The 60,948-nt window shown below is 46.9% G+C and overlaps 2 protein-coding genes across 2 annotated transcripts in view; both read left to right on the forward strand.

Annotated features, from left to right (window-relative positions):
• The window catches only part of Ntsr1 (neurotensin receptor 1), a 46,757-nt gene extending 40,201 nt beyond the window's left edge, over window positions 1-6,556 (forward strand). Inside the window, exons 2-4 of the mRNA XM_036183067.1 lie at window positions 1,231-1,444; window positions 4,883-4,973; window positions 6,015-6,556. Coding sequence (XP_036038960.1) covers window positions 1,231-1,444; window positions 4,883-4,973; window positions 6,015-6,264 — 555 coding nt within the window. The 3' untranslated portion in view covers window positions 6,265-6,556. The remainder of the gene's footprint in view (window positions 1-1,230; window positions 1,445-4,882; window positions 4,974-6,014) is intronic.
• A 48,663-nt stretch (window positions 6,557-55,219) lies between these two features.
• Window positions 55,220-58,877, forward strand: LOC118582102 (MRG domain binding protein). The gene is made up of 5 exons (XM_036184642.1): window positions 55,220-55,555; window positions 55,980-56,101; window positions 57,022-57,103; window positions 57,413-57,487; window positions 57,858-58,877. The coding sequence occupies exons 1-5, from the start codon at window positions 55,408-55,410 to the stop codon at window positions 58,043-58,045; spliced, it is 615 nt and encodes a 204-aa protein (XP_036040535.1). The 5' UTR covers window positions 55,220-55,407; the 3' UTR covers window positions 58,046-58,877.
• Window positions 58,878-60,948: the final 2,071 nt, after the last annotated feature.

Raw genomic sequence — 60,948 nt, forward strand, 5'->3', positions numbered from 1 at the left:
GTGAAAATAGCAACTTGGACAGCTTCTTTCCTAGCCCCTCCCAGTGACTGTCTGTGGCAACCTGGGAGTGGAGGCAAGGCCTTCACAGATGCTGCTGCACCCAAGTCCAAAAGAGGCAAAGGGAGTCCAGTCAACTCCAGCACTTTGGGTGGCCACTCCCCTTTTCCAGGATCTGGTCATGGCTGTCTTCACCACAAGTCACGAGCTTTGTGCTGGCCATGTTCTCTATGTGTTTCAATTAGGACATGTCCACATTTGTGTGGCTCCAAGGGTCAGCTGGACATTGCTGAAGAAGCCAGGCTGAACTGATACAGGTCAGAAAACAAATCCATGTCCAGCCTCTTCTGAGTTATTGGCCACAAGAACCTCAGAGATTTAGTTTCCCCAAATGTAGAGTTATGTAGAAAGCCTGGACTGATGAGTAGGGCTATACTTCTTCAGACCTCTGAGAGGCACCAGGTGGGTGGGAGAATGTATGGAGGCATCAGTATGAACAGTTTGCATGCAGAATGGGAGCCAAGGACTCAGCCTCACTGAACAGACCATGCTAAGATCTAGAGTCCTGGACACGATATTCCCAGACTCAGGACTCAGAGCCCAGAACCTTGTCAGAACACCTAGGGTTTTACCCAGTCCCAGGAGCAGAGGCTATGTTGATCATTTCCAAGCAGGTTGGAGTGGGAGCTGAGCTTGAGGAGGAGTTCCAGGGGAGGGCTTGTGCTGTGGATGATTGATTGGTAAATAAAAGATTGGCCAGTAGCCAGGTGGGAAGTACAGGATAGGCAGGACAAACAGAGAGGAGAATTGAGAGAACAGGAAGGCGGAGGGGAAGAGACGCCAGCCTGCCATCCAGGGAGCATCATGTAAAGGCAACAGCCTGCCATCCAGGGAGCATCATGTAAAGGCAACAGGTAAAGCCACGGAACACATGGCAACATATAGATTAACAGAAATGGGCTGGGTATAAGAGTAAGAGCTAGACAATGGTAGGCCTGAGCTAATGGCCGAGCAGTTTAAATAATATTAGTGTCTGTATGTTTATTTTATAAGTGGGCTATGGGACTGCCAGGGCTTGGTGAGACCCAGAGAGAAAAACTCAAGCTACAGGCCTTCCTAACTTATGAAGTACCTCCTAACTCCAGCTCTGAGCACACTAGCATGATAGTCCCCAGGTCTGTGGATAAACAAGGTCTATGTCTGGGAGTAATGGCTGCCTTTTGCTCTTTGCAGGTTAACACCTTCATGTCCTTTGTGTTCCCCATGCTGGTCATCTCCATCCTAAACACTGTGATTGCCAACAAACTGACAGTCATGGTACAGCAGGCCAACGAGCAGGGCCGGGTGTGCACTGTGGGAACCCAGAACAGTTTACAGCACAGCACATTCAGCATGTCCATCGAGCCTGGTCGTGTCCAGGCCCTACGCCATGGAGTCCTCGTCTTACGTACGTAACCTCAGACCCTGGGGAGCAGACATTGCTGTAGGGCTCAATGTGGGGCTCAGCCCAGAGCCAAGGGTAAAGGCACAGGATAGAATGTGGGTCCATGCTCAGCAGCAGCATTCTGTCCTCTTTACTCCCTCATACCTTCACTCAATCAACCAGAGGCTGGGTGTCAACTTTGAGCTTGAAGTCTTTTTCACAGACATGGGTCAGCTTTCTTGCTGGAAATCAAGGCTCTTCCAAGTAAGCAAGTACACCCCAGGCATACTCACAAGTGATGTCACATGACCAGACTTGGCAGCTGAGGATCTCATTGGAGGCAACATCTAGCTATTCAGGACTAGAAGGTCCTGGTAACAGAGTTGTAAGCAGAAGGCATGCCAAGCAAAGGCTGAGTGGTCAGACAGTGCTTAGCAACAATGCTGAGCAGAGTGGGTAGGCCTGAATCCTGCAGCTGATGCAATCTTAGGAAACAGTCATCAGGTGTGATGGATGGGAAAGACTTGGGACAAAAGTCTTTTTACTCTCCAGACCCATGTCTTGCATTTTGCTATGACTATGGCTCCTTCCTGGTCCTGCCCCTTTCCCAGCAGCTCCAGGTGCAAAGCACAGGGCAGCACGGAGTCCCCCAGGCCAGCACCTTAGAGCACCAGCTCTGAGTGGGTCTAGGTGGCATTCCTCACAGATGCCCTAGTAAGGCCCCAGATTTGACCTTTCTAGTAACTGCTCACTTTCAAGGCTGTCCCAGCTAGGAGGAACTCTACATACTGTGACAGAAAAAAAATGGTTCTCTACCAAGTCCCTACAAGGCAGGACTTCAGTGCAGGCAGGTCAGACAAAGAGGACAGAGAGAGCAGAGCACATAGACATGCTCAGGTGGCCCTTGCCCATTGCTGTCTAACAGAGCTTTTCTGGGGCCACCTGTCAGCCCTCTTGACTGAGAAACCCAAAGAGGTCCTGGGAGATCCCTACAGATGACAGGCACTCCCTCTCTGCTAGTGCTGCCTTGGAAATGGCACCTTCCAGCCTCACCTCTCACGGTGACTAAATCACTGCTGGTCACAGCCTCCTCCATCTCTGTCTTTCCTCCATATCGGCTGCAGTGGAGTAGGACAGGGTCTTGGCAGAGAGGGGGGAAGCTGCAACTATGTGCCACAGTGACTGTGAGGACCACAGGAGAGCTGCTCAGAAGGCAGATAGAAAAGGAGGACCAGAGATGCCTAAATCAGTGTCCTTCACCAGAGCGTCTGTTCCAGGGGTTCTCTGGGGACCTAGGGGTCTTCTCCACAGGGTCCAGATGACCCTGCCTCTGTACCCTTGGTGGGTAGTCCAGCCCAGCCTCAGTGGCCCATCTCAGCCTTGCTGCCTGGTGCTTCTGCTCCGGCCTGAAACAGGCAACTACCCTCATAGTTGCTGCTGTATGTCCTCCACAGTACCAAGGTAGGCTTGCTTAGCTTGATAACTCAAATGCCCAGTCCCAAGAGCCTGTCACTGCCCACCAAAGCTTACAATTAGCTCTGCCTTTTCCTGGCCTTGAGGTTCCAGCTAATCTGCCCGCCCATTGTCAGTGAGTGACTAGCTGGCAAGGGTATACCCAATATCTCAGACCCACTCTGTCTGAGGGTCCACTTACACCATCATGCTACACTGTTCTGAGATCGTATGTTGCTGTATGACTATCCAGCTATTCCATCCTTCTGATCACACCCACTGGGAGCCAGTTCACCCAGGGCAGACATCAGAATTGAAGGGGAGACAATTACTAAGCCCCTGCTAGGACTCCAAGGTACCCCAACTCTGCTTCCGTTAACTTTGGGGGTCTGCACCCTCAATGGAACAAAACTGAAAACCTTGATAGCTCACATTGTATAGATAAGAATACTGAGGCCAACACACCAAAGCTCCCCCCAAATGTCAGGTCAAGGGCAGGGCCATCCTGATGCTCAGACCACTGTGCTGCCCCTCAGGGTCCCACATCCTCTGTTTTCAGGGAGCTTTCCCAAGTTCATTTTTTGTTTTTTTAATTTTATACCAAAAGTGCATAGCATAAAATATTTAACCATAATCATTGTTAGATGCTCAGCGTGGGACATTAAGCAACTCACACTGCTAAGTAGTAATTGCACCTCACCACCTGTGTGCAGGACCCCTCTTCTGTCCCTCCGCCCATCCTGGGGGTCTGACTCCTGGGGGAACCTTGTATAAACAGAATCATATAAGAGTTGGTGGCTAATGTGTCTTGATATACAAAACATCTTCCACGCTTGTCTGTGTTAGAGCATATGTTAGATTAGAATCTCCTGCCTATTAAATACTGAATAATATTCCGTGGTACAGTACTCACTTCATGTTTCAGAAGTACACATTCCTGTTGTGTGCATGGACCACATGACCACAGACAGGACATGGCAGCAGCTCCACCTGTCTGTCCACAGGCTCCCAGGTCTCTTCTACTTCTGTGATCGGTTAGGAATGATACTATCGTGAACATGGGGTACAAGGATTTTTTTCGATTCTTTCAAATTGATTCCCAGAAATAGGTGTTCTGGATCATGTGTTAATTGTAGTTCTATTTTTGTGATTGCTGTTTATCACAGTAGCTGCAACATCTAACGTTCTTGCATCTCTTTGATTGTTCTGCATGTTTGCTTTGTGTGGTTGTGTGTATGTGCACATGTGTGTGGAAGCCAGAGGTTGACATCAGATGTCTTCCTCTTTTGATGTCTCTTTTGAAATGGTATCTCTCACTGAACCTGGGACTCACTGGTTCCGCTGTGCTGGCTTGCCTGCCAGTGTGAGGTATCCACATGTCTCTGCATTGGTCTGCAGTCCCCTAGCACTGGGTTACAGACACACTTGCTATACCAGGTGTTTTTTTACTACCAAAAGAAAAAAGAAGAAAATAAAAAGATAGAAAGGAAGGAGGGAGGGAGGGAGGGAGGAAGGGAGGGAGGGAGGGGGAAGGGAGGGAGGAAGGAAGGAAAGAAGGAAGGAAGGAGGGAGGGAGGGAGGGAGGGAGGGAGGAGGAAAGGAAGGAGGGAGGGAGGGAGGGAGGAGGGAAAGGAAGGAGGGGGGAGGGAGGGAGGGAGGGAGGGAGGAGGGAAGGAAGGAGGGGGGGAGGGAGGGAGGGAGGGAAGGAAGGAGGGGGGGAGGGAGGGAGGAGGAAGGGAGGGAGGGAGGGAGGGAAGAAAGGAACGAAGGAAGGAAGGAAGGAGGAAGGGAGGGAGGGAGGAGGGAAGGAAGGAGGGAGGGAGGGAGGGGGGAGGGAGGAAGGGAAGGAGGAAAGAAGGAAGGAAGGAGGGAGGGAGAGAGGGAGGAAGGAAGGAAGGAAGGAAGGAAGGAAGGAAGGAGGAAGGAAGGGAGGAAAAAAGGTCCATGATCTCAGAATGTCATCTTGTCTCTTGTGGCTCTCCACATTTCTGAGACCAAGGACTCTTGCAGGTGCTGTTGTCATCGCCTTTGTGGTCTGCTGGCTGCCTTACCACATTCGACGCCTCATGTTCTGCTATATCTCAGATGAACAGTGGACTGCGTGAGTACTTGGACTACAACGGACGGGGCAGGGCTACCAATGAGCCCCACCACCCACAAGCCAGTCTGGAATGAGGTGGGGCTGTTGTGAGCCTATGGCTCCAGGGAGGATGGCTGCATAAGGATGGCTACAGCCCAGAGGTCAGAGCAGGCAGCAGATCCTCAAGGTCATGCATGAGACATTTGTGTCAGACCTGAAGGTCCTTTGGGTCACAGCCACCCCAGGATTGGACTTGAGGGCTCAAGAGACTTACACAGTGCTGTAACTTGTCACAACAAAAGGAAAGAGGCAAAGTCAGGGGAGACAGATAGAGTCAACTCCTAGCTGCAAGCCACTTGTGAATGTTGTTAACTGGGCAACTTGTGGAGACTCGATGTCCAGGTTCTTAGAGGAGAGAATGGTCAAAGAGGCCTCATCTGCTAACCCTGAGTCAGGCTCCTAGAGGGAAAGAAGGTGACCAGCATGAACCCCATTTGTACAAATGAGTCAGCTGATGGATGCCATCTGAGGGCCAGCCACTGGGCAGGCCTGCTCTGTGAACTCTTTCTGTACCCAAAACAGGGCTACCAGATATATGAGTAACAAACAGCACCTTAGGTTAATAGGCTCAGTGGACAAGACATAGTTTCTGCTCACAGGGAGATATTAGTGAGCACAGGAACATCCCCGTGAAGGCTTCTGAAGCTCAGGGATGCTTGGGGGTAGGGATTAAGATCCTCAGGAGTAGACACAACACACATGGGCATCAGGAGCTCTAGTGGTTCCTATGTTTGTTATATGGTGAGGAACCAGTGGGCCCTGAAGCCTTAGGACAATGAGCCTCTGAACAGGACTCTATGGACAATTAAGATGTGCTGCTGAGGGAAGTGGGGCAAAGTGGAGAAGCCATGCCCAAGTGGGGCTACAGTCAAAGCCAGATCCATCACATACCCTAGGAAAAAGGCCCTTAGGGATGCTTTGGTAACCCAGGCTACCATGCTGCCCATGTCTGCTCCCTGAGGAGCTGAGGGCTATTGGGGTCACACAGCTGTCCTCCCACAGGTTCCTCTTTGACTTCTACCACTACTTCTATATGCTGACCAACGCTCTCTTCTACATCAGCTCTGCCATCAACCCCATCCTCTACAACCTGGTCTCTGCCAACTTCCGCCAGGTCTTCCTGTCCACGCTGGCCTGCCTGTGTCCTGGGTGGCGGCACCGGAAGAAGAGGCCAACATTCTCTAGGAAGCCGAACAGCATGTCCAGCAACCATGGCTTCTCCACCAGCGCCACTCGGGAGACCCTGTACTAGGCCCTGAGGAGGCTGGGAGGAGGCCTCAGCCTCTGCTCAGGGCAACACCTTCCTAGGCCTCCACAGGGCCAACTAGTGGCCAGTCTAAACCGTGCCAGTGAGGCTGGGGCACCCTCCACCTGGAAGCTTCTGTCTTTCCAGTTTCTCTTTCTTTTCTTCCTCTGCCCCCTCTTCCTCAATCCTCTGTTCTTGCTCCTATCCCTCTCCTACCTCCAATTTAAAAAAATGAGAACACAGGCTGCTTCTCTTCCTGATCCCCAAAAGGCCTCTAACAAGAAGAAATTAGCACTCACTAAGGATAGCCTCCTTTGTTCCCAGACTAATGGATGTTTAGAAAGAAGAAATGAAAGCACCTCCTGGGCTCTCGGGAAGATGAGCTATTGCAGTCATCACAGCACTGTGGGGCCACACCAGCTGCGCCAGGCAGTGACTGAAGCTGGACTTGGGCTCCAAGTCCATAGGCATAGGCTCCATGTCAGCTTCCTCCTGCCTCCACTCCTGCCCTGGCCCAGCAGATCCTGTGGCTCTCTCTGAGCCTCATGTCCAGACCCTTCCTTGGCAGGCTGGCACACTGCCTCTCTCAGAGTGGTACAGAGAGTTCTCCAACATTCTCCTTAAGGCTCAGGGTCCACAGCTGAAAGCTGAGAGGATCCACGCCTCTGTATCCACCCTGGATAGCTATGGCCCACTAAAGAGACTCAAGTTCTCATTGGAGTCATACAGACCTGGGACTCCTGTTTTAGGCCCGTCCTCACCCATGATAAGCTTCAGGTAGCCTTGCAGAGATACCTGCACTGGCACCTTGACCTCTTAGATCTGTGTCTCTATACAGCTGTATAGATTAAAGTCTGGCAGCTGCTGGCTTCAGAGCAGGACTCCTGAGAAGGGCACTGAGCCAGGTCCTCAGCAAGATGCCAGTGTCTGAAACTGTGCAGGTAAGGAGAGGCCAACACCCCAGCATCCAGCTGGCCAGCTGCCCTGGACTGAGGCATATGTCAATTTGTTACCAGCTGCCAAGCAGCCGCTTTGGCCCAGGTTCTAGGCGCCCAGAAAAGCAGGCACCCTTCATCTCTGGGAGCTGTCTCCAAACAAGACAGAACCATCTAGCCTTCAGCCAAAAAGGTTGGCTGAGCACTTGGAGATGGTCCCAGGATGCCCTGGACCAGCAGGGTAGGACTAGCAGGAGGGCCAAAGAACCAAGCTCAGCCTTTTGCAAGAGTCTTGGGCACCATTGTCTGGAAAACAAATGAATAGATGGGCAGCTGGCCTGTGAGAACAGTGCTTCCGTGGGACTATAACAATGGGTTGAATGTTAGGGTATCTGTGGTCACCCAGATATAGCCACTCTGCTACTTGAACCCCACAAAACATCACTGCCAATAACATGACCCCTCAGGTCATCAAAGACAGGGCTTGGGTGAGTCAGGCTCATGGCCAACATTAGGAAGATGTGATCAGCCCGGGGGAGGGGGGCTCTCCACCCAAGAACTATCTACATGGGGACCCCTTCCAGCCCTGTGGAGCCACCTTGCACAGAGTGGGTCACAGGCCAATGCTTTTTCAGGAGGATTTGGACGTATACCCTGGCCAGGCAGCCCAGCCCCAGGTCCCTATCCTGGGTTCCCAGACCTTGGGCAAAGCCATTCTTCTGATCCTCAACTTCCTTCTGTCAGCTGACTGGGACTGTCTTGAAGGACCCAGTCTGGAGTAAAGAGAAGTAAGATACCCTGAGGCTGGGTAGAGCCAATGCCCTATTATACAACCTCCCAGAAATGCTGTAGCTGTCACCAGAAGTCCTTGCTGTCGTCTTTAGCCTCTTGTCTGTGTGTTTGATGTAGTTAGGGACACATCCATGCACCACCAGATGCACCTGTGACCTTGGCTTGGTATCCTCAGCTCAGGGCCAAGTCAGGATGGAAATAGTTCTGGAGGCTGACCTTGGTGTCTGGGCCACAAATCCAGAGTTTCATGAGCCCAGTAGTGATGTGGACAAAAGTCATGTGCCCTCAAATATCTGTCAGAATACCCCGCCATCCTACCACACTGCAATCAAAGAACACTTTCCCCATACTTCCTCCATAAAGAAGAAAGCTGTGGACACCCAATTTGGGCCTTTGTGTGTGTGTCCATTCACACACCCATCCGTTCATTAAGGCAGGCAGGCCTGATGCAAAATGTGGGCTTATATCTGCTTCTTATAAGCAATGGGTGGGGGTCTTATCTCTGAAAGACTGAAGGATCCTGGCCACCTCCCTGCCTACCTTCCCGAAGAGTTAAATGTACCCCTCACACACACCTGCCGCCTGGCCATCCCCCTTCCCACTGCCACCTGGCCACCCCCCTGCCCACCTGCCGCCTGGCCACACCCCTGCCCACCTGCCCGGCTTCACACTTGCTCTCAGCAGACAGCTCTCCAGACAGTTGAATGATGGCTGCTTTTAAACGCTGGTTAAACTCTAAAAAATAAAATTTTGGAATTTTAGACAATTCTCCTCAAAGTTAAGGAATCTACATCCATAAAGAGGGGAAAAAATGAACAATTTTTCCTGGCTTTCACTCAAATGTCAAGTGGCCCAAGGTGAGCAGAGCTGCACTCAGATGTTAGGCAACCAAAATGACAGCATGATGGTAAGAATGATGTCGACCATGAACAGTCTTATGTCTAGAAAAGGAGACTCAACTCGAAGCCCACAGGACCCCTTCCTCCTGCCTACAGAGCTGACTCCCCAACCACCTGGCTCTTTGGACCCTCTGTACTGTGCTGCACTATCACTAGCCTGCCTGGACTCTCTCTGCCTTGGGATTATAATCTGTTTCAGTTGGGTTACTATTGTGTGATGAAACACCATGACCAAAAGCAACTTGGGAGAAAAGGGTTTTCACTCACAGTTCTATAGAACTGTTCACCATCAAAAGCAGTGAGGACAGGAACTCACACAGGGCAGGATCCCGGAGGCAGGAGCTGATGCAGAGACCATGGAGGGGCGCTGCTTACTGCTTTGACCCACATAGCTTGCTCAGCCTGCTTTCTTATAGAACCCAGGACCAACAGCCCAGGTCTGGCACCACCCACAATGGATTGGGCCCTCCCCCATCAATCACTAATTAGGAAAATGCTCTATAGGCTGCTCACAGTCCGATCTTATGAAGGCATTTTCTCAATGGAGGTTTCATCCTCTCAGGTGACTCAAGATTGTGTCAAGTTCACATAAATCTAGCCAGCACATAATCCCACACAGTGTTTTTTGCCACAGAGGTACAGCCAGATGCTGCCTTTTCACCTGTCCAGCTCCCTCCATCTTCCTGCTCCTTGAAGAGAGAGTAAAGTTGCCTTTTTTCCAGGTTGAACAGATTGGGAGGGTACCTGAAGACAGGTAGAGATGAGAATTGTACCCACTTGCTTAAATATTGGATGGGGAAGGTAGTTATATGCATGTATGTATGGGTACACACACTCTTTAAATATTGAAGACCCAGGGCCACTGGCTTGAGAGCCACCCTGCCCAGCACCCACTCAGATGCTTTCTGGACTGGAGTATGTCCTGCCTTATCCCTTTTCTAACCCACCTCTGCTCCTTCTACCACAGTCAGGGACTCACACTCCAGCACTGCCCAGGTTACCAGGGCAGAGGCAGGGTACTGTCTACTAAAAAGTTCTCCTGCCACACATGAAGAAAGGTCTTTAACAGAGCCTCCAGGATGTCTTCCCCCTTCTCCTGGAGTCCTCAAAGGATTTCATACTCTCAGAAGCATGTAAATCTGCTGGCATCAGCCTCCCAGATCTGCCTTGCCTTGTGGAACCAGAAGCCCAGATCTAGGAATCTGCACTTGTAACAACTGCTCTAATGGGATTCTTCTTGAAGTCCGAGAGTCACCATATCCTCCCATTCATTCTTTCACTCATTCGTTCATTCATTCATTCATCCTGTCTGGCTTCCTCAGGCTGACTCCATCCCCTTTCTGATGACAGTGTGAGGCTCTCACATACTGCAGAGAAGTCCTTCTCACAGGCTTGGGGAACTGGCTGGCACACAGATCCAAGAAATACATAGACAGAAACACCAAAGGAATGAAACACTATTGGTAGGATTCCAGGCTGGTCACAAAAGTGAGATTCATGGACAGCCAGCACATAGTCTTGACCCTGGCCACTTACTACTACTCGCTCCACTGAACCTATAATCCTAGCAAAGCCCCTCCCAGCTCTGATCATGTGAGTGCGTCTCCTGTGACCTGGACAGAGGAGGAGACGGCCAGCTCCATCACCATTGCTAGGCAACAGGGCAGAGCTTGGGAGTGAATCCTATGTTCTAAACACATTTGAAAGAAGAAAGAATGCCAAGCTTCCTGTGTGTACGAAGCTTCCTTCCCCAACCCTCCCTTCTCCCACCACTCCCTGCAATTATGATCTGAATTCCAGTTTTTATCAAAACACCATGGAAACCATGTCCAGGCTGAGTTTACAAAAGAACGATGCCACATGGAAGGAAGGGGGTGGGCAGGGAACCCGAATCAGAGAAACAAGCAAGGAGCAAGCAAGAGGCAGAGAGGGCAAAGGTGGGCTGCCCTGGGATGGAGGAGGCTGTTGTCACCTGCTGAGCAGAGTGAAAAAGCCTCTTCAGCACAGGCATTTGTACGTACACACACAACCATGCACACTCACACACACCATGCACACTCATACACACATAGAAGCATGCATACTCACCAGCTATACATACTGTGTGAGAATACATACTTACCTGAAAACCTAACCACACCATATGCAGATGAGAGTGCACAGACATAAATGCACGTACCATACACACCAACACGGGTGTAGACCTGATGCACACATATGCACACATGTATGCACATCTATTCTGTGCATGGCCTTCTGTGCACCTCATTCCTTAGGTTTGGGATACCTACTGTCTCTGGTCTTGCTGGTCCACTAATGAGATAAGCAGAAGTTCTGAGGTGCTTGGGAAACCTCTAACCCAGAAGCACCAGATTTCCACGGCCTAAAGCAAGAACTCCCTTAGCTTAGCCCTCAGTCTGGCTGAGGACCAGATGACAGCTAGATTGGGTCTGCGTTAAGAGGGAAGAAGCTCAGCGTCTGACACATGAACTCCACTGCAGCTCTCACTTACACCCACTTACACCTCACTTACATTGCAGATGGTGTCTGGAGGAGACTACTACTTCCCTGAAAACAGTCACTCAGTACAGACCACTGGCCAGCTGTCCAGTGAGGCTGTATAGTGTGCCCTGTATAGAGTACCTCCCTCCCCATCCTTTTCCCCACTTCTTTCTTCCTGATGTCATCTCTTGAATAAATAAATCACTAGTATTTAAACCTTGATCTCAGAGCTACTTGCTGCAGGAAAATGAGGTAAATACTCCACGCAGCCACAAATGCATCAGTGTGAGGATGGGGTGGGGGTGGGGGACAAACTTCAGAACCCCCTCCCCCCACCTGGACACTGGCCTGAGGTGAAAGCAGGGAGGGGGGAGTGAAGAAAAAGACAGGAGGGAGCAAGAAGAGGTTAAGGCAGAAGAGAAAGAGCCAGAACCCTGCAAGGAGGAGAGTAAGAAAAGCTGTCTGGGATGACTTGGGCGAGGTTCCTGGAGAGCTTCATGGAGGCCAGCAGGAGGAATATTCTAGGTAGAGGGAGGGCTCCTATAATCACTCAAGATTCTTCTGCCTCCAAGACCAGCCTCTCCTGCAGGGCCTCAAAGGCTTGGCCTCTCCTGTAGAGCTCTCACAGTCTGGGCTCAACCTTCAGGGCCTCCACGAATCACCTCTCCTCCATTTTAGAAAAGCACAAGATGGTAAGGCATTAAGCCCTGTGTAGATTCTCTCACAATGCAAAGACTCTCTTGTGAGCATTTTACTGATAGGGAAATTGAGGCCTAGAAAGGGGAAATGGCTAGCCTAGGGTGCCAGAGATGCAGTACTAGATCAAGGACTAAAGCCAGGGTCCTTTTCTCCACCTCAACAGGAGCTGGGTCTGAATATGCATGCCTCTCTGGATGGGGCAGAGATTCTCTGGCTTTCACAATCCATAGTGCTGGGGTCCCAGTAATCCAGACCCAGATAGTTCACAAGAATTTGAAACACGGGGGCAAGAAGCCAGGCAGAAGCCAGCCAGCCAGCCAGATGTAGAGAAAGTAAGATATACAGAAGTAAGAAAGGTAATAAGCCCTGAGGCAAAAGATAGATAAAGAGAAACAGGTTAATTAAAGTTAAAAGAGCTAGCCAGAAACATGCCTAAGCTATAGGATTGGGCTATGGGCAGCCTATAGAGAATTTTCTTAATTAGAGATTGGTGGGGGAGGGCCCAACCCAAGTGGTTGGTGGTCCTGGGTTCTATAAGAAAGCCGGCCGAGGGGCAGGAGAGATGGCTCAGAGGTTAAGAGCACTGCTTGCTCTTCCAAAGTTCCTGAGTTCAATTCCCAGCAACCACATGGTGGCTCACAATCATCTGTAATAAGATCTGACACCCTCTTCTGGCCTGCAGAGATATGTGCAGACAGAACACTGTATACATAATAATAAATAAATAAATCTTAAAGAAAGAAAGAAAGAAAGAAAGAAAGAAAGAAAGAAAGAAAGAAAGAAAACCATGTGGAGCAAGGCCTCTTAGCCACTTCTGTTCTAGCAGACAATAGAGGGAACTCAAACTCACAAACCTGCAGCTGCAACCTAGGTACCCGGCAGGGTCCTATCTGCCTAAGGACAGTGGAGCTCAGCCCCCAGGAAGGGAATCAAATGCCACCACTCTCCCACAGGGACAGAGGTGTTACAGAATATTATTTTAACTAGGCAAAGATGTGTTACATTTGTTTATGCTGCATTTGTTTAACAATGTAAGGATGTGTGTTTAAGTATGTAAAGATGTGTTGCATCTGTTTCACCTTGCCTGCCTGAGGCACCTGATTGATCTAATAAAAAGCTGAATGGCCAATAGCTAGGCAGGAGAGGGATGGGTGGGGCTGCCAGGCAGAGAGAATAAATAGTAGGAGGATTCTAGGCTCTGGAGAAGAGGATCAAGAGAAGAAGGAGGAGAAGGAGGAAGATACCTGGGGCAAGAAGCCAGGCGGACACCAGACAGACAGACCTAGAGAAACAGTGAAAGTAAGATATGCAGAAGTAAGAATGTGGTGGTACTGTGTCCCCCAATATATTGTGCACCCTAATAAACTTATCTGGGGTCAGAGGACACAACAGCCACTAGATAGATATAGAGGCCAGAAAATGGTGGCACACACGCCTTCAATCCTATCACTTGGGAGGCAGAGATCCATCCAGATCTCTGTGAGTTTAAAGCCACACTGGAAACAGCCAAGCATGGTGGTGATTCACGCCTTTAATCCCAAGAAGTGATGGCAGAAAGCAGAAATGTATATGAGGCGAGAAAACCAGGAACTAAAGCTGGTTAAGCTTTTAGGCTTTTAGCAGCAGTTCAGCTGAGATTCATTCCAGATAAGGACTCAGGCTTCCAGTCTGAGTAAACAGGATCAGCTGAGGGATTGGTGAGGTGAGGTTAGCTGTGGCTTGTTTTGCTTCTCTGATCTTCCAGCATTCACCCCAAATCCAGGCCCTGAGTTTGTTTTTATTAATAAGACCTTCTAACAATTCGTGCTACATAAGAACAGTAATAAGCAAAAGGTAGATAAAGAGAAACAGGTTAATTTAAGTTAAAAGAGCTAGCCAGAAATGTGCCTAAGCTATGCAGAGCATTCAAAACTAATAAGTTTCTGTCACGATTTGGGAGCTGGTTGGCAGCTTAAAAGAAAAAGCCTGGTCCACAGAGGGAAGAAGGATGCCCTGAAGGCTTTAAGCAAGGAAGGCCTTCTGTTCTCAGGATCTTGGCATGTACTCCTCAGCCACTCATCACTCTCCTCTGGCCTGTTTAAACATGGATTCTAGGACCCAGGCTGGCCTTAGAAATGAACAGTCCCTTTCCAGAGCAACTCAGAACACCTAGATGCCAGCAGGATATCCTATAGATAAGCAAAGTCACAAAGCTCTGAGCAGGAGGGACTGGCTGTACATAGTGGGTTTCCAGGAAACTTCCCCCAGGAACACTCAGGAGCACAGACACACTCTCCTCAGGCTTTACTTCCTGACATACAAGGCCACTGGACCTTCCTCTGAGATTTTAGCTCTTCACTCCCTCCTGCTCCCCACAGCCCACCCCATTTTCATGTGGTCTCAAGAGGTGCCCAAGTGGGTGGAAGGTTAACTGAAAGGGATTCTCCATTATGCAGCTTTGAGGAGGTTGTCATCCATGCTGCAAATAATCCCTCATCCATTCTTCTGTAAGTAAGCCCAAACGATAAATTCAATTATTTACAAGCTGGGTAATCTTGGGTGGAATCATTACTTGGTCTGTCATTGGTACCCGTAGGTATGTTTTTTTCTCATCTCCCCAGGAAAAGTTAATGCAACACTGCCCAGAGGCAGTGACACAGGATTTGAAGCCAGGATAGATATCATCACAGGGTCCTTAGCCATCCATGTTGAACTAAAGAACTCCCAACTACAGAGGCCTCTGGTGGTCTTGCCACAGTCTCTGCTATATGCACTAGTTAAAGAAAATTACCCTGGCCCAGGCCAAGAGCACCCACACTCAGTAGCTAATCTCAACCACAGGAAACTATTCTTAGCCTCTGTCCCACTTGAGCACTCTGCCCCATCAGCCCAGAGACTCTGCTTTCATCTAAAGTTGACTGCCAGCACATTGCTTGTGGACATATCTACAACATGCCTTTCTCCAGGGACAGAGGTACAAAGCTCAGCCCCTGACACAGAAGAGTTGTATCCCCTGAAGAGATGAACCAGGGTGCATAGAGCAGCTAGCCTCCACATCTCTGACTCCTTCCTCCCAGCTAGGCAACCAGGAAGCCCCGAGTAAGAAGCTGATAAGCCCACAGACTTCTGCCACCTAAGGCTGAGACTATGAGCAGGTATGTGGGCTTTCAGAAGCCTGTGCTGGCTCTGACCCTGACCTCAGGGCAAGGGGCCCCTGGGTATGTGGGCTGCTCTGTCAGCTCCTACACAGAGGGGCTGGGAGGGACATGGGCCCTTAGTGTCAGATATCCTAAGTTCTGTCACCCTGAAGTATAGAAGACCTGTGACCCATTACAATAGGACCAGGTAATATTCTCAGCCTGGCACATAGTACCTGAGGGCAAGTTCAGGTTCATAGGCCTGTTCTGCATTGGATTTGCTGCCTCAGGTTAGGCTGAGGGCCAACCTAGATGGGAGGAGGACACAGGAGGAAGATTTGGAGGAGGTGGCTGCAACCCAGCAAGAGAATGGAAACATCAGTGCCTGGGGCTTCCAAATCAGTTAGGAGGAGAGCTGAGGAGGGACATTGTAGGTGAAGTTCCAGGTCCCTTTTCTCTGTTAACCTCTTTAGGGCCCTCTGTATCCCATCTCTTCATGGATGCTCATTCCCACCCATTACATGAAGGGCCTTGAAGATAGAAACTGATCAACAAGGACCAGGTCCTTCTTTCCTCTGAAGCCTGCAAGAGTATGGGATGGTGGGTAAGTCAATTTCATGCAGGTTACAACAAGGCCTACAGGACTTCCAGGGGAAAGTGGCTCAGAGCTGGGCCTCAAAGGGCTGTCAAATAAGGAAACGGAAGGTCCTGGGTGGATCTTTGAGGATCCTGCTGGACTGTGGTGGCATTCAGAGAAAGAGAAATTTGGGAATGGGCTGGTGTGGGAGTCTAAGAGCTTACAGGAAAGAAGCAAAAGCAGAGAACTCGATAGACAGCAGCTCCATGGGCAGGATTTGAGGAGAAGCCACTGCGGCCCCTACCCCATGGAGCAACCTCAATCTCTGGATGGTATGTGATGGAGGTGACTTGAGTCTTGGGACTAGGCTAGGGAAGGAATGAGCAGGCAGGGCAGAACACCCCTAAGTGCTGTCCACTCCTCTGCCTGGCCAGATTCTAGGGAGCCAAGCCCAAGCATACACCCTTACCTGACTTTCCAAATGAGAAGTAATACAATGTGTGTGCTTAGTATATTGGCCTCCTCGTCCCCAGCCACTAACACTAGTTGAAGGATCCTCCACCTTGGAGGTCATTGTGGTATGCATGGTTAAGGGACAAAGGCAACAATTCACTCTTCCAAATCCTAGTTGTTTGTTTGTTTGTTTGGTTGGTTTTTTGAGACAGGGTTTCTCTGTGTAGTTTTAGTGCCTGTCCTGGATCTCACTCTGTAGACCAGGCTTGCCTCGAACACACAGAGATCTGCCTGGCTCTGCCTCCCAGTGCTGGGATTAAAGGTGTGTGCCACCACCACCCGGCCCAAATCCTAGTTTTGCTCTTTCATATATAGCCACCAGGTATAGCAGTGCACTAGGGAGGTGGAGGCTTAGGAATTGCAAGCCAGCCTTGGCTACACAGGGAGCTTAGAGACAGCCTGGGTTACTTGAGATCCGTCCTGTCTCTAAGTAAATGTGAGAAAAGAAATGTGAGGTTGGATCTGTGAGTAAAGTGACACACACAAGCACAAGGACATGAGTTTGGATCCCTAACACCCACTTTTTGCCAGAAGCAATGTGGCACATGTGAGTAAGCCCAGCACTAAATAAGCAGAGACAGGGGTATCCCAGAAGTTTGCTGGCCAGTTAGCCTAGACAAAATACTGAGCTCCAGGTTCAATGAGAGACCTTGCTACAAAAAAAAATAGGGTGGAACCAGGAATGCTAGCACATACCTTTAATCCTAGCACTCAGGAGATGAGGGTAGGTGGATCTCTGAGTTGGAGGCCAGCCTATTCTCCACAGAGGTCAGACCAGCTAGGGCTATCCAATAAGATCTGGCCTCAGAAAAAGTGCACACACACACACACACACACACACACACACACACACACACACAGAGCTATATGATGGAGGACTGGAGAGACGGTCCAGTGTTTAGAGGTATGTACTACTTTTGCAGAGTATCTAAACTCAACTCACATCATCTCCATAAGGCAGCTCACAACCACCTATGACTTCAGCTCCTGGGGGGCCTGAGGCCTCCAGCCTAGTGAGCACAGTCACTCATGTGCGCGCGCGTGCGCACACACACACACACACACACACACATAAGTAAAAATAATAATTCTTTTTTAAAATGAGGTGGAGAGCCAGGCGGTGGTGGTACACACCTTTAATCCCAGCACTCAGGAGGCAGAGCCAGGCAGATCTCTGTGAGTTCGAGGCCAGCCTGGGCTACAAAGCTAGTTCCAGAAAGGCGCAAAACTACACAGAGAAACCCTGTCTCAGGTGGGGGTGGGGGGGGGGGGGAGATGGAGACCTCTCAAGGAAGATAACACACATGAGAGAGAGAGAGAGAGAGAGAGAGAGAGAGAGAGAGAGAATGAGAATGAATGAATAAAGAGAATAAAGAATTTCTCTTCTCAAGGCTGAAAGGCGGAGGCTGAAATTTGCTCCCAAATCTGCAATCTGCACAAGAGAGGTACACTTTTACAGTCTGGGTGACAGGATGATCACTCACCAAGCAGGCTGTGCTTCCTGGCTCAAGTGGCATTCAGACCGGAGACAAACATGTTTCCAATACCTCTGGCTCGCCTGCCTTCTGAAGAGCTTGTGTAGGGAGGAGCTGAATGGAGGCAAACTTAGCCCCATTGTCCAGTGCAGCCCAGCAAAACAGCCAAGCTCCAGCTGTGATTGCTTGCAAGCAGACCAAGCAGTGCCTGATGGTACTTAATGGATACTCGGGCCTATTGATCAAATGAATGGAAGAAAGGCCACTTCCTTTGCCAGTGCTGGAGATGGAAAGGTTGGTCAGTTTAATCAATAGCTATGCCCTTGCACAGCCTGGAGGTATGTGCCTAATGTGGAATCAGCAATCAGGGAATCAGAGTTCTGCTTCTCTCCCTGACATTTCCTAGGACAGGAGATAGTGGGATGCCTGGCATATGATAGAGATGAATGCAAAGCCTCCACAATGATCTCTGGGTAGACGTTTGTGTCTTTAAACTGCAGCCACCTACACAGTTCTGAGCAGAGAGGACAGCAAGGTCACGGTCAGCCACACACTTGGATCTTGCAGCACCTGCAAAAAACCTTCTGCAAGCATTCCTGCTGAGCAGCCATGCTATAGACAGGGATGAACAGATCCCCAGGGCAGCAGCTGGTCTAGGTGTTCCAGTTTGGGACTAGTGGAAATAGGGGAGCAGGTAAGAGCTCAAGTTTTCTGCCCTTGGTAGTCTCTCCCCCAAAGCACTGGCTATACCTCAGGACATGTGTTTTACCAGTTACTTCACCCTAGCCCTCCCAGTCCCTGGTACTCAGGGATGTCAGAAGTTCCATGGCTCCTGAGCTGCTGTCTCTCAGGCTGGACAGATGCCCAGATCTCTGCTTCCTGATGTCCTCCATGACATTTTACCAGCTGTCTACTGTCTACCCCATTTCACTGAAGGCAACACTGCACCTCATTCGCCCCCAAGGCTCTTCTGCAAGCTGTTGATTCTGGGCTGTCTGTGCCAGATGCAGATACCACGGCAGAGTTTGCACTGGAGTGCCAAGTCCTTGGGATAGACTCAGACCCTCATCTCCCGAAACTAAGCAGAGCAGAGAAGTTACCTGGGAATATGTGATTTCCACAGCAGCCCACAAGCAAATGTGGTATCAGAGAGAGGATCAGCATCCCAGCTCCCTCCCTAGTGCCAACATCATAGAGGTCAACTGAGGCCCAGGGCCTCAAGTCAGGGGAAGGTTCCAGTTGCCCTTAAGCTATCGGTGGACTTCTCCGTGGTATGACTGTACTTAAGTCATCCATGTTCCTGGAAGTAATACCAAGAGACTCATTGTTCACCAAAGCAGACTTGGATAGAGGTCTGTCTTTAGTTTGTTAGTGTCTTTTCTAATATCAGTAGACGTTCTTTGTCTCCCTGGGCATACAGCATCCAAATACCCACTGCAGAAGTATGTGCATGTGCCCACCAGAGTCTGCAGTGAGACTGTAGCTCCCTTTTGAAGTTGCCAGCAGAACATTCCACCAGGTTTCCCTCCCTTCCTTTTCTAGTCATCAGGAGCTCAGGAGAAACCTTGACACCTCAGACTGAGGGTTGCCTTTCCAAACATTTGTGGAGTGACCTGACACCGCACCCTTACCATGGCTGCCACCGGAGGTCAAGCACATCCACCTTCTACAGCTCAGTGGATTCAGTCATGGAACTTCTCTCAGCCCACCCACACTGCACTGGGGACCAGGAGGGAACTAGATCATGTGTGTCACTTACTTCTTGGAAGACCCACAGTTCTATTGGAGATAATTCTTATGCCTCCTGCCTGTCAACCCTAGGCTCTCCACCTGACCATCTAGCAAAGCCTGGTGCCCTGACGACCAGGCAGAATTGTTTCCAATCCTTGCCCCAGAGTACCCTAGATGTGCAGTGGGGACCAATGACTTTGAGCAGGCATTGTGAAAATACTCTGACCTGATAGGGAAGGAGGTCCCATGAGGGATGTGGGCTTCAGGTGCACTGTTTTGGGCTAACAAAGAGCTTGGCCATCAGTTGCTATCTCTGTTTCCCAAAATAGCTCCACATAGCTGCCTACCCATCACCCTCAGGCCACTTGCAGGCCTCTTTACTCTTCCTTTGGCTCAAGAGTCACTAGCTATGCCCCTGCTGAGGGATAGCTGAGTCTGTTTCCCCACCCAGTGTTCCTCTGGCCTCCTAACTTGCTATGTACTTTCTTGGTATCTCATAAAAGCAGTCATTCCCTGGTGAAAATGCTAAATATGCAGGAGTAAACCACACAACTCAAGTCTTACTAACTCCACCCAGAGATAATCACCACAAACAGATGGGCAAGCATGCTGCCTGGCATTCTACGCAGCTGCAGAAATGTATATATATATACACACACACACATATAATATCCAACTTGGGAGCAGCTCACACACTTGCTTGCCGAGGCTCAGACTGTTCCTGCCAACAGCCCCATCACGGCAACGTGCACAGAACACTCCTTTGCGGTGTGCACAATCATAAACCCTCCTTCAGATTCGGAGGTAAAATGACTTGGTGACATCTGAAAGCAAAATAACCTGTCTTGCCAGGTATGGCAACACACACCCTTAAGCCCAGTGCTTAGGAGGCAGGGTAGGTGGATTTCTGTGAGTTCGAGGCCATCCTAGTTACATAATGAGTTCCAGGTTACATAGTGAGACTCTTGTCTAAAAACAAAATAAAACAAAAAGCCTGACTCAGAGGCCTCTGCAATACAGAGAGGCCTCCTGCCCCCACAGCACCCAAGCAGAGAACTACACCTCTTTATTAGGGACATAATTTGGGGACACAGTTGAGAAGCAGGGGTACTCCATCATGGCAGTTTGTGCATTAAGGAACAATAGGGAGGGCTGGGAAGATAGCTGTGTGGGAGGAAACCACTTGCTATATAAGTGTGAGTCCCAAACCCAGAACCCTCATAAATCTGCGTGAAAATCTGTAATCTCAGTGCCCCTAGGGTGAGATAGGAAGTGGGATTCTGAGAGGATCCCCAGAAACTTGTAGGCCAGCAGGGCTGACAAACACAATGGTTGAACCCCAGATAAGTTTATTATGATGCACAATATATTGAGGAACACAATACCACATCTCCCCTTTTTTGTCTAAAATTTTAAAAAGCTTATAACTAATACAAGAAAAACTATCCAATAAGTATATACAATATATACAGTCAAGAATTACATTAACGATGTCTAGTCCATTAACATTTGACAGATTCAGATAAAAACTCCATTATATAAATAATGTCCAGTCCAGTAACATTTGATAAACTCAGACAAAATTTTTCATTACTTACCCTATGTAAAACAAGTAGTTCCTTTTTAAAAGTAGATTCAATAATTGATCTTTTTATCTTATTATATTCATATTCCACTTATCTGGGGTCAGAAAACAGAACAGCTACAATATTAAACATAGAGGATAGGCAGTGGTAGCATACACCTTTTAATCCTAGCATTCCAGAGACAGAGATCTACCTGGATCTCTGTGTGTTCACGGATACAGCCAAGCATGGTGACTCACGCCTTTAATCCCAGAAAGTGAGCCTTTAATCCCAGGGAGTGATGGCAGAAAGCAGAAAGGTATATAAGGCATGAAGACCAGAAACTAAAAGCATTTGGCTGGTTAAGCTTTTAGGCTTTCGAGCAACACAGTTCAGCTGAGATTCATTCAGATGAGGACACAGAGGCTTCCAGTCTGAGGAAACAGGATCAGCTGAGGAACTGGCAAGGTGAGGAAGCTGTGGCTTGTTCTACTTCTCTGATCTTCCAGTGTTCACCCCAATACGTGGCTCCAGGTTTGTTTTTGTTAATAAGTATCTTTAAGATTCATGCTACACCCAGCTGTCTCCTGACCTCCACACGCATCATGGCATATGCACACATACAAATAAATAAGTAAATAAGTAGTGGACAAATAAATAAACGTAGACTCACCAACTAACTGATTATCACCAAGTGGTTAGCTCTGAGATCATATACATACAAGTAACATTATACAGATTGAGCAAGTTATATTTATGTATTTAAGAATATGTATTTTATATATATGTAACAATAATTAAAGAAAAAGAGAACATGAGTTTGAGGGGCGCTGCATGAAAGGGGTTGGAAGGAGGGAAGGGAAGAGGTAAAATGATGTAATTATATTTAATCTCAAGAAGTATTATCGGGGGCTGGAGAGATGGCTCAGCGGTTAAGCGCACTGACTGCTCTTCAGGAGGACCTGGGTTCAGTTCCCAGCACCCACATAGCAGTTCACAATTGTCTGTAACTCCAGTTCCAGGGGATCTGATACCCTCACACAGACACACATGCAGGCAAAACACCAATGCACATAGAAGAAAAATAAACAAACTATTTTCAAGTATCATCATAAATAATTTTTTAAAAAAGCTTGAAGAAGGAAGAAAACAAGACAAAGGAGGGAAGAAACTAGTAGCTGGGCATGGGTGGTACACACCTGTAATCCCGGGACTGGGAAAGCTAAGGCACATGGTTGCCATGAATTTGAGGCCACCCTGAGCCACATAGCAAGCAAGATCATATCTCAGAAAAAAAAAAATTAAGTAGGCTGAGTATGTGCACGTGTCTCACTTGATAGAGTGCTTGACTAGCACGATCAGAAACCAGGCATGGTGGCCTGTGCCTTGGGAGGTGGAGCAGGAGGAGATGCTCGAGGTAACCTTCAGTTGTACAGGGAATTGGAGGCCAGCTTGGACTAGAAGAGACTCTGTTCCCTACGTTTTTTTTTTTAATTTATAAAAAAAATATTTTATTTACTTATCTTTACTTTATGTGTACATTTGTATGTATGAGGGTGTCAGATCCCCTGGAACTGGAGTTACAGACAGTTGTGAGCGCCATGTGGGTGCTTGGAATTGAACCTGGGACCTCTGGAAGAGCAGCCAGTGCGCTTAACCACTGAGCCATCTCTCCAGCCCTGTTTTTTACTTTTTACTTTTTTTTTTGGTTTTTCGAGACAGGGTTTCTCTATGTAGCTTTGCGCCTTTCCTGGAACTCACGCTTTGGAGAACAGGCTGGCCTCGAACTCACAGAGATCCTCCTGCCTCTGCCTCCCGAGTGCTGGGATTAAAGGCGTGTGCCACCAACCGCCCAGCTGTTTTTTACTTTTTTAAAGTAGCAAATGTAGCTGGGTGTATCCCTTTAATCCCAGCACTCAGGAGGCAGAAACAGGCAGATCTCTAAACTGTTGGCCTGCCTAGTCTGCAGAACGAGTTCCAGGCCAGCCAGAGGAAAACCTATCTTGAAAAACCAAAAATAAATAACTAAATAAAAATAAAGTAACAAGTAACTACCCACTCAGCAGGGGGAGCCAGACCTTCCATTCTTTACCCTCCCCCTCCGACAACTCTGAAAGAAGAGGACTTGGGGTCAGTGTGAGGTCACTGTCTGGGTCCTATACCACTTTTCTTTTGTTTGTGTTGTTTGTTTGTTGAGATTTTGAGACAAGGTTTCACTTTGTAGCCCAGACCTGCCAGGAGCATGTCATTTGGCCTGGACTGGCCTCAGACTCATGATTATCCTTATTCTTTAAGCTCCCTGAGTTCCAAGGTTACTGGTGTGAGTGACCATGCCCAGCTTACTCTATTTTTATTTTAATTTTTGTTTCATTATGAGACTTTGCAGATGCTGGGAAGTACCTGGTTCCCACTCACTGGCTCAATCATCTGCTCCCCTCAGTCCTGTTACTTAGACCACAACTTCCTCTTCCTTTTAGTTGAAGAGACTCATTCACTGAACTGCTAGCCACTAGACCCTAGGGGTCATGAATGAGACAGCACAGTTTCTGCCCCTGCATTTCTAAAGTACCACAGTCTGATGGTGTCCTCTGAAGTCCAGGTCCTAACCCACACACCTGAGACCGGGACCTCATTAGAGAATGAAGGCTTTGCAGATGAAATGAGCTAGGATCTCAAGATGAGGTCCCCATGGTTGGGGTGGGCCCAAAGTCAGAAGACAGGTGGTGTTATTGAAAGACAACAGGACGCAGACTTCAGGGAAGTGGGGACAGCAACAGGAGAGATGACACACCAGCCCAGAAGCAAGAACCACGGCACCTGAAGTAGGGAGAGGAGAGACACCCCATCCCTTCCCCTGCTTCCCAAAGAAACTGACCCCACCAGAACCTTGTTAGGGATTGCTTGCCTTCTGAATTTAAAACTACAGTACTAGGGCCTGCAGAGACAGCTCAGTTATTAGGAGCACTTGTTGCTCTTTCATAGGACTCAGGTTGGGTTCTCAGGACCCCATGGTGGTTCACAACCATCCTTAACGCCAATTCAGGGGATTAGGATGCGATGACCTCCTCTGACTTCCATAGGCACCAGGCATGCATGTGGTGTATGTACATGCATGCAGGCAAAACACTTACATATAAAATAAAATAAATAAATCTTTTTTAAAAAAGGAAAAATAATATATTCCTATTGTTTTAAGGCTCCCTCATCCAAGGGTCAAAAGTTCAGAAATTCACTGCACCATCAAAATGTACACAATCTACATTGCTGCCAGGGCCTGGCCATAACTGCTTCAAGAACTCATGAGACCCAGCCCAGGTCACTGCTGACATTCAACAGTCTCCACCAGGCTGGGGCCACAGTCTATGTGAGACAAGCCGGGCACCTCTTTGGTTCACACTGGCTTCATTTGTCATTCGTGGGCCAACCTCTCAGGCTTCCATGGCCCATGATGTCCTCCATAGCTCTGTGGACACTAGGCCCTCTAGTCAGCCATGCCTCTTCTTAGCCACAGGCTACATCAGCCACCAAAGTAAAGTCCTGTCTGTGTGTTCTGGTAGCAACTCTGGGGCTCACCTGGGCTCATCCTGGTGCATCACAGAGGCCTCTTTCCTCCATTTACAAAGCACCTGTAGGTGCTGAAGTGATAAAGTGTATCTGACTGGTATGCCCCTTTGAGCCTGGTATTCCCACTGTTCTTTGCTCAGCAAATCCCATGCTCTGAGGACAGCAGAGCTATAGCCTGCAGCTAGCATTGGCACAGAAACATCCTCCACACCTTGGCCAACAGACGCCAGGTAGACAGCATTCTCCAGGATGCTGGAGCAGGAGTCAGAAGGACAGTGCCAGACACATCCTCTCCTCAGAACTATGGAAGATGTCAGAAAGCTTTCAGAACTAAGGCAGGTTTGCCTAGTATCATAACACACGCCTGTCATCCCAACACTCAGGAGTCTGAATCAAGAAGATTATAGGTTTGAGGCCAGCCAGGGCTACATGAGACCCTGTCTGGGAGTATAGGACTGTCTTTGTGCCCCCTCTCCCGTGCCTCCCCCATTATGTATCCCAGGCTGGTCTTAAACTCAGGAGCCAAAGAGACCCTTTTGTCCTGGCGTCCTGAATGCTGTGATGTCAGGCATGCACTACCTATAATCTTTGTTCTTATTTTAATCTTCTTTTGGGTTATATAACTACAGATGAAATACTCCCAGATGTGCATTCATAAACAGTCTTTAAATCACATGTATAATTTATGTGTTTCCATTTGGGGCCAACAAGATGGCTCAGTGGGTAAAAGCACCTGGTGACTGCTGATAAGACAATCTGAGTTATAATTTTAAAAATAAAAAAAGCTCAATAATAATAGACAAAGAGTAAAAAGACACTGGTAGAATTCCATTGATCCCTTTATTATTTTAACCATTTTTGATTAATTTTCTAGGGTTTTTTTTTTTTTTTGCTTACAAAATAATGGATTTCATTTTGACTTTTTAAAAAAATATTTTATTTTTGTGTATTTGTATAAATGTATGTGCACCATATATATGCAATGCCCATGGAGGCCAGAAGAAAGCATCATGTCTCTGGAGCTAGAGTTACAGGTAGTTGTGAGACACACAATATGGATGCTAGGAGCCAAACTCTGGTCCTCTGAACCACTGAGCCATCATTTCAGACTCCACATTATGACATTTTTGTTTGTTTGAGATTAAAGGTGTGTTGTATGGTATTTTGTTTGTGTTCTGACAAATAAAGCTTGCCTGGAGATCAGAGGGCAGAGCCAGCCACTAGTTTACCATGGAGCCCAGGCAGTGGTGGCTCACATCTATAACCCCAGCACTTGGAAGGAAGAAGCAGGAAGATCAGGAGTTCAAGGCCACCCTGGGCTACACGAGATTGATCCAGTCTAAAAGAGAAACAGAGCCAGGCAATGGTGGTGCACACCTTTGATCTCAGCACATGGGAGGCTCACACCTTTAATCCCAGCACTAGGGAGGTGAAGACAGGATCTCCCCACCATTCAGTCTGAGGATTCATAGAGGTAAGAAGTTATGACTGGCTGCCCTGCCTCTCTGATCTTGATCTCTGACTCTGGGTTTTTATTGTTAAGACTAATTAGGACCACACTTTCAAGGTGTGCACTACCTTTGGTGTTTTCATGCACACATTGGATAATATATTTAATCTGGCCTGATGCATCCAAAGTGTTAGTCCTTTGACACAGACTCAGTATAAGAAATGGTTATTTTTCTATTGAATCTGAAATCCATCATATATCTTATATTCCCACACACTCAGTTTAGACACAAAATTTGCATTGGTAATACTTGATCCATATTTAGATTTTGTAAACTGCATAGCTCAAAAGATAAACTCACATATGTTGTTCCAAACAGTAGTTTACTGAAGTTTTTCAATTACTGGATGAAGTATGGAATTTTTTAATTTAAAATTTTATTATTATTTAGTATTTTATGTGCATTGCTGTTTTGCTTGTTGTGATAATTTGAATGTAATTGGTCCCCATAATCTCATAGAGAATGGCACTATTAGGAGGTGTGGCTTTGTTGGAGTGGGGATGGCCTTGTTGGAGAAAGTGTGTCACTATGGGGGTGAGCTTTGGGGTTTCCTAAACTCAGGATACCGCCCAGTGTCTTAGTCAACTTCCTGTTGCCTGCAAGATGTAGAACTCTCAGCTGCTCCTCCAGCACCACATCTGCCTGCACGCCACCATGCTCTCTGCATGATGATAATGGACTAAACTTCTGAAACTGTAAGTGAGCCACCCAATTAAATGTTTTCCTTTATAAGAGTTGTAATCAGCCAGGCGGTGGTGGCACATGCCTTTAATCCAGCACTTGGGAGGCAGAGCCAGGCGGATCTCTGTGAGTTCGAGGCCAGCCTGGGCTACCAAGTGAGTTCCAGGAAAAGACACAAAGCTACACAGGGAAACCCTGTCTCAAAAAAAAAAAGTTGTGATTATGGTGTCTCTTCACAGCAATAGAAACCCTAACTAAGACATTTGTATATATGCCCATGTACCATGTTCATGCACTGTCCACAGAGACAAGAAGAGGGTGTTGGATCCCTGAGACTAGGGTTACAGATGGTTGTAAGCTATTGTGTGGGTGCTGGGAAATCAAACCTTGGTCCTCTGGAAGAGCAGCCAGTACTTTCAACCACTAAGCCATCTCTGCAGACCTGGCTTTTTTGGTTTGTTTTTTATTTGTTTGTTTGTTTGTTTACTTTGGTTCTTGAGACAGGTTTTACTCTGTGGCTGTCCTGCAACTCACTCTGTAAAGCAGGCTGGCCTCAAATTCACAGAGATCCTCTTGCCTCTTCCTCCAAGTGCTAGGATTAAAGGCGTGTGCAACACTGCCCAGCTTTGTTTTTCTTTTAAGTTAATTTATTTAAAATGATATTTTAGGGCAAGGCATGGTGGTACACTGCTGTGGATATTGCTCTGTGTAAATAAAGTTCTGATTGGCCAGTGGCCAGGCAGGAAGTATAGGCGGGACAAGAGAGTAGAGAATTCTGGGAAGTAGAAGGCTGGAGAGACACCGCCAGCCGCCGCCATGAGAAGCAACATGTAAAGACACTGGTAAGCCACAAGCCATGTGGCAAAGTATAGACTAACAGAAATGGGTTAATTTAAGATAGAAGAAGCAGATAACAAGAAGCCTGCCACGGCCATACAGTTTCTAAACAATATAAGTTTTTGTGTGCTTTCTTGGTGACTGTGGGACTGGCGGGTGAGAGAGATTTGTCCTGACTGCAGGCCAGGCCGGAAAACTCTAACTACAAATGGCGCCCAACGTGTTTGCAAGAGTTTCCACCTAAAACCTGAAAAAAAAGATTCTAAAACGGAGCTAAAAACAGCTTCCTAATTGTCTCTCTCAAGTTAGCAGCAGCCTGCAGGTTTGAGCTACTATGGCGGGTTCCTGGCGTGTGCATCTGACCTGCAGTGTGGCGGGAATGAAGAATCTACAAGTGGCACTTTACTCTGCTGCTTGGTAGATTTAGCCTTTGCTAGTTAAAAAAAAAAGTTTCTGGGCTATGTGCTGCTTTGATAGAACTGCTTCTGATAGTTGATGGTACATATGGCTCCAGACCCAGAGCTGGCAGTAAACTGTACCACCGCCATGTTGGGAAGCTGAGGTGGGTGGAGCCAGCAGCCACAGTAGCGTTTCAGTCTTACAAAGATGGATATTACACAGAGAATCTGGTTTATGTTGTCTTTGGGATTTTTAACTGCAGAAAAAGATTTGATTGTAAAAGCTGTTGAGTTAAACAAATATGTAAATTTTAAAGGTACCTTGACTTCAAAATTTGGATATAAGGATATGTTGCTTTGGAAAGGAGTCTCTGCTTTTGTTTCCACAGAAAACCAGAGGCTGTGGATTTGTTCAAGATTAAGATACATCAGGTTTGATCAGCCAAGACCACCTGAAAGGTCTCCAATGACGCAATGGGCCAGATGATCCAACATCCAGAATGGTTTCAAGGCAACTGGCTCAGAGGTTCACCCTAATGGACTTCTCCATAATCCTAAAATTTTCTTTGTGTCCCCATAAGATGCAGCACCCCCCCTCCAGCAGGAAGTAGTAAGAGAAACTACGCCCACATTCCCAAAATTATCAAGCTGGCTTTGGAGATGGAATTGGCTCACTCCTTCTCTAAACCCAGACATATTGCTAAAAGAAAAGGTTAAGAGATTCTTATGTCCCAAATCAGAAGAGCCCTCTGGTGTGGGACAGAGAAAAAACAATATTTTTCTTTAAAGCAGGTTGATTATAAATGAGATCTCTTTCTAAAGAAGAAAGGGGAATATGATATAGATATAATAGGATGAAAGGGTAGATTAGGGAACTTAATTCTAAAGAGCAACAACTTGTTTAAAATGTTTTACATTGGTTTAGATTTTAGTCTATTGATACAAATTTAGTTAATTTTGTTATACTGTGTGTATATTTCTAATCGTGTTTAAGGTATTATGTTTATAGCTCATTTTAAATTGAAATGGATAATTAAAAATAGATTAATAATTAGTCATCTATGATAATCATACTCGTAGCCATGTTAGTTAAGTCTTCTAGATATACACAGAGATATTTCAGATAGACAGGTAATCTTCAAACACTTCAAAGGTCTACAGAATATGGCATTTAAAATATTTTTAAAATTCAGATTTTCTGGACAGTGAGACATGTCTGCTCCTGGCAGCACCGATTTACTTCAGAGAGGAGGATGGGCATTGAAGACACTTCATATGGAGTTTATCTTCACCTTGGCAAAATTAGCCATTTGGGCAAGAAACTGTTCTTGCCTGGACTGCTTGATCTACTAGACATGCAGGACCCATAGAAAGGTGACCACTAAACTTTGCTTGACAAAATGGTCCTTCAGGTTCCTGCTTCACAGAGGAAACTGCCAGACATTCTACAGGACACTGAAAGAAGTGACCGAGAGACTCTAGCCCTGTGGTCTGAAGACAAATGCCCCAACTTTACAAAGGAGCATTAGGTGACTGTCCAGGCTGCCAGCTGTCTCTGTCTACTCTTGCAAGACTCCTGAAAAATGCTTACATCCTTCTCCTGGTTCTCAGGTAATATTATATCCTTCTGAGGTCTTTGATGTGGTTGAAGACTAGATAGTTATAATTTCCTCAATTATGATAAAAGATAAGTTAGAAATATTACCTTAGACTCACAAATATAAGATAGATAGGATATCTTCTTTAATAATGTAACTGTAATTCTTGCTTGATAATTGTTTTGTTATATGTAATTGTACTATGTAAAAGTTAAAACCTTCCTTAAACAAAAAGAAAAGGGGAAGTGCTGTGGATATTGCTCTGTGTAAATAAAGTTCTGATTGGCCAGTGGCCAGGCAGGAAGTATAGGCGGGACAAGAGAGTAGAGAATTCTGGGAAGTAGAAGGCTGGAGAGACACCGCCAGCCGCCGCCATGAGAAGCAACATGTAAAGACACTGGTAAGCCACAAGCCATGTGGCAAAGTATAGACTAACAGAAATGGGTTAATTTAAGATAGAAGAAGCAGATAACAAGAAGCCTGCCACGGCCATACAGTTTCTAAACAATATAAGTTTTTGTGTGCTTTCTTGGCGACTGTGGGACTGGCGGGTGAGAGAGATTTGTCCTGACTGCAGGCCAGGCCGGAAAACTCTAACTACAGTACACACCATTAATCTTGGCACTTGGGAAGCAGAGGCAGGTAAATCTCTATGAGTTCCAGGCCAGCCAGAGCTACACAGTAAGACTCTGTCTCAAAGAAAGAATAAAATCTGGAGAGGTGGCTCAGAGGTTAAGAGCACTTTCTGCTCTAAAGAGAACTCAGATTTGGTTTCAAGTGGGTCACAATTGTCTATAACTCCAGTTCTGGGGGATCTGATGTCCTCTTCTGGCCTCTGCAGGCACTGCGTACACATGGTGCCCATACAGACAAGCAGGCACACACACATATGCATAAATAAAAATAATTTTTAAAATTTAAAGAATAAGGGATTCACCACACGCAGGCTGACCAACTCGGCTATTCCCCGGGCCCAGACCCAGCGCTTTGAGACGGTCCACCCCAACATCTACTCCATCTACAAGCTGTTGGAATGAGTGGAGAAGCTTGTGCTGCAGAGCCAGAGCCAGGAACAAGTTTGTCACCATGTGAACAAAGCCAGTGCCTGCCACTGTAGAGCAGCTCCGAGGAGCCTGAGAGACCCACAGAGGCTCTGAAGGGAGATGAGACGGTGGCAGAGGAGTCTGTAGAGCCCACACTGTCCCCAGAAAAACTAGGGAAAGGCAGATCCATGGGAAGACACTTTTTAAAAGTGTACTCACGAAATTGGGAGGAAAGATGGCTGAAAAGAGCCGGATGCTCAGGGTCTGAGAATGGTGAAACTACACACAGTGATGCTAGTGATCTGTGCTGTGGCTAGAAACCATGTGGACGTCCATGATCCATGCTGCCGCTGACTACTAAGGCAAGCAACTTCTTTAGCAGTGGTGTGGTTGGCTGCAGACTCACACTTGAGAATGAGAGACGTGGAAGGCTTCTGTGACAGCCCTTCCCCCTTCCCTCTTCTAGACAGGAATCCATTGAAGAGAACTCTTAAAAATTGTGATAAGGATGCTGAAGTGTAGCTCCTCACAGGTGATGGTTTCTGGTGTGGGTGGGTAGGGGAAGGTCTCAGTTATCTTTAAGGGGCTGGCCACTGGGATGTTGACCATGCTACAGTGAGTATATAGGCAACACAAATTGGTCTTGATTTTTTTTTAATTCTTTTCTTTGGGGGGAGGTCATAAGGGGAGTGGGCCTAGGAGGATTGGGAAGTGAATGGGATCAAATGCATTATGTGAAATTTCTAAATAATCAATAAAAACATTAAGTTAATTTTTTTAAAACTTCAAAGAATAAAGCAAAAAGTTAAAGCCCAGTTTCTCAGTTGCGCAGGCCCCATTTCAAATGATCTTCATGAGACTGGTGGATTGCCAGTACATGTGGCTTAGGATCTGACCTGATGACAAGCTGAGGCAGGAGAATGGCAAGGCTAAGACCAGTCTGGGACAATTTAGCAAGATCCTATCTCAAAACAAACAACAACAAAACAAAGCAATTTGTAAAAAGTGAAAAAGAGGGTGGGATATAGATCAGTGTAACAGTCTTAGCCTAGCATTTGTAAAGCCCTAGTTTTGATTCCCAATACTGGCACAAAAATCTAAATAAGACAAACAAACAAACAACCCACAACCAAACAGACTGCCTTTAATCCCTCTCTTCTCTGGATGTTCTTTCTCTGATATGTACAATAAAAACTTTCTCTTGCCAGGTGTGGGCTCACACCTTTAATTCTAGCACTCAGGAGGTAGAGATAGATGGATTTCTGTGAGTTCAAGGCCAGCCTGGTCTACAGAGTGAATTCCAGGACAGCCAGGGCTACACAGTGACCCCTGTCTCGAGGGGAAAAACAAAAACATTTCCTTCCCCTTAACCATACCATGGAGTGATCTTGTCAGTTTATAGACTAGGCACATGTGGACAAGGGGATGAAAGCATAACTTACCCCAAGAGCCACCTCTATACCCAGTTACCCCAGGCTCTGATATCACACCGAGAGCTAGCTAGTCAGTGTGGCAGCCTGTGCCACTGGCTGTTTGTCCAAGCCAGTTATTTCTCTTAAGCCCAAATTGCCCTTAATCACCTCATTCTCTGTCCGGCAGTCTGGCTCCTCCAAGTGGCCCAGTCATTCATCTGCATTAGAGAACCATGCTTCCAGAAGCCCAAGAGAACAGAGAGAAGCTTTGCTACACTGCAAGGCCACACTTACCTGGGATACAGATACCCGATGCTATCCCATAGTGTGGTCCCTAGCCTGACTATTTTTGTAAGCTCTGGTCTGTCTGATGATGTAGATCATGACCTGTCTGATAGACCTTATAATAGCACGGACACTGGCCTATCTAATAGTGTGGATTCTAGCATGTTTGATGGTCTGAACTACAACCTGCCAGAGGTGACCATAGTGCTGAAGAGAACAGCATGGCCCCTCCTCTGGCCACCATGAATCCATATACACCTATTCCTGACTATAATCTCCTGGGTCTCTATACCTGTCCTCACAGCCCATATATATCTGCTCACATCACTCAGTACACATTTAATGAGTACCTACCATGTGTGCAGTCAGGCAATGGACAAATGAAGAGGTCACGGGGGTAGGCAGCAGATACCCTCAGTGTCCTTCTATGCCATGTGTCAGACTATCTCTCTGGGAGGTGGCCTAGCAGCCTTCATACACAAGAGGCTCTGGCAGCTCTCAGAGCTACGTCCCCTGACATCCCTTTGTAGATGAAAGGGTAGACTCACATGCCATGAGCACTTGTTCCCCAGGACCGAACTGGTAGAAAAAAGAGACTCAGCCAGGGTCTGGGAAGTGGCCCACCTCTCACCCTCATGTTCTCACATTCTGCCTTGACTCCAGACAGAGCAGCTAAGGCCACAAAAGGCCTGACCTTTTGTGAGGCAGCATCTGTGGCCAGGAGAAATGGATGTAGTCATGTCATGGAGTTCCTTATGTTGGCCCTGGCCTTGCCTTGCATGCTCTCCTGCCCCTAAAGCCTGCCTCTACCTGAAGCCCTACTGACTACACTCCTTTAGAAATGATGGGATGGGGTTGGGGATTTAGCTCAGTGGTAGAGTGCTTGCCTAGCAAGCACAAGGCCCTGGGTTTGATCCTCAGCTCAAAAAAAAGAAAGAAAGAAAGAAATGATAGGATGTTAGCCTCAGGTCACCTTCCAGCCATAGCTAATATCCCCTGTGATTGCCAACTTCCATGGGTCCGAGGGAGATCTGGTGTTGGCATTCTCCAAGTGATACCAGGAAGTATGATAAATGCACAACAGACATCAGAAAGAGAGAAATTAACTTCCCTGCTTCAAAAAGGGAGAGGCTTGCTTCCTCCTCCAGCTTTTACTCTGAATTTGTAGTTGAGATGTACTTGACATGTGTGTAAACCTTCTTAAAAACTAAATAAGCCTCTAGTGGGCATTCAAGCTGGGAGTCTTTCAGGAGGATGGGGAGCCATCCATCTCTTTGAAATTAACACCAGGGAAGACGGCGCCTGCCCTACAGTCCCTGCCTGAGGAGGGGGAGCCTAACTGCCTCCTGTCTGAGAAACACCCGGAAGTTTTGCTTCCCAATTAGCAAGCACAGATGGGCCCCGGCAATCTCCAGGTGGGTTTGGGATGGCATGCATGTGACAAATGGTGCTGTCAAGTCCTCCCACTAGAGAAGCTGGTAACTGTTTACTCTGAAAGTATGAATGTGATGCCTTGTCTGCCTGGATGAAGGCAGTAAGATGCTCTGTCATTACAGGCTGTCAGCATTCGCCTGGGATGCACTTTGCAAGACTGGGCTAATGGTCATCGGTCATCACATGTTGTAACCATTTTCTTTCTTCTGCCTTCATGGGCAAGAGTCTTTGTGGGGGCTGGACGGCTTGTTTTAATTATACTCACCTAATGTGTACAAGGCCCCCTCAACTCACATGACTTGGAAGAGGGAGGGGGGAGCCCTGTAGAGACTATCAGATACTGTGTCCCTTCTGACATGTTTTCTAGCTTTTACATGACTTTCATGCCACAGACAAAGCCACTGAGAAAGGCGAGCATGCTGGATCCCAAAACACTTGTGCTTGCCAACAAGGCTGTAGGCCCTTCTAGCGTCCACACCCCTGGCACACACCCGTCCCAGCAGCCAGACATTCTGCTTTCTATTCACCAAACAAACGTATCTGTGATGCTGCTCCCATCCAATCACAAGACCAGATTGATGTGTAATTTAGTGAGCAACTATTGGGACTCAGTGATTAAGAGCATGTTGTGCTCTTCTGGAGAGCCTGAGTTCAGTTTCTAGTACCCACATTGGATGTCAGGTTCAAAGGAAACTCCAGTTCCCCAAATTCCAAAGGCAGTCCATATATCCAGAAATGAGCTCAAACTGGACTACAGGATTTATGGCAGTTAGATAAAAGCCAACATTGCTCAGGAACATGTGAAACTGGTTCCCATATGCCAAAAGGAGCCATTCCCCTTACTTCTGGCAGAAGGGACATATGGCTCCATTGACATGTACCTGTGGCTGCATATCAAAGCCCATGCCAGCCTCTAGGCTCCCTCAGTACTTGTTTACATTTCAAAGTCCATGTTAGCCTCACCAGGCTTCCCTCCTCCCACATTCCCTGTGTGTGTGTGTGTGTCTGTGTGCGTGTGTGTATGTATACTTATGTGTCTGTGTGTGTGTGTGTCTGTGTGCATGTGTGTAAGTGTGTGTGTGTGTGTGTGTGTGTGTGTGTGTGTGTGTGTGTGTGTGTGTGTGTGTTCGTTCTTTATCACGGCAAGATTTTTCCCTGACCCCACCATCTCTTGCACTCCCCACGCTCACTATTCTCTCTTCTCTTACAGGTATCCCTGGCCATGTGCAGTCTGCTTTCTTTTCTCTTTACTCAGGACCCTTCCAAATGCCTCTAGATATATTTTCTCTTTCTTATGCACAATAAAAACTTTCCATTAACCATACTTACTTTTATTTTGTGTGTGTGTACTTGCACTGTAGGGTGTGGGTGGCATGTGTATGCCACAGCGTGTGTATGGAGGTCAGAAGACAATTTTCTCTCCTACTGTGTTGAACCAGGATCTCTCCGTTGTTTCTGTCATGTTGCATACTCCAAGCTAACTAGCCCAAACACCTGTGTCCACTTTTCATCTCACCATAGGTATGCTGGAATGCATCTGGAGTTTTACATTTTTATGTGTATGGGTGCTTGTATGTATGTCTGTGTACTACATGTGACGGTGCCCCAGGAGGGCAGAAAAAGGCACTGAAGATTCCCTGGGACTGGAGTTACAGATGGTTATGAGCTGCCATGTGTGTGCTGGGAATGAACCTGGGCCCTCTGGAAGAATAGCCAGTGCTCTTAACTACTGAGCCATCATTCCAGCCCCCGACCTCTAGCTTTTAAAACTATATTCTGGTTCCAAATTCAAATTCAAATTCAAATGCTTGTATCTCAGAGATTTTCCTACCTGTGATTGCAGCTCCAGAGGATCCAACATCCTCTTCTGGCCTCTGCAGGTACCCACACAGTTCTGACCCTCTCACAGGCTCCCAACTGAGACCTTATCTGCATCTCTAACAGACAGCAGGGTTTCTCACTGAGAGAAGTGAGTTTACATCAAAGAGGATATCTGTGGCCACACACCCAGCTCCCCACCCTCTTCCCTGATTCCTACCTGAGAATCAGGGAACCTGGCTACAGGTTTGTGCTGTAAACCCTCTCATCATCAAAAAGATATAAAAAGAGACCCTGTTTCTGCCACAAAAACCCTAATTTCCTCTTTTCAGAGCCCCCACTATGCCGCCTCTCTCCGGTGCTGGGGCCTGAACTCCTCAGAACTTCTTCCTTGCTGGTGTCTGTCAGTCTGTCCATGATGTTAATAACTTCTAATAAACTCCTTGCCCCCAACAATCCATTTTAGTGTCCTCTTGAACCCACATCAAAGACCTTTAGCTATGGCTAAGCTAGGAACCCAGGCATCCAGAATCGAACTTTGTTCCTGACTCTCCATGTCTGAAGAGTCTCTGCTCAGTGATCAACAAAGGACTGGAAATGGGAGATGTTAGGAACTGGAGGTGGGCTTCTGTTCCTAGTCAGAGTTCACAAGAACTCTGTCCAAAGTTTCCTTGAGGCTTCATTACCCCACATGTGGTCTCCACAGAGAGAGTATCTGGTGTCTGCTGCCTAGAAAGCCACTAGCATACAGGTGGGAACAGCTTTGATGGTCTGCAGGATAAGAATGGGAAAGGAGTGGGCAGTGGCCTTGGTACCTACCATGAGTGCACTAAGGAGGCAGGAGGCAGGAGGCAGGAGCTAGTGGCTGGCTTCCAGGGTGGTCTACTCTCTCTTCTGGGGCCCAGGCTGGCCCCTCACTCACACTTGCTGCTGGCTCTGCTCTGACAATGCTCTTATAAAAGGCTGTGAAGGAGATCCATATTTGCCAGTCTCCCCTCACCCCCAGTCTGCTCAGCCTCAGGGAACAGAGGATATGTCAGCTGTCTATTGAGATTTCATAAGCAATTGCAATGTGTCAAGCTTTGAAGGAAAACATGATAAATACTTGTAATTTCCCTCAACCAAAGAGGGAAAGCATACACTCAAGGAAAAAAAAGGAAGGGGCTCAAGTCTCCTATACCCACACTCCACAAGCTTGGGAATCTAGAGAGCATGAGAGGATCTCTTGCCCCAGAACCCAAAGTTGGCAAAAGGCCAAGCCCTAAGAAGGCAGCCAGTTAGGTACAATCAGCCAAGCAGAGAGCCCTGGGACATCCCAACTCACTGCCAAGAACAAAAGAAATTCCTGGGGGCTCTCAGTGACCCAGCTAGCCAGCCCCATTCCCCATCTTCACTACAGCCCTGGGGAGCCAAGCAACACCAGCCTCAGTTACCAGAAACTTCACGGAAAGAAAAGCCCACCAAGGGGACCAGCCTCGAGTCCCTGGACAAAAGCCAGATGAAAACAGTGCCTTTCTCAGAGACCACAGAAAGCATTGTTCTCTAGCCATCACATGGCTGGGAGCTAGGAAAGCCCTGTGGCTCTTGGAATCAGTTTGGTCACAGCTTAGGCAGCTGCAGTACCCAACAGGCATGTTTAAGCTTTATCAGACACATCTTTGCTCCAGTTACCAATAGACAGAAGAGCAGCCTGTGTCACTATGGGTTGGACAAGTGAGTAGGACCCCTGCTCCCTGTAGGAGCCCAGGCAACTGGGGATTATTTGTGTGTGTGTGTGTGTGTGTGTGTGTGTGTGTGTGTGTGTGTGTGTGTACGTATATCTGCTATGGGATTTCTCTCTCTGTATACTGCCAATATGTGTGGCACCCATTGGATAATAAAAAGAGCTGCATTGGCCTATGGCAGGGCAGGATAAGGTTAGGTGGTCCATTCAAATTGAAGATGAGACAAAGAAGGGTGGAGTTGGGAGAGACTCCAGCCCAAGGAGCAACAAGATGCCAAACAGACCAGTAACGCCTCAACCACGTGGCAACATATAGATTAATAGGAATGGGTTAATTTAAGATGAAAGAGCTAGCTAGCAAGAAGCTTGAACCATAGGCCATACAGTTTGTATTAATATAAGCCTTTTAGTAATTATTTTATAAGCAGCTATGGAACAGCAGTGGGAGAGATTCATCTGGATCTTGGGGCCGGGCAGGACCAGAGAAATTTCAGTCTATACATATCCTATACCCTGAGTCTCAGATGATCTGTGGTTCTGAGTGCAGAGCTCTGAGCCCCTGGCTCTCAGCCCAGGAGGGAGGGAAGGGTTTATAAGGCTGGCTGTAACTAGCTGGATCAAGGACAAGAGGTCCCTCACTCTGAGATAGCGCTAGCCTATATCCCTGGCTTCAAGTTTGTCTATCCTTTCTCAGCCTGCTGTGCAGGGGTCACCATAGCCTGACCATAGATCCTAGAAAGATAAATTAATGAAGCACTTATCCTAGCAGGTGGCAGGGTATCTCTGCTCCAGGTCTAATGGGTCACTCTGATGGACCAAGACAGGGTGAAAGGGTAGTCACAATCTCCATGCATAGTCAAGGGCAAGGGAATCTCACATAGACACTCCAGAGAGCTGAGCCAGGGATATCTACTTCTAAAAGCCTGGGATTGGCAGGGGTCAATTTGGGAGCCCCAGCTACAGGCCAGCCTGCCATCAGCTCCCAGCTCCCAGGCTCTCAGTATTTGCAATCCACATCTCATTTTTACCAGACAGTATTTGTAGCCGGAGTTTTCCTGGTCCTGCCTGGCCCATGGTCAGGACAAATCTCTCTCACCTGCCAGTCCCACAGCAGCTCAAACACAATCAAACACACAGAGACTTAGAGATGTTGGGCACCATTTGTAGCTGGAGTTTCTCTCCAGTTCCCGCCAAGCCCCGTCAGTCCCGCAGCCCACTTATAAAATAAACACACAGACTCTTATATTATTTAAACTGTTTGGCCTAATGGCTCAGGCTTCTGGCTATCTAGTTCTTACATCTTAAATTAACCCATTTCTATAAATCTATACCTTGCCACATGGCTTATGGCTTACCAGTATCTTACATGTTGGTACTCATGGCAGTGGCTGGCAGCATCTCCTGACTCATCCTTCCACTTCCCAGAATTCTCCTTTCTCCTTGTCCTGCCTATACTTCCTGCCTGGCTGATGCCAATCAATGTTTTATTAACCAATCAGAGCAACCCATTTAACATACAGAACATCCCACAGCAGTACCTCTGTCCTATGAGCCAGTGTGGCACCAAGCAGGTTAGACCCAGGCCCACATCTTCTGTGGGGTATTTAACACCATTTGGTGACCCATAGCTCCTTCTTCTCCCTAGAAGCACCTCAGCTTACTTGATAAATGATTCCTTTCCCCCTGAGAACCATTGGCTGGGGTGATGGCCCCCTTATGGAGCCATTAAGCCAAACAGTTTAAATAATATAAGAGTCTGTGTGTTTATTTTATAAGTGGGCTGCGGGACTGACGGGGCTTGGCGGGAACTGGAGAGAAACTCCAGCTACAAATGGTGCCCAACATCTCTAAGTCTCTGGGCCAAAGGAACAGCTTCCAAGACACAGGGATGTGGTCCATTCCAGCCCCCTGGGGCCCCTGACCACAGCCTCAATTCCACACACTCCACAGCCCCAGCACCACCACCCCCAGTTGCTCCCCATTCCTTAAAGGAAGCTGGGTCTTCTGTGCTGTTTAGCCGCCTCAGAAACCAGAGGACTTGGTGTAGGAAGGCAAGGTATGGATGACTCTCCAGCCAGCAGCAGATAGCTGCCTGCATAATCAGTGCCATTGTCCGTGAGAACAGAGGGTCAAGATCTGCCCTTTAGGACCTTTGAGGAAGAACACCTGTGTTCCTTCTATGCCCAACCCTGAAGAAGCAGCAACATGTCTCTACCCTAGCTCCTGGGATCCCAGAGCCACTTCCACCCAAAGGCTTCATCTCCCTCTGAACAAAAGCATCCTACATCTAGGCAGCTCTGGGGGAGACCACAGTGCTTGAGGACAACCAGATGTGATCCCTTAGAGGTGGGCTAAGGAAGGGGTCAGCCCCACTGGGCAGATCTTCCTACATTCCTCTCTGCCTTCCCCACCCTAATAGTCATTGTCTCTGCCTACAGACATTACTAGCTCAAAGTGAAAAGAAACTATTTTATTTAAGAAGCACCAGGAGACACTGGCTTCATCAGAAATTCTACTCTGTGTGGTGAAAAAACCAGGGCTCAGGCTAGCCATGTATGACATTATACATGTGCCTTGTTACTTAAAAATAAGGGAGCAACACTACTATAGTAGGCTTCCATCCAATATCTCCTTTCCTTCCTACACTACACTTTTTCAATCTCTGTGTTTGTACACATGAGTACACATGTGTGAGGAATGCTCTCAGGTGCATGTGCTTGATGAGCATGTGCACACCTGTGTGTGGACCCAGAAGACAACCTCAAGTGTCTTTCTGCAGAAGCTGTATCAATGGCTTTTCCTTGCCATGATAAAATTCAACAATCAAGGCAACCTGCAGAGGAAGAGTTTATTTGGGCTTCAGAAGGAGAGTTTATAGTGGTGGTAGAGGCATGGCAGCAAGCATCTGGAACAGGAAGCTGAGCAATCTCATTTCCAACTACACATAGGAAGCAGAGATGGCAACCTGGAGGGTCACTTCCAATGATGTGACTCCTCCAGCAAGGTCACACCTCATACAGGCTCTGAAACCTCCCCAAACAGTACTACCAACATTTCAGCAACAGTCTTGGGGGTGGTGGACCACTCCAAGGAAACTGTTTTCCAGGCACAACAAGGCTGATGCACATATGAACTCACAGAGACTGGGACAGCACGCACACACAGATAAAGTCAAGCCAGAGAATGAGAAGTGGGCACAAAGTCTCACGGCTTTACAGCTGCTTGGAGAAGGAAAATCAGTTTTTGTCATGGAAGTGATGTTGGATGTATCAATCACACTCCAAGGCAGGCCTAATGCTCAGGTGTAGTTGGCCAACACAAAACAGACTCCATTTTGGTGTGTGTGTGCATTTTCTTTGTTGTATGTGTGTTTTCTTTGTTTTGTTTTCATTTTTTATAGACAGAGAACATGAAGTTGGGTGGGGGAGGAAATCTGAGAAGACCTGAGGAAAGGGAAAGAATATGACTAAAATATATTGCATGAAAAGAATTTTAAATAATCTTTAAATTATTTTACATGATAACCCTGTACCTACAGTTTTAGATGACAGAATACATTTACTAGGATAGAGAGGAGCATGCAGGCCCAAAGATGACCCAGAAGAGCAATTTCTTCTCTCTCTGGTCCCATCCTCAAATATACCAATGGTTCCCAGTGGGAATCACTTAAAAAGAAACCCTTGATTTCCAGTCCTTGTCAAAAGACATGCGAAGTATTATTTTATTTTCTGTTCTCCTTTCATGAGGCTATTCCTTTTTAAATTCCCCCTGCTCCCCCCTGCTTTTATAACATTTGCCCTTTCCTTTCTCTCTGGAATCTTTGTCCTGCATTGACCCCACTGGGAGTCCTCTACTGACTTGGACCTGGTTTACCCTCGTCATTTGGTTTAGAGTTGTCAACATTATCTTTGCTAGAGACATCGGATCCCCTAGAACTGGAGTTACAGGCAGCCGTGAACTGCCCGACCTGGGTGCTGGGAACTGAACTCAGGCCCTTTGGACAAGCAGTATGTCCTCTTAACCACTGAGCCGTTCCTCCAGCCCTTTTGCTTTTGTTTTTCTTCATCCATTTTTACGTAGACCTTTGGGCCTCTCTCAATAACTCTCCTAAATTTCTGTCCTTCCAGCCTTCAGTCACAGAAGATTCTTACTATGTCTGTCCAGCTGTTAGTTACAAAATATAACTTTAGTATCCCTCCTCTTAAGGGCTCTTCTTCATCTAATCCAGGTACTTTCTCCTTTTTTTTTTTTTTTTGTTTGTTTTTTTGTTTTGTTTTGTTTTGTTTTTCGAGACAGGGTTTCTCTGTGTAGCTTTGCGCCTTTCCTGGAACTCACTTAGTAGCCCAGGGTGGCCTTGAACTCACAGAGATCCACCTGGCTCTGCCTCCCGAGTGCTGGGATTAAAGGCGTGCGCCACCACCGCCTGGCGAGGGTACTTTCTCATCTGATCCTTCAACCTTTCTAGGAACCCTACAGGCTCTTCTTCCCTTCCTTGTTGTACATGAAAGGCTCTATTCATATTCTGGGACCAGGGTACTGATTCTCTGATTCCCGACCCTTTGATTGACTCTCAAAGATCCTGAATGTAGCCTCAATGGGATCTGCCTCATTATCATCCCATGTGGGTTGTAGGTTGGAGAATTTTTCATCTGCTGTCATTACAGCCTACCAGGTGTTCGTTTTCCTCCTCTCTGCCAGAGAAAAGAATACTCAATATAGACATCAACTTGGACCAGGAATAGAGTTGTGGTCCAAGGAATTGATCCAATTGATCAGGCTCAGGGCTGGAGAGCTGGCTCAGCAATTAAGAGCACCTGCTGCTCTTCCAGAGGTCCCAGGTTCAATTCCGAGAATCCACATGGCAGCTCATAATTGTCGTAACTCCAGTTCCAGAGGATCTGGCACCCTTGCACAGACATGCACACAGGCAATTGATTAGCCTCTCTATATGGGTCTTCTCTCAGAGGTCTCAGATCCTGGTTAAAATTTTAGACCTGTAAATTGGAAGGATGTGGTTGACAGGTCCTATCCCTCCCCACATAGGGAAATTCCCTGACTGGGAACATAAATTGAGTAAGTTCTTTTGTTGGGAAAGGAAGATTTTGGATATCCTTCTGATGTTGTTCAAATCCATATATTTTTGTTGTTGTTGCTTTTGGTTTTTTCAAGACAGAATTTTTCTCTGTAGCCCTGACTGTCCTGGAACTTGCTCTGTAAATCAAGCTGGCCTTGAACTCACAGAGATCTGCCTGCCTCTGTCTTCCAAGTTCTGGGATTAAAGGCATGAACCACCACCACCTGGCTTTCAAATTCATTTCTTAATTTTGAGAGTGAGAGCTGAACAGGGGCCTGGGGTTTCAGTGGTGTCTCAGTTAGAGTTTCTATTGCTGCTATGAAACACCATGACCAAAAAGCAGGTTGGGGAGGAAAGGGTTATTTGGCTTACACTTCAGCATGGCTGTTCATCACTGAAGGAAGTCAGGACAGGAACTCACACAGGGCAGGATACCAGAGACAGGAGCTGAAGCAGAAGCCATGGAGGGGCACTGCCTACTGCTGCTTCCCATGGCCTGCTCAGCCACCTTCTTATAGAACCCAGAACCATGAGGCCAGGGACGACTGCGCCCTCACCCCCACTGATTACTAAATGATAAAATGTCTTACAGCTGGATCTCGAGGAGGCACTTCCTTAACTACTTAGGGTCCTTCCTCTGATGACTCTAACTTGTGTCAAGTTGACACACAAAACCAGTCAGTACAAGGGGGAAGGGGGAGACCCTTAGCAGGAAGGAGAGAAGCAGGGTAAGTCAGAGCTGGCTTCAAACCCTTTGGGAACTAATGGTTGCTTTACTGTCATCAGAATACCCATAATGCCTTTCTCCTATGTGAAATGTCAGCCTTTGGCCACAGTGCCACATGGGGATGCTGGCTGACACTTGAGTACAGTTTGTATCCACCAAGTCAACCTACGGCCCTTAATCCTCAGATCTGCATGGGACTCACAGCAAAGCTGTGATGTCCCAAGGCTGCCTCAGGATTTTGGGGGCAGAAGAAACTTTATTTCAGAGTGGTTCTTCTTATAAAAAGAACGGCTCCTTCTGCAAAGAGGAAACTGCCACTCTCCGTGTTTGTTCTGGGAAAGAACAGAACTAGTCTCCGGAAGCTGGATTGACAAGAATGTGTGTGCGCGCACACACACCTGTTTATAAGAGAGAAAGTGTCAAGGCCAGAGGACAACCTGAGGTATTACTCCTCAGAAACCATCCAACTTGTTCTTGAAACAGGGTCTCTCACAGGTGGCCTGGAGGCCCACCACTTAGCTGAGGCTCTATCACAAAGCCCTAGGAATTTGCCTGTCTCAACCTCTCCAGCCCTGGGATTACTGATCCATACCACCATTTACTTATTTGTTTGTTCGTTTGTTTGTTTTCGGTTATTTATTTTGAGACAGGGTTTCTCTATGTAACAATCTTGGCTATCCTAGAACTCTCTTTGTAGACCAGGCTGGCCTTGAACTCACACAGATCCACCTGCCTCCATGTCCTGAGTGCTGGGATTAAAGGCCTGAATCATAATGCCCACCTTAAGAGTGGATCCTAAGAGTCAAACTCAGGTCCTCACACTTGCATGGCAATCACTGTACTGACTGAGCTATCTCAGAATGATTCCTCATGTCTGTGAAAAAAATTGCTTCTACAAAGAGAATACTGGTTGTTATCTTTGTTGGTTCACAGAGAGAGCAGAACTGCCCTCTGAAAGCTAGATTAATGGGGACCATGTTAATCCTTTTATAGATATTTTCAATCCTTCTTGGTCACGTTGGATCAACTTGAGATTGAAATGATTAGTAACATAGGCATAGCCTCCATAGCCAGAGTGACAGCTGCATCACTGTCTTCTAGTGCTGTGGATGTCATAATTGCTCAGGGCCCCAGGGATCTGAGATGAGAATAAAGGCACTCTGCACCAGACAACAGAAAGCCTTAATGTCACAAAAACAGGAGGGGGGCAGCCCCATGGACAGAGTTACTGCCGACATTTAGCTGAGTCATGTTCAAAGCTGACATCAATAAACATTCTAAGATCAACAACCAGAGACCCTGAATGGCCAAAAGGAAGACCCTTGAGACCATGAGCAGCTGCCTGCACACTGTGCTATGGTCAAATCCCAAGCTACTAGCTCCATCCCAGGCAGAACATCTTCCTGCGCATGCTCACTCCAGGGTAGGATACAAACCTCAATTCTACTCCCCATTGCCTGTGGCTATCCTACACTTCTCCATTCACAGGAAAACCAGCAGGGCTTACCGCGGACAGAGAAAAAGGTGAGTCATCCAGACAGGAAACATGGAGAACAATTCTGGCCTGGCTACTTCCAGAGTAAGGAACAGCTGGTGTTCAGGGCCACATTGTGAAACCTGCCTCTCTCACCCATTTACCCAACATTCTTGTGCCTCAGTTTCCCCATCTTCCAGAGGCCAAAGTTTAGTGACACAGTACTTGTTGACAGATGCCACTATTGGCCATGTGAGCAAAGATCCTCTTCCCCATCCCTCAGCTGGGCAAGTTAGGGCCAGGACAAAGCTGCTTGGCTCTCCAAGTCACTCCTCAGCATCAGAACAAAGGTTCTGCCAGGCAGGTGTGGTTCATAATAATGAAGGGCTGTGACAGAGGAGTTGTTGGCACACATGAAGACAGCAGACAGGAAGCTATTATCTTTCCCAAGACTAGAAAACAAAGATGGTGAATATCAGCTGAGTCTCAACTACACCCCCACTTGACCTTCAAAACAACCCTGCCATGGAGTGGCATGTCCCAGAGAGGTCCTGGAATCTGATCCCCTAAAACAAGCCAAACCCAGAAAGAACACTTGCCTTCTGGGTATCATGGCAATCCTTCATAGGCCCCTTCTGAAGAGTTGGGTTCTATTAAAATACTTGAGTGGCACCTTTCCTTGGGTCCTGCTGACAGATTTCAGAGCGAGAATGGAAGTTTGCATCCAAATTGTTGGTGGGCAGTGCCCCCTACAGGCAAGACTTGGCAGCCTGTCTGCAGCATGTCCTCGCCTGTTTGCCTTTGAAGGTCCAGGGAAGTCCTTGACTTTCAAAGACCACAAACAGCTTTAAGAAGAATAGAAATAATCACACAGGTCCTTAATCATATCAACTTACCATGAACAGGACAGTAACAGAGATGGAGATAAGCTGTGTTAATCAGGCCATGGGTTTCCTACCTGGCTGCAATCCCAGTAGGAAAAGAATGGGCCTGAACTGGAAAGTCCAGGTCCTCTCTGATGGCTGCTTAGTTCTGGTCTCCTTACTTCCCCAATGCTCCACAGCCTGCAGAGGACAGCATAGCTGTTCTCAGTGTTCATATGGTCAGACGAGGTCCAGAGGACAGCCAGTGGCCATTAGGTGAACACATGTGAATAGGATCCACAGGCAGGTTGACTCCAGAATTTGTCCTCCAGAGTCCTGGGTCTCCAGAATTCTGTAAGGGAACAGAGTGGGGAAAGCCATGCTGTGAGAAATTTCACTACTGCAGAAATGCAGTCTGCAGGGAGACAGAGTGACCAAAGGCAAGTGGACAAAAGGTTCCTTCTGACCAGAGCTTTTAGAAATATTCCTCCCATTTGATCCAGTTCTTGTGACCAAGAGCTAAATGTTCCTTTGGGAGTGGGGACAGGCTCCCTCTTGTTAGAAATGACCCCCACCTTCCAGAGACAACATCAGATCCTCAGACCAGAAATGCCATTTGGGAGGCTAGAGATGATGTCCATTTGTAGACTGGTTTCCTAGCATGTATAAAGCCCTGAATTCAGTCCCCAGCATATGTATCAGCATGTACCTGTTAGCCTATACTGAGGAGGTGAAAGAATGAGGATCCAAGTACATGGTAACCTTTGGCAATATAGTGAGTTTCAGGTCAGTCTGAAATACATGAGAAATTAAATAAATAAATGGATAAATAGAAAGAGATGACACTTAGTTAAGACCTAAAGGTAGTCTGGGGAATAGTTCATACTGGTCAAACTTATGCAAGACTGGCATATAAACTATAAGACTTGTATATTCATTAAACAAGGGAGAGCCCTTCTAGGGCCTTTATTTCTCATCTGGGTGAGGTGTAAATCTAATGAATCTTATTAATAAAAAACAAGAATCAAATATGGGGTAAAAACCTGAAAGATCAGAGAAGCAGAGGAGCAGGTACCAATGGCTTCCTACCTCTCCAGTTCCTCTGACCAAAAAGGCTAAGATCCTGTCTCTGCCCCACCTTATCATTTCCTATCTCCTCTCTGTCACCTCCAGACCTCTATGGTTAACTAGTGGCTAGCTACACCATCTGACTCCAAGGGAGCTTTATTTGTCAGAACACAAACAAAATATCACACAACATTTCCTTTTTTGTCTAAATAAAAGCCCTTTCACTTTTAACTAGCATAGAAAAACTATATACAATAAATACAATAACTATATATAAATATATACAGGCAATAATTACATTAATACTCAATTAGCATTTGAAAAATTCAGAGAAAACACTCCATTATCTATCCTATCTTGTTGAGTCCAAAGTGTTGTACCTAATTCACTTCCCATTCTAACTTACATTACCAACCCCAAACTATCATTCTGTGTTTCTCAACTTTATACACTTTACACTTCTTTGTGAGTTTCTCTTCTGAATTTGTTAACAAGGAAAACTATAAAACTATCTAGTCTTCAACTCCAACAGAGACCTGAAAAGGATATATTACCTGAGTAAACAGTAAGTGCAGAGAAAACAACCTCCAAAACTAAGGAAATACAGAAACACCTGGATGCTGGGACAGTCACCCAAGGTTCCTCTGTAAGGTTGTGGCACCCATCTTTGGCCTACAGGCCTAGTATAACTGAAAGACTTTTCTGTGAAGCAGGATTTTTGAAGGACTGTCCCACCTAGTCTTGGCAAGGTTTGGCAGTCACTTTCTTTTGTGTCCTGCTTGTCCAATTTTGGACAGTGTACCATCAGCAGTTGAGGCAAGGGCACTTTCTTGCCCAGTGGCTAAGAAAGTAAACTCCATATGGCATTTCTTCAATGCCCATCATCTTCTCTGAAGCAGATTGGTGCTGCCATGAACAAACATATCTCATTGTCAAAAAAAAAAAAGCAAAATCTTATGTTATTAAAACATTTTAAATGCCATATCCTATAGGTCTCTGAAGTGTTTGAAGACCACCTGTCTATTTAAACTATATCTCTGTTTGACCTTGAAAACATATCTAATATGACTACAAGTTTGATTGTAATAGGTGACTAACTACTGACTTCATTTCTTTATTATCCTAAGTAGTTTGTAATAATAACTTTCAAGGAGTAGAAATTTACATTACATTGTTAAATGAGCTGCATAGTATAATACCTTGAATAAGAGTAGAAATGTATTATAGCTGGGTAGCGGTGGTGCATGCCTTTAATCCCAGCACTCAGGAGGCAGAGCCAGGCGGATTTCTATAAATTCGAGGCCAGCCTGGTCTACAGAGTAAGATCCAGGACAGGCACCAAAAACTACACAGAGAAACTCTGTCTCAAACAAAACACAAAACAAAATGTATTATAGACAGAAGTTTCTCTGGTCCTACCCAGCCATGCAGCTGAGACCAATCTCTCCCACTTGTGTCCTGCAGCCACTTGGTCCCAAGTAAACACACAGAGGCTTATATTACTTACAAACTGCATGGTCTATGGGTCAGGCTTCTTGCTAGCTGGCTTTTATAACTTAACTCAACCCATTTCTATTAATCTATATGTTGCCACGTGGCCATGGAGTTACCTGCATCCCATTACATGTTGCTCCTTGGATGATGGGTTGGCATCTCCTTCTCACTCTCCTTTCTCCTCTCACTGTCTCTCTTGGATTTTCCTGCCTGGCTCCATCCTGTCCTGCCATAGGCCAAATGCAGCTTTATTTATTAGCCAATGGGAGTAACACATATTCACAGCACACAGAAAGACATCCCACAGCAATGTATATATGGTATGTTCTAACAAAAATAACCTTAAATTTGTACCAATATACAAAAATACCTTAAACAAGAGTAGACATGTATATACAGTATAACAAAAACAACCTCATATTTGTATCAATACACAAAAATCAAAACCAATGTAAACTATTTAAGACTAGTAGTTGCTTTTTTGGTTTAAAAGTAGATTAAATAATCTACACTTTTATTCTATCATTTCTATACTCCCCTTTTTCTTTTCAGAACAAAATCCCTGAATCTAATTTCCTTTGTTCAGCTTTTTTCCTGACCATTACCAATAACAATTTGTAACCAATCTCCCTAAACAGTAACAAATATCCATAACCCACTGAATGACCAGAAATCACCCACCCCACCTCTTGGGAATACAGGTGTCATGTTCTTAAAATTGCTTTCTGCTGTCTGGGGGCAGTGGCATCTTCAGGGGACCCTGAGAAAACTGGGGTACTGGTCAAGTCCTGGGAGAGCTGGCTGCAGCATTTGTTGTCCAGTCTCTGTGCAATGGGAAGTGCAGAGCTTTTCTCAAGTCCTTGTTTGAGTAGTCTGCAAGGCTGGATCATCTCAGCTAGTCACCTTGAAACTGTCTTGAGAGATTGGGGATTTAGCTCAGTGGTAGAGCACTTGCCTAGCAAGCATAAGGCCCTGGGTTTGGTCCTCAACTCCAAAAAATAATTTTAAAAAATTGAAAATTTAAAAATTTTTTAAAAAGAAACTATCCTGAGCAGTTTGTAGTCCAAAGCTGATCTTTAGGTGGTGTTTGTCAGCTTATTGGCATTATCATAGTCCAGATGGAATTGCCTCCTTTTAGAGATTTCAAAGGTTGCTGTTAAGCCTGGTCACCGTTCATAGCAGAAAACTGACAGAGACTCAAACCCAAAATCATGTACAGGAAGCTAGATGAAGCCTTTTTCTAGGATTAGTACTCTATATGGCCATTAATATCATGACAAAAAGTTTAATATATATATGTGTGTGTGTGTGTGTACATGTGTATATATGTATATGTGTGTGTGTGTATATATATATATATATATATATATATATATATAAATTTTATAAATTTTGAGATAATATTTAAGAAAAGTTTTAAAGAGTCAGAGTAAAACCAAAGGATTATGAGATCAGTGGCAATGGAATAGTCCCTTAATTTTGGTTTTTCTTTTGTCCCACATCAGGTGACTCTTCTGACTTGAGACAGAGATTTTGGATTTTTCTTTTAACAAGCATGCTTGGGGTTAGAGGAGAGAGCCATGCTCCAACTCCAAAGCCAGCTTTAATTTTTAGTTGAACTGGTACTACCACAGACCATTTGCATTATGTGTCTGTAGAGAACAGCAGAAACAAATATTTGGGAAGATTTATGAAATTTTATTCTGTTGAAAATGTGATATACCATTAAGACAATTTACTCTTTTTCTTGGGACATTTTTTCTACATGATTCATCCTTATTCTTTACATATCTCATTTGTCTGGTGTTCTTCAGATTCCTTAGCTGAATGCCTTCATTCTCCTGGAGAGACAGAAACAAAACCCTGCCCCAACCCTAACTTTTGGGAGTTTCCCTTTTGGCAAGTTATATCTGATCAAATGAAAAGCATTTGTTAGTCTTATAAGTTAGTTTACATTGAATGGTCATGATATCTCTTAAAAGGCTGAGAACTATGATAAGTAGGCACCATGAAGGCAAATTTTTCTCTATTCTCTTTTTGTAAAGGTATAGTGAAGAAACAGTCTTTTAAATCAATAACTATAATAGACCATCCTTTAGGTAATAGAGAAGGCAGGGGAATTCCAGGCTATAAAAAGCCCATTGGCTGAATCACCTTATTAATAACTCTTATATCTGTTACCATTCTCCAGTTTCCAGATTTCTTTTTAATAATATATACAGGAAAATTCCAAGGATTGGTCAATTCTCCAATATGTTGATCATTTAGCTGCCCCTGTACCAGTTGTTCTAAGGCCTATAATTTTTCTGGTACCAAAAACCATTGTACCACCCAGACAAGTTCTTGCCAGTTAAACATTTTAAAAGTAGGGCTGTTGGTACTTTTGAAAGATCAATAGCTGTTGTTGCCCTGTTCTTGTACAACCTGAATGGTCAGTGACTATTCTTTATAATACCCTTTAATATTTTTCCCAGAAACATACATTAGTTATGGTTTGTTTCTGAGATTGGAGGAATGTTATCTGGATATTCCATCACTGTAACAAATCTCATTCCCATAAATTCATTGCTATATTAGCCACATATGGCTTTAATTTTCCTCTCTGTCCTTTTGGCCCTATACATTTGACCCTTCTTACACTTTGTTTTATCTGAAATAAAGTTCCAATCCCTAAAAGCTGAACATTTCCCTCCTGAAGAGGCCATTTTGGATGCCAAGATTCTGGTGTAATTATTATTACATCTGCCCCTGTATCTATAAGACTTTCAATTACAGTGTCATTTATTCATATTTTTAGCTTTGGTCTTGATCATTCATAGAAGTTTGCCAAAACATTTTCTTTATGATTTCTCCTGAAATCTTTGTTTTATCTTCTAAAGCAATTCTATCATCCAGAGCAGTATGTTGGTTTTTTGTTTTTTTTTTTTGGTTTTTTTTTTTTAACCATAGGCATTAGGTCCTTTCATTGCTTTGGGGAGGAGTTTCTCCCATGATGACAGGGAATGATTGAACCAAATTTGATATTGGGACCTGTGAAAGGCCCCCTAAGGTGCTTCCCAATGGCAAAGGATTACCTTGTCTGCCCCTTGTTGATCTGCATTCATTGGTCCATTGTCAGCCTTTTTGCACCTTCTGCATACTCCAAAAGGCAAGGGCCTTCTGTTTGGGTTAGAAGAAACATTGTTTCTAAGAATGCCCTGTCTACCATCCCTTTTTAGGTGACCTTGTTTGCCACAATTAAAACACCTGACATTTTGATTTTTCTTCAAGCCTCTGGAAATCACCTCTACTATCTAAGCATCATTATTGTTTTGAGATTCAATATTGACTATATCTCCCATCCATTTCTCTATGGGTAATGACCTTGCCTTTAAAGGCCTAATTACCATTTTGCGTTGTGAATTAGCATTTTCAAAAGCCAAAGATTCAGTTATTATTTGTCTAGTTTCTGAATTTGGTATCATTCTATTTACAGCTGAAGTCAATCTTTGTAAAAAAAAAATTCAGTGAAGGTTTCTGTTGGGCCTTGTACAATTTTAGTAGATGACGCAATTCTCTTTCTGGCTTCTTCAGTTCTGTCCCAAGTATTCAAAGCTACAACAGGAAAATCCCACTCCCTGAGAAGGCTTGAGGAAGAAAGAGAAAACCTAGCCAGTGGCACAGTGACCACACTGGGTGCAGTTCCCAAGTTCAGCTCCAGCATGTGCTGGTGGCTGCAAAGTCACTGGCAAGTGGCTATTTTGTGAATTTTTGCCCCAAAAGTTGAACACTAGATGATGCGTAAATGTAATTAATCTTATCAATAAAAACCAGGAGTCAAATATCAAGGTAAAAACTTGAAAGATCGGAGAAGCAGGGGAGCAGCCACAGTCACTTCCTGCCTCTCCAGTTCCTCTGACCAAAAAGGCCAAGATCCCGTCTCTGCCCTGCCTTATCACTTCCTGCCTCCTCTCTGTACAGACCTACAAACCTCTATAGTTAACTAGTGACTAGCTCGGTTCTCTGACTTCAGGCAAGCTCTATTTGTCAAAACACAAACAAAATATCACACAATATCTGGGCCCAGTCTAAACCCTCCACCCCTGGGATCAAGAATTCCAGCACTTGCCAGGCGGTGCTGGCACACAACTTGACTTTAATCCCAGCACTCCGGGAGGCAGAGCCAGGAGGATCTCTGTGAGTTCAAGGCCAGCCTGGTCTACAGAGTGAGATTCAGGACAGGCACAAAATCTACACAGAGAAACCCTGTCTCAAAAAAAAAAAAAAAAAAAAAAAAAAAAGAACTCCAGCACTCATACCCATCTTATAAAAGAGATTTGAGCAACAAGGATCTCAACAAATGAGGAAAAGTTTGACCAGTTGGCTAGTGGACCCAACAGCAGCTATCACTGTCCACTTTATATGCTAACCTCATCTGGGGAAAAAGGGAGCCATGCTACAAAGCCAGTCACAGTCCTGGCACCCTGGAACTGCCTGAAGACCTCACAGAGAAGACAAATGTGAGCAAAGCTCACCCGTAATTTTTACAAGTGGGTGAAGTGCTCCCCAGACACCTGCTCCAGGCCAAAGGGACTCCTCTGGCAGACTTGAATGAGCCTCTCGGCACCCAATAGGTATGAATTCACTTTGAAGCTACTTATTGGGATAACTTGTTGGAAACACAGGAACTCAGGCTGCAGGAGCACACATATGATCAAGGGCTAGTAATTTCCTCTACAGCTCCTTGTTAGAAAGCAACCACAGGAGAGCTACAAAATGAACAAGCACAGCTTCCTCTTAAATATATGGGATTAGACTCCAGATCCTACACGTGTCTAGCTCTAGCTGTCTCTTCTGTTCATGAAAATAGGAAGTCACCAGGCAGTGGTGGCATACGCCTTTAATCCCAGCACTCGGGAGGCAGAGCCAGGCAGCTCTCTGTGAGGCCAGCCTGGTCTACAAAGTGAGATCCAGGAAAGGCGCAAAGCTACACAGAGAAACCCTGTCTCGAAAAACCAAAAAGAAAAAAAGAAAGAAAATAGGAAGTCAGCTGGGTCATGAGACAGTAGACAGAGTCCTAGCTGCTGACCTCGGAGCTCAGTCTCTTCCTATTACCTGGCATGGGGTCTGTTCTGCAGAGACCTGCTGCAGCTTCACAGAAGGAAAGAATGAAGGCATTATCTCCTAAAACATTCAACCTGTCTACAGGCATCAAGTCTGATTCCCAGGCACACATTCCAGAATATGTCTAGAATGACAGTCAAGTGTTGCAGATGTCATGTCTGGTGGGATATGATCTGAGTGCAGTAGTACACAAAGGCCACACAGAACAGAGGACCAGCTAGGACGGGGAGGCTAGGGGTGACACAAGGGAAGCTCCCTGTGGAAGGAGGCACTCAGAATTGAAAGAGGATCCTATCTGGTAAGGGTGAGAATAAGGTGAACCAGAGCCAGAAGCTGTCGGCAGCAGGGTCCCCCATGCCCCGGGTGTCCAGAGAATAATCATGATACAATTCTGAACACCTGCTCCTGGGCACTTAATGTGTAGTAGGTCTCAGGCTGGAAACTTATTTTATGGCAGGTCCCAGGTGGCAGATTATGCTTCACCCCAGCTTTATAGTAATTAAGGCAAGTTCTGCATTCCAGACAGACAGAGGCAAGGGCACAGGCTCTGTGGTATCATAACTCCCAGGTGTATTATAACTCCATATGACAGCAGTGACCCCAGGCCCATTATGAAGTTTCATTGGGCTGCATCTCCCCCATGGCTTTGTAGGGGCTCTTCTCACCAGCCACACCTCCACAGTGGGAAAATTGAGGCCTGGCTACAGACTTCTGACTGGCTCTGAGCCCCGAGTTGTCCCAGACAATGAAGCTAGCCAGAGCCTGCACCCTCCATGGTGCCCTGCTCACTATTGTGAGCATTGTCTGATTACAGGCCTGAATGAGGGGCAGGTATGGGGCCAGGACTGGATTCCAAGGTCAGTGGCAACCAGTAGACAATTCTTATCAGTACCGAGAGTACGGAAGTAGCAGTGGCTCCATGGCACACAGGAAAACACAGTCTTACAAAGGCTCTCAACCTCTCAGTCGCACAGCTAAGAGGCAGCAGTCAGGAAAGGGATTCTGAAGCCTAGACATGGAGGGCATAGCTGAGGAATGAGTCAGTAGAGTAGACTTTATGAGTGGCAGGTAGAGCTCATGCACAGCTGACTGGGGTGACTCAGACCTCAAAGACGGATCACTTTTTTTTTCAAGACAGTTTCTCTGTGAAGCTTTGTGCCTTTCCTGGAACTCACTAGCCCAGGCTGGCCTTGAACTCACAGACATCCACCTGCTTCTGCTTCCTGAGTGCTGGGATTAAAGGTGTGTGCCACCATCACCCCCAGCTGAGGGATCACTTTATTAAGGCTGATAGTGTATTAATCACCAACCCTCTCCTGGAGGGGCTCAACTGTGGGGACAGGATGGAAGGAGTAGTAGATGCCAAGGTTGGAAGGACCCAGATTTCTGTCTTCCAATGCCAAGGAAGCCCTGGACTCTGGGACTGTCCTGAGCACACAGGCCAGGGCCACTCAAAGATAAGTAGAACCTCGCTTCTACAAAAGCAGGCTTTTATTTGTACTTATTTATGGTGTGTGTGTGTGTATGTGTGTGCGCAAGTGTGCACATATTATGGTATGGATATAGAGGTTAGAGTATAACTCTCAAGAGATGGTTCTCTCCTACCCTCTCCAGGACTCAGGTGTGGAGCTCCAGTTATCATTCCTGTGCACAAGCATCTCTAATGGAAGAGCCATCTCACTAGCCCCTGGCTTGTTGTTGTTGTTGTTGTTGTTTTTTAACAGCTTTATTGAGATGTAATTTACATACTATATAATTTATCACTGGCAGAGGGGGACACAGCCTGTCACTTCTGGCACCCGTTACTTCTGGCTATGCATCATGAGTTCTTTTCCAAGTTACCAACTCAGGTGAAGCCGGGATCTTTTTACTTTTTTAACATATTTAACTTTGGGGCGTGTGTATCACACCTTGTAGCCTTGGCTGGCTTGGAAGTCTCAGAGATCCTCTTGCCTCTGCCTCCAGAGTGCTAAGATTAAAGGAGCGTGCCACCACGCCCAGCTGGTGTTCTTTTAAAGATTTGTGCCAGCTTCCTCTCTGGACCGAGCCGGAGGCAGGGAAAGGGTTGACCACCAGGGGGCGCTGCCAGCACCGGAAGCCAGTCTCTGTTGCGCCTGCGCGGACGCGAGGAAGCCGCGTTCCCGAGCCCAGCGAGTACGCGCGCTCCTCGCCGATTGCGCCTGCGCGGAGCCTGCCGCTACCCTTCTCTTGCCGGGCGCTAGTCGCTCGCCGGCGGCCATGGGGGAGGCCGAGGTGGGCGGCACGGGCGCCCCAGGCGACAAGGGCCCAGGCGAGGCAGCGCCGAGCCCTGCTGAGGAAACGGTAGTGTGGAGCCCTGAGGTGGAGGTGTGCCTCTTCCACGCCATGCTGGGCCACAAGCCTGTCGGTGAGCGCCGCACCGCGCACCCGCGTGGGGGTGGGGCGGGCTAAACCGTCCGGCGGGCGGGCGGGCGGAGCCTGCTACCTCTCCCGAGACGAGACCTCCCACTTCGGAGTACCCTGTTAGTCCAAGACCCCATGACTTTCCTGCCCAGGAAGCCCTCCCCTGGGGATGCCCTGGCTTTCCTGCCCTTGAGACACTCCTACCCGAGGGAACGCCTCCACTCTCCCCGCCTCTGCATCCCCCTGGCCCTGGACCCGCCTACTATACACCTTGCCCCTGAAACACCCACTTGCCTTGACACCTCTATCCCCTTTGACACCTGACTCCTGCAGCACCCAACCTGCCATTTCATACCCCTGCCGCTCCAACATCCATGCTCTGCGCAGAGGTGCTGCCCTAACCCTTAACCCACTGTCCTGCCTCTCAGGGGTGAATCGACACTTCCATATGATTTGTATTCGAGACAAGTTCAGCCAGAATATTGGGCGCCAGGTCCCATCCAAGGTCATCTGGGACCATCTGAGCACTATGTATGACATGCAGGCACTGGTGAGTTGGACCGTGGCCCACCCATCTTGGGCTGAAGGTGGAGACAAGTCTTCCTATGATCAGCTGTAGTACAGGACAGAGCCCACTGCTCACTTGGGGTTTGCTATGCAGAGCAGAGGTGGTCTCCGTAGATGAGGCCCCTTCCTCAGGAAAGCTCAAGTCCTACTATGAAAAACACAAACTAATAATGGTCTCTGACCACTTTTCAGGGAACTTACTTTAGATTTTGGGTGGTCACAAAAAGTCTCCAGGGAAATAGCTGGGTGCTGAGATGCAGAGGGAAGTGTCAGCCACAGTGAGAAGTAGAGATCCAGAGTACTTTAGGTGGAGGCTGACCTTATCTGAGGGGTGTGTGTGTGTGTGTGTGTGTGTGTGTGTGTGTGTGTGTCTGGCCTTACTGAGGTGAATTTGAACACCTCTGTGGGAGCTTAGCGATAGCTCTGTCTGATGGGTAACTAGATAACCAGTTTGGAAAGCTGGCAGTGTCTGACAGGTATGCAAGGGTAACTTAGTAACCAGGCTGATCAGATTTGTCTATGGTGTCTGACCGGCCGTGTAGCTAGGTACCAGGATGGGTGGAGCTGTAGATACCTGTGGTCACGGTGTGCGTGAGGAGCATTGTCCTGGTGGGAATGCTACAGTGGTGAACCAGGTCAGGTCCTAGTGTAGATATCGTCAGGGCTGCCATGTCTTCAGGATCCTCTTGGTGGCACAAACCTGGTCCCTTTCTCCGTCTTTGTTGGGCTGGTGCTAGCCTAGCCCTACCTAATCATTTGAAAAGCCCAGCTGAGGTAGACTCTGCAAGCTAGAGGAAGGAGCCCCACCAGCTGGCAGCCTCCAGCCTGCTCCCCCTATACATCTTGGTGAGCTGACATCCTGTTTTTTGTTTCTTGAAAATACAAAACGCTTTGTGCCGGCAGCACGAGTCTGAGATTCTGCCATTCCCAAATCCAGAGAGGAACTTTGTCCTTCCAGATGAGATCATTCAGGAGGTCCGAGAAGGTGAGACTCGGCCACCATCAGGGCTGGGAATAAAAAAAGCCGGACCAGGCCAAAGGTGGGGAGGTCTGGGGCCTCCAGGGAGGTGTAAGGATCCTGCTCAGACCCTGCCTCCAGTGGCACCTGGGAGGTTTTGGGAACCAAGGGCTGGGGAGAGCAGTGCTCAAAGGCAGTCTCCTGATGGATGCCATCTCGTGATGGACGCCGAGGCCTGTGTGGGCAGCGAGAATCGGAAGCAGTCATGGCCAGACCGTCCCCCAGCGCTGGCCACCACCGTGGGTTTCCAGTGAACGGCAGCTGTCTCCTCCACAGGAAAAGTGGTCATTGAAGAGGAAATGAAGGAGGAGATGAAGGAGGATGTGGACCCCCACAATGGGGCTGATGACGGTAAGTGTGGAATGCCCTTGGAGCATAGCCCCCTATCTCCTCGCTCCTGAAGCCAACCTCAGGCAGAGTGAGATCAGGAAGCCATGGACTCAGAGGGATAGAGGATGTACTTAAAGATGAACTCAGGGCAGATCACCTTAGGTAGGAAGGCCCCGGAAGGCCCATGCAAGGGGCCAACATTCAGCTGTGCCTTTGCCTGAGACCAAGGCTAAGCCTGGGAGCATTAAGGTGTGCTCAGACAGAAGACCCCTGGGGAGACTAGGTTTCTCTTCTAGCCCAGCTGTACAGGACTACTACTCAGGGGAACGTTAGGAAAAAGGAAATGAGTTTCTGTATATTCTGTTTTCAGCCAAATGATTTTGTTTCTCAGTTTTTTCATCTTCAGGGAGCTTGGGGAAAGCATTAGAAAAATCCAGCAAAGACAAAGAGAAGAACTCCTCAGACTTGGGGTGCAAAGAAGGGGCAGACAAGAGGAAGCGCAGCCGGGTCACTGACAAGGTCCTGACTGCCAACAGCAATCCCTCCAGCCCCAGTGCTGCCAAGAGGCGCCGAACATAGACACCTCAGCCCCAGTGGCCACAAAGATGCTCCAATGCTGCAAGCCCTCACTGCCTGTTCTCAGGTTCCTGGGTGAATGTGACTATCCAGCAGAGATGCTAATGGGGGCTTCTCCTGTGTCATCAGACCATCAGAGCACCTGATTGGTCTAAAAAATCAGCATCCACTCTGCTTGGATGGTGAAGCCTCTGAGCCAGCCTCTTGCTTTCTCCTGGTTGGTTCCCTGTATGCCCATAGTGTGTGGAGAGGAGCAGGTGCATGGGACCAGAGGACCGAGAGTCAGCAAGCAATAAGACGCCACCCTCACTGTCCTCTGAAGGAGGGAGCCGCTCATCTTCCCTGGGTGCCCACTCTTTGCATCTGCTTGTCCTGTGAAGCTCCAGTGTGCACTGGCATCAGGAAAGGTGTCTTTGGAGTTCACACAGCATAAACTGTGCACAAAAGGCCTCCCCAACTGGGAAACGGAACTGGATATTTTGCCTCATTCACTTGTACTGTAACAATGTATATAATTTGGTTGGTATTTCACTATTTAATTTTTAAGAAGCCTATTTTACTAGTGTTTTGTATGAAGAAAAATACTGCAGAAGTTAAACCTGTGATGTGTTTTTTCTGAGATGTTTTGTTTTAAGGTAACTACTGAGATACCTCTGGCTTTGTTTTTATATGCCAGATACAGAGAATTTTTAGCGGTTATTTTTGTAATTTTAATAACTTGGAAGAGACCAATTAAGGATGTGGAATAAAGGCAGAGCTGTCAGGCTGAAGAGCTACTGGCCTGATGGTGGAAGTACACTTTCATTTGCAGAACATTAAAGCATTTAAAAAATCATCTTGGCAGTTGTATGATTTGCTACTAAAATGGGTGTTTTTAAAAACTTGTTTTTCTACAAAGGAAAGGCTCCCCTACCTCAGGACTCATAACTGTAAGTGCATTTAGACAACTTCCTGGCATCACTGAACACAGTAAGGTGTTGAGCCTTCATCACAGACTAGCAGGATACCCAACCCTAACCCTTAACCCCTAGTCCCTACCACTGCCTGTCCAGCTACTATCTGGCATTAAATTGAGGCTGCTACCCATTGTCCTTCCATACCAAGTCCAGCTGTTGGATGGGATGAGCACACTGTACTGATGAGACTGTTGCCTGTGACTGAAACCGCCCCTGCCTTCTGCAGGGTCCCAGGCAATGAGAACTGGCCCAGTGTTGGGCTCCGAGCTGGCCTATACCAGCTCACTACCATTTCTAGTCAGGACAGTTTAGTCACCATGAACATACCACTAGACCCTCCCTGCATACCACAGAAAGCATCTTAAGTGGACACAGATGAGCTCATCTAGCCTCCTGGCCTGTCTTCTCTTGGGAAAAACCAGCTGTGGCAAGTCTCTGGGTCCCTTTCCGTAGGGCCTTGACAAGGTCTTGGAATGGAGCAGAAGACAGAGGCCTACAATGACTGAGATGAGGACTGTGCTCAGACCTGGAGTGATGCCATGTGCCCCAGCGTAAGAGCCAGGGAAAGCAGCATTACAGCCTGTTTGGGAACTGGCTTGGGGCCACTCCATCCTGTCTTTGCCCAGTGTTCACTACTAGAGGCTTATTTGGTGGGAGAACGCTAGCTATTGAATCTACCACCAGCAGGAGAAATTGGGGAGCAGATAGTGCCCCTGAGGAGTGGTATGTGATAATCAGGAAGGCAGTCCTCTCTCCAACCAGGTTCACTCTTCTAAACCCATCTGAAAGAACTATCTAGGGGCATGAGAGCGTGCAGGAGTGCCTGGTCAAGACATCTGTTGAGTCCATTTTTAGTTTTTTCTAGAAGCAGGCTTCACCCAATAACCCAATGTCCCATTCTGGCACATTGCCTCACAAGTCTCATGTGGATGAACCTGCTGTTCTGAGTTCTTCAGACCTTGTGACTAATAGGACTGTCCCTATGTCCCTTAAGAGATATCTAGGTAGCTGGGTGGTGGCAGTGCATGTCTTTAATCCTAGCACTTGGGAGGCAGAGGCAGGCAGATCTCTGAGCTCAAGGCCAGCCTGGTCTACAAAGTGAGTTCCAGGATAGGCAAAGCTGTTACAGAGAGAAAACCTATCTCAAAAAACCAGAGGGGGTTGGGGTGTCTAGGTCATGCTGCTGGCATGAAAGTTTGTCACAGCCTGGCAGTATGACCTGGAGTTCTGCTCGGACACATGCTTACCCTCTCCCAGCGGAGGGTGAGATCTGTGCACTCACAACCAGTAATGTTTAAGTTAACAAGAGCTGAGAAGGAAGCCAGAGTGCAAAGGAGGCAAGGATGCCAAGTACAGATACAAAAAATGCTACTGGCCATAAAACCAAAGGAAATGGCTGTGTGGCTCACACTTTTAATAACTGAAAGGCCACGCTGGTCCTGAGACTGACAACCTCCACCACAGAGGCACCCTGTGTTGAGTACACCAGGGACCACAAGGATGTCTATTCTGTAATGCATAGGCATTTCTTTCTTCTAGGCTCTGGTGAGAATTCAGTATGGATCATTCAAGTAGGTGTGGCCTTCCAGTCCTTTTCAGGGGTGGTCAAGAAGGGAACTAGGGCTGGGTGGTGGTGGGAATGCTTGTAATCCCAGCACTCAGGAGGCAGAGGCAGGCGGATCTCTGTGAGTTCAAGGCCAGCCTGGTCTACAAAGTGAGTTCCAGGACAGCCACCAAAACTACACAGAGAAACCCTGTCTCGAAAACCAAAGTGGATTCTGCCAGAAAACAATAGAGAATACTGAGTAGCAGCAGCAAGCTACAAAGTATATTTGTGGTGAGGGGTGGGGAATCAGAAAGGGCAAACTTGGGCCAGACAACAGGGCTGTAACTTGTTATCCCTGAAGGAAATGTTAACACTGTTGTAACCTGAGCTGGCCCCAGCCAGAT

Source organism: Onychomys torridus, chromosome 4 (genome assembly GCF_903995425.1).
Source record: "Onychomys torridus chromosome 4, mOncTor1.1, whole genome shotgun sequence".
NCBI lineage: Eukaryota > Metazoa > Chordata > Mammalia > Rodentia > Cricetidae > Onychomys > Onychomys torridus.

Excerpts from the sequence above, each read along its gene's own strand:
- LOC118582102 (XM_036184642.1), top strand. The coding sequence starts at position 55,408 with ATGGGGGAGGCCGAGGTGGGCGGCACGGGCGCCCCAGGCGACAAGGGC. Across the intron at positions 56,102-57,021 it reads TGTATGACATGCAGGCACTG|CACGAGTCTGAGATTCTGCC; the intron begins GTGAGTTGGACC and ends TTGTGCCGGCAG. Across the intron at positions 57,488-57,857 it reads CCACAATGGGGCTGATGACG|TTTTTTCATCTTCAGGGAGC; the intron begins GTAAGTGTGGAA and ends TTTGTTTCTCAG.